We start from the raw sequence: 70,871 nt of genomic DNA, 5'->3' as shown, positions 1-70,871 counted from the left end.
AGGAAAATTTCAAATAAAGCAAATATTTTAATCTATTTTGCTTTTCAAAAGAACAGATTGCAGAGTGAAAGCAGAAGTGGAATGGAAACCAACTCTTTTAACATAAAAGTACAGGTACATGTTCCTTGACTTCATTTTCCTCAGAGGGTTAGAAAATAAATAGATGTATAATAAAATGAATTAAAGCAACATCAGTAGGGCTCCCAACATGTTTCTTAAAAGAAAAATGAAATATTGTTGTGTGTAGAGCTGCATTTATAGATTTGTGTGTGTGTGTGTGTGTGGGTTTGGGGTTTTTTGGGTTTTTTTTGTTTTGTTTTGTTTTTTTGTTGTTGTTTTTGGTATTTTTTTGGGTGGTTTTTTTTGTTTTTTTTTTTTTTTTTTTTTTTTTTTGGGTTTTTTTGGGTTTTTTTTTTTTTTTTTTGTTTTTTTTTTTTTTTTTGTTATGGTCATTTATTTTGAGAGTGAGGGGTGTTATTTGTATGGTTATGGTTTCTTACCAGGATTATGGTTCCCCATCAGATGGTACTGCTCCATCACAAAGGGCTCTGAATTATTTCCATAGGTTTGATATAACTGAATTTCACAGGAAGGGGCAGGGGAAGTGGGAATAGAAAACTTCAGCTGACTTTTTTTTCCCCTTTCAGCCCTCAGCTCCTGCTCACACATGTTTATAGCCACTTCCAAGGATGATAACTTCTTTGAAAGGGTTGCAATTTGAGCATTTTTATACACCCCAGGTGTATTGCATCTATATAACTCTTATTACCATATAACTCTTTCTAACTATAAAACTCCTTTAGGGAACATAATGCTGCTTGCTGTTAACTCAGGAGCTCAGAGCCAGTCAGGAGGATCTGGGGCACCTCGTGCAGGGCACTGCACATGTCCACATCCTTTACTCCAGGATGAAACAGGCCCAGGAGCCCTTTTTACTCCTCATAATGGCCAAATAGATTATAAAAACATTTCTCTGCAGGAGTGGCTCTGGAGATAAGAAACGTTCATCAGGATTCAATGGGGGTGAATTTCATTTCAGCCAGTGCCATCTCTGACTTTGCTATTGTGCACCTGGTGCCTTCTCACACTCAGCTTGGAGGGGAATAAAACAACAAAATTCCTGGCAATGGAAAAACCAATAGCAGAGGCAAGGGAGTGAAATCTCCCTGTGCAGATGAATATTTACAGCTGCCACGTGAACATCTATTTTCTCAGATTACACCAGAAGATGTGGTAACAACACTGGAGGAAATTGCTTTATGAATTTAATACTCATATATTTCCTGCAGTGATTTCATTCATCTAGGTTTGGTGGCATTTTATGTGGGTGGTGAGCTCTGCTTTATCACTATTCTTATTACAGCTATCATCATCATCGTTATTGTAATTAATCGCCAATTTCCTCCTAAAAAATCTTCTGTGAAAATAACTGAGGAAAGATACAATAACAATAGAAATATAGAGACTTTTAGGAATTGCTTAAGTAGCCAAACTGTCAAAGATCTTGTGCTAAGGACTTCCTACAGCTAAAATATGCCTCTGACATCCTTAATGGCTTTCTGCTGAGCACCAAAGGGATGAGATTACCCTCAAATTTGGAATTTGTGTCCTTCTTCAAAAGGGCACACAGCAAGAGAGCCTGTCTCAAGTGCCTTGAAAGCCTCTCAAAGCTGCCCTGGTAGGGGAGAGAGGACCTGGCTGTGATGGAACAGAAGCTGATTTCATGAGCACTGGACACAGATTTTGGATCTATGCCCTTACCAGACTGCTAAAGGTGCAGCAAAATGCAGACCCCTCCATCAGGGGTACAAAAGAGGAAGAGACAAAGGCAGAATTTAACCAAGGTACCCAGGTTGGTACCTTGGTCTGTCTGGGACATGAGAGAACCTCCTGCAGTGGGCACAAACCTCACAGGACCTAGGGAACTCCAACTTCTGTCTAATTTGGGCATTTGGGACATCTCAGGCAGCACCTGGTCTCTCCTTTAAAGTCCCTGTACTCTCCAGGGAGTTTTCTCTGATCAATATCTCCTCAATCCATGCCACAGGCAGACCCATCTCGCTCCCCGTTGGACAAAGTCAGTATCTGTAATCCCCCTGCTCAGCACAATCAAAAAACACAGCACAGAACCTTAACCAGGCTCAAGCCATCTCCCATATTGGTCCCTGTTGTTTTTTATCACTAGATAAACAAAATAAGTGATATCAGCTAGAAATAATCTCTTTTAAAACATTATGCTGAGAGATGTCTTTAAAGAAGTCTGGAATCCACAGGCAGTCTCAAAACTTGGTAAAATCAATGAGTTCTTCAAATGTTCTCCTCCTAATTAAAAAAAAAAAAAAAAAAAAGGAAATTAAGCCGCCTTTCCACCTAAAGACACCACGGAAGGTGTGTTTAGGTTGTGTTTAACCTGATCTATCCCATGACACAGCAGGAAACTGCAGGGGAGCACAGGGCAACAAACTCCTGGAGTAGGTGGCCTCACTGCCAAGAAAAGAAAAACTCTTGAAAGAATGAGACACAGACTCCCAAGGAAGTGATTTTGAGTTTAATACATCAAGAAGCAGCAGGGATGGGCCCTGATTATTGTCTGGCTGCCATCAGGTCAGGCTGGGCAACCCAAATTAGATATCAGAGAGGTCATGGACAGAGCCTGGGCCTCCCAAAAGGCTGCACTGAGCTCACCATGGCACTGCCAGGTGTCCTTGTGTTTCCAGACACAAGGAAAGCATTGGTCACCACTTCAGCACTTGGGAGAGTGTTGGAACCCTGGATGCTGAGAATTTTAAACTTTCTGTGCTGTAAGGCACAGACCCACAAGAGAACAATGCATTTGACCTGAGGCTGTGAAGAAGGTTTCCAAAATTGGTTGATAGCACTGGGATTATGGGTGTGTGGCTGGTTAGAAGTGTGCAATATAACAGGGTGGAAAACTTGGAGTTTGGGGTTTTAGAATACAGAAATAAATATGAAGCCAGATGGAGGTTTTGGAGTGGAGGCAGGTTGTTCTTCTTTACCTTCTTCTTCCTTCTTCTTCATGGGTTTGGGTGGTGTTTTTTAATTGAGCAGAAAAGTCTGCATTGCGGGCTTCCAGGGATCAGTTATTGGGTTAAAAGGGAAAATAATCTAGGTGTCCTTTCTTAATTAGATAGTTTAGTCTTAAAATACCTTGTAACAAGAAATAGTTAGTCATTTTGTGCCTTTCTAATGAAAGGCTGCAGAACTCATGGTTGTGAGACCATTTTACTGATAAGAAATAATAAACACCTGAGTCCAAACATGAAAAACTGTCTCAAGTGCCTTCAATCCAGACCCAGAAAAATGGATAGGAGAGTTGTCCCTGCCTAGGACAGATCCCCCTGTGCCTTTCTTTTTCCCGTAGTGCTTCAGGCAGCGACCTGTCCCATCTTGCTTGGCTCCCAGTTTCACCCGTGACCTTCCCCAGCTGTTTTCCCTCCCACCTCAGTCACTGTGTGCTCTGAGACAGGAGCACATTTCACATATACTTGTGAATTGCCATGACTTGACTCCAGGAGCATGCAGACACACTGCAGGATTTACAGCCCCATTTCTCCAGGCACCACACAGATGGGCTTGAAGAGACAGCCCCTTTCCTGAGCTGGGAATAGATGAAGAAAAAAAAAATTAGGAAATTGATTATAGTTACTCAGCAGCAGAGTAAGGGGGAAAAAAAGCCAGTCCCAAGCTTGGTGTTCTGCCCAGACCCTTTTACCACTCCTGTCTTTTAATGCATTTAACTTTCACTGGCATTTTGTTGAAACAAACTTTATGGTCCATAACACCAATGGCACTAAAATATGACAATTAATCACAGTCAGCCACCTAGCTTCCACTGAGTTCAAGCATTTAAGTCACAATTAGCAGACACAATTTCAGGATCTCAGTTTAGTCAAAACATGGAAAGGCTGAACCAAATTTGATCTACAACATTGGCAGAGATGCCAGCAGCCCATTATTGTACAGCTATATCCATCATAATTTATCTGGTCCCTATCAAGCCCTGCTGTGTTCACCAGGCCATGGAGGCAAGGACTATAAGTAATCCTTGAATCTGCAGAGATGATGGGTAAAGCCTAGTTTGCCCAGCAACTTTTACCGTCCTGTTTCTCACACACACAGCCAGTGAAGTTCCTGAGAATAAGCACTTTAGGACCAAAAAGACCAATTTTTGCAGTAACAGGCTGCAGCAGTGCCAGACCAGCTGTACATTCAGCTCCCAAAGATGCTGCCAAAGCTACAGCAAGCAGCTCCAGGGCAAGGAATGGCTCACCCTCAGCTTTCTTACAGAGGACACGTTGCTCTGGTATTTACACTCTTCTTCGCCAGCAGAGCAAACAGCCACTAAACACTAAAAAAAAAACAAAAAAAAAAAAAACAGGAGGAAAAAAGAGAAGAAACTCCTTTAACTCTTTCTTCTCTTACCTCAGTCCCTGCAAGGCCAAAGTAGCATTTCAGAGAGGGGCTGCTAGGGGACAGAAAGATGAGATGCCACTGGGTGGTGGAATAACTCCTGAGGGCTCAGAATCAAATCAGATCAGTCCAGAGCTCCTTCAAAATGAGCAGCTGAAAAACTGGCACAGGTGAAACAAACAGGGCTAAAACTGCCCATTCAGGTGAATATCCTCCTTGAGCTTCCAGCCTGAAGGATACTACTGGAATTATACAAGTTACACACTTGACATGGCAACTAAAAAAAAGAAATCTATGAAGTGACCAGTCTCATGAAGTACAACTCATGAAAAGAAGCATTTCCCCTCTCCCTCAAAAAAAAAAAAATTCACAAAGAAATAAACAAAAATCTTAATGGTTGAAAGGAGAGGATCAGAAAGGCAAATCAGAAAAAAAATATAATTAAAAAAAAAGACTGGTTCATTGTAGTCACTGATGAATAGCAGGGCAGACAAAGAGGAAAAATTAACCCCAAAACATCTGTGAGAATGTGCCCAATGAGACTGAGGTGTTGCTTACAAATGAGCTGCATTTAGAGGCTCATAACTGCACTGCACAGAGCGGATCCTGGGGGGAATATTTGTCCACTTCATCTCCCCATCCTCACGGGCTGAGCCTTGTCACTCCTCTGTCCACGAGGTGTGAGCAAGGCCATGGACAAGAGGCAAAGCCAGGACTGCTGGGTTGCTCTTCCCCCCAGCCCCCTGTGATCCAGCTTGACGGATTCTTTGCTTCTTTTCTGCCAAGGCTGAGATTAAATCGCAAGATGGTATTTCTTGTTCGGACTCAGATGTTTATTAGTTCTTATCTATGTTACTCTGTTAGTTCTTGTCACAGTTCTTATCTGTGTCACCAGGTGATTCTGTGGTGTCCGTATGTCTGAGACTCAACACACGCCAGACCCCTGCTGGTCATCAGCCCAACAGCTTGTTTTATTGTTCTTGAGCAGCTTTTACAGCAATTCAAAATCTCCCAGTGCTACACAGTCATTGGTCTGGTCTCTATGCCCCCCAGACTCTGAACCAGTCAAATGCCTGCATTTTAGGAGAGTTGTTGTTGGCTGAAGCCTCTGTCAGTCAGCCCAGAGGATGGTTTATGGAGCTGGGCTGGAGTTCTTCTTTACAACTGGATTAGTGCTAACCACAGATCAGCTTGTAGTGGAACATCTCAAAGAGGCAGCACAGCCTTGGTTACCCCATGGTGCTGCCCAGCCCAGCCAGCCACCTGCACCTCCTGAACAGAAAAGAGATCGTGGGTCCCAGCCCTCCACCCCTCCCTATGGCAGCACAGCTCTGTCACCATCGTATTCTCTGGAAAATCCCTTTGCTCAGGATTCCTCTCCTGGGAAGCTGAGAAGCCTCAGAGAAAAATGGAAACAATAATTACCTGATTTGTTTCTCCTCTGTTTTGCTGCTTTGGAGTGTGGTTTGGATTTTGTTTACCAGCAGGTACATGTTTGACTGGTTTCATGTGAATTGTTTTGACTCAATGACCAATCAAAGCCAGGCTGTGTCGGGACTCTGGAAGGAGTCACGAGTTTTCATTATTATCTTGTTAAGCCTTCTGTCTCTATCCTTTAGTATAGTTTTTGTAATATAATATAATTAATATAATATAATATAATATAATATAATATAATATAATATATAATATGATATAATATAATATAATATAATATAATATAATATAATATAATATAATATAATATAATATAAATCCTTCTAAGAACATGGAGTCAGAGACATCAATTTCCTTCCTTTGACAGGGGCCCCAGAAACTACCAGAGAGCTCCAGACGTTCTCCTCTGCTGTGGGCCTGCCCTGTGCCAGGCTGAGCAGGGAGGTGTCTGCAGCCCAGCCTGCTCCCTGTCCACCACCACCCTCCTCCTGTGGCTCTGCCATGCCCTGCTGGGCACCAGCCTTCTGGACTCCTCCCCAGCACTGACACGGATGTCTGCAAGCTCTCAGAGCAACGGGTGCCTTGCCCAAGCCTCCACAAGTCCCCAAAATGACATGATTTCCCCACTTGCCTGGGTTTAAAAGTCTTGTAAACTGGTGGCACAGAGCCTGTTTCTGGCTTGGCACATACCTGCTCATCTCCACGGTGAACCCTTTTAACCAACTGTGCTTAAGATGATTTACAGGTTTCCAAGAGCCACAGTCAAATCACATCACTGAGTTATTTTTGGATTATTATTCATGAAGCTGATTCAAAGGGCATCTGTACACAGTTGGGGAAGAGCTGGGACCCCCCACTGTAATAAATGAGTCATTTCTCAGTGGAGAAGGAAAAACTTACCATGTCAGCAGGAAGAATGCACATGGCAGAGCCTTGACAGAAAATAAAAAGGGGTTAAGGGAATGGAAATACAAGGAAATCTTAGGGGAAACAGAGACAGCAAAATATAGAAGTGGAGAGAGTGTCAGATGAAGTTGTGTAAGGAATTACTCTCATGAAGATTTTCAGAAGCTCCAGAGCCTCAGAATGAGAGAAAATAATTCAGTCTGCAAAACTCCTTTCCACCTCCCTTCCCACCCAGCTTTCTTCTTCTTCTCAAACTGGTGTCCAGGTGCAGAAGAGGTGGTGCAAGGATTCCCAGAGGGAATGAGCCCCTAAAGACATTGATCTATTAATAAATTTACCAAGTCAGGGCATTATTTTCCAGGAGGTGCTTGGCTCAGAGCAGAGTGGATGGCAGGTCAAGGCCAGTTCACCAGGCTTCTACCACTGTTCTCCAAGGAGAGCAAGCATCCAGGTAGGAGCATCTACAATACAAGGGAAAGCAGGCAGGAACATTTTCATACTCTTGCTGCACTGTCCATAACAAATTTTTGGTTCTTAAGGACAAAATTTTCTCTTACACTTGGCAATATCAGCCTTTCCTGAACTATCTGGAACTTTGATGTTTTGTTAGAAAAGTACAAAGTGTAACTTTGTGTGAGCTGAACCAGAGCTGGGCTACATCAGTGTCTCTGCAGGGGAATTCAGGGGAATTTCTGTTCTACAGGGGTTGCAAAATCAGAGCCAGCCCTAACAGCTCCAAGGATGAAGGTTGGTAAAGCTGTTTAATTTCTTCCCGGGACAGACCAAAGCTTTCTAACCCAGATGCCAAAGGTTCATCTGCCTCTCAGGCAGGGCTCAGCTGCAGGTGGTTCATTTTCATTAAAATAAAAAAGTGTTAAAACTACCACTGGCTTCAAGCCTGTTAAAAAATATTCTTGGGCTCAGCTGTGTCAACCTTTGCCCTTGCCTTCTTCCCCTCCACCTGTCCCCAACCCAGGTGACTCTGCCACCCCTCCTGATGTCCCCTTCCCATGAGATGAGTACACTTTTGGTATAAAAGTGTCAGTTCTTTTAATTCACTACGGCTTTCTCAAGAAAATCTGCTGATTTTTTTTTCCAGGTGCTTCTGTATTTGTTCTGAGGGATTTGCTTTCATCACCTTAAAATGTGTTTCATTAGGAGGCTCCTTGCTGTAGTGTGGCTAGAAAAGCCTGAATGATAGACTCACCTCTTACAGCATCATTTGTATTCATTTCTTTCACCAGTTTTGTGGCACAAGCCCCACATGGAAGATTTGCCTCCACATCTCCATGTGGAAAGTTGAATCCCACTTCTACATTTGTCAAAAACCAAATTTAGGTGCCTGAACCTGGAGCTGAACAAAAGTATTCTCTTCCCCTTTTGTGTCAACTGTTCACACCATCAGATGTCTCTCCCCCTTCTGCTCCATCTCACAGTCTCCTAAACACCCTCTAAGGAATAATTTGCTAGTTTGTAAAGTTTCTAAGAGATTTTAGGGTCTTGAGGATGAAAAAAAATCAATTATTTGTTAAGTCATTTATAACGAGGATATCAATAGCCTTATTCCTGATGAGCAGGATTTAAACTGTCCCATCTGTGGAAGCAGTGGTTTAATTACAGGTGTGCTTCTTTAATATTTTGCATGAGAGAGGAAAGAGAGCAGGAATGGTTTGATGCAGACATTAGATGCACCAGAGGTCACTGGTGACTCAAATAAGTCATCAAATTTTGTGGTCTCCTGGCATTGCAGGATACTCTGCTACCTGGGATAATTGGCATTTATTAGCTGATCTTTTGTGCTGCATCTGTGGAGAACAAAATTTTCAAATGCTAAGGAATTCACTTGTCCAGTCAGAAAAAAATACACACAAAACAAACAAGTGAACAGGATAGAAATATTTCCAAATGGAATGCCAGCAAGCTGCTACTGTCATCCTCTTTTTAGTCACCTGGTTCATTCAGTGACATCAAAGAGTCTCCCTGGGAAGAGTCCAGGCTGTGCAATCCTTGAAAAATCTCCACAAACCTGAATTCTTGGGATACTCAGAGCTGGATATTTGTCCAGCCACATGGGAACAAGGTGTTTTATCACAGAATCACAGAATGGTTTGGGTTGGAAGAGACCTTAGAGATCACCTGATTCCAACCCTCCAGCCATGGGCAGGGATACCTCCCACTGGACCAGGTGACTTCAAATCTCATCCAGTCTTTGGCTAAGACTTGAAGATCCAGCTGATCTTCATGGTCCTTTCCAATCCCAACCATTCTCTGGTTCTGTGAACCACCTGGAAACGGCAGGGACATGGTCCCAAGATTGCCCACTTGATTCCCATTGAAATCTTGCGACCCAGAAAAGAAAGACTTGCAAGCACTCTGGAAAGGAGATAGGATCAAATAAAATGTGCCTGAAAAAGACCCCCAAAACCCAGAAAATTGGGACATTTAGTGACTACAAGAAAATGGTCTGGCAGGAAATGAGGTGAAGTGCAAAGGACACAAATATGCCAAAACTGACCTCAGAGATGTTACAAAAGTAGGGGAAAAAGTCAAGGAGGAAGACACAACTTTGTGGGGAAGATATGAGTGACATTACATGGATACTGAAAAAGAAAAAAAAAATGGAAAATATAGTGACTACAAGAAAATGGACCAGGATTACATGAGATGCAGTGCAAAGGAGCAAAACATGCCAAAACTAATCTCAGAGATGTTGTAAAAGCAGGAGAAGACTCAAGAAGACAGAAGACAGAGGGGAGGGGAGGATATGAAGACAGAATGCTGCGGGGAGGATAGGAGTGACATGGCATGAATACTGAAAAAAAAAAAATCTTTGCCAATGTCAAACCACCAAAAGGCATGGGATACCAGGAACTGCAGGGACATGGTCCAAAGATTGCCCACTTGATTCCTATTGAAATCACAAGATTTCGTTTCCCTTCCCGAAAGGAAAGGAAATTTCTTGCCACCTAGTAACCCCCAGACCTGGGGCAGCTCTCTCACATCAACTGCAGAGGTGTGGTCAGGAACAAAACTTCTCCATTTCTTCCTTGTTCAGAACCTCCCTGGAAGATTTGGCCATGTTGCTTTACAGCTTCAAAGATGGGAACCTTCTGCAAGGGAGGAAGGGTCCTCAAAATTCCAGATCTTCCACCTTCTAAAGAATTGCCTCCTTGCTTATGCCTTTGCAAAGGTGTCTTGTTTTGAAAAGACAGGTGTCTGCTAAGGAAGGCAAGAGCCTCCCTTGGAATGGAGAATGTAAACCCCCTCCCTCTGAATTAATATAATTTTGAAATTAAGATGTTCTCAGGCAAATATGTGGGAATAGGAATAACAGTTCTTTACTAGGAAAATTAAAATACAAATTCAATAGAAAAATTTAAAACAAAAAAAAAAAAAACCCCTGCCAGAGTCAGAGCAGGAGCTGAGCCCTGCGGGTCAGGGTGGGGGCACAGTCCCATCCCATGGGGGCTCAGCCCTCCTGCAGTGCCAGCTGTGCTTCTGCTGGAGCAGGGATCCTGCACAAGGCTGCAGTTTTCCTCTGGAGCTCCAGGGCTGCTGGAGATGGGCCTGCTCTTCCTCTGGGAATGCAGTGGGCAAAGGCTGCTGTGCTGTTCCAGGCTCAGATTGTATCCAGGTAGGAATGCTTGGCTCCTCCCCTGGGTGGAGCATCTCCCAGTGGGATGATGGAATTTGATCAGCCCTGCACGGACACTCACTGGCCATGAACAGAAGATAATTAATAATTAATGGCCCATGGACAGAAGATAATAATTAATGGTCCATGAACAGAAGACATCTGCTGGAGGGAGGATTGGTTGTAGAAGGGATAAAGAAAACTGCCCAATGAACAGAAAGAACTGCCCCAGCTCTGACAGATGGCAATAGATCACACACCCCAGCTGCATTTTGTAACCTAAGACAAAAGGAAACCCTTCAAAAGGCCTTAGTGGCTGCTCTGTCTCCAGAGGATGCAGAGTTCCCCTCATTTCAGTTTCTGAGCTCTCAGGTTAGGTTTTCTGGCTTTTCCCCACAGCCTTGGGGTAGAAGCTCCCAGAGTGTCCCTCCAAATGGAGACACAGCCCCTGCCATGGGCTGGCAGCCTCACAGGGCACTTCTGGCTTCCAGCCCTGCAGCTGGGCACTGAAGGAGCAGAATTAAGTTACAAGGCATGCAACAAGAACTTGAGAATTGGCGGCAGGGCTTTTGGGTGAGTTAAACTTTAGGATGAGTTCCTCTAATCCAAACCATTCTCAGGCTTCTGCATGCCAGGGGACCCTCATAGTGATGGGGAATGAAACAAGCCCCATCTCATTACAGCTATCCTCTGGAAAAAAGAAACATAGTTTGAAGCTGTAAATCCCAGCACTCAGCCTCTAACAACATAAAAACAATCTATCCAGCAGAAGATGTTCTCCCCATCCTACAAGCATTATTCACACATTAAATCAGAACTGACAACGCAATCTTTTCAGCTGAGCTGTTCTCATCCTTCTTTTTTTATCATGATGAAATAATTCCCCTTTTTAACGACTTCCAAATGTTCCTAGGGATGCGTTATTGAAGTGACAATGCAGACTCCAAGATGATGTGTTTGGGGTTTTTTCAAAGCAGTGAATAGACAGGATGTTAATGAATTGGAGAAGTATTAAAAATTTGTTTTGCAAAAAGAAATGTTTTTAACTCTATCAACTGCTGCAACAGCTATTGATTGTATTTCCACCACAACAAGGCAGGCAGGCAGGGGCTGATTTATGACAGCAACCCACCCTAACTATCCAACCAGATTTAATATAGTTGCCATCCCATGACACGATGATGTATACTTTGGTGGCAATCTAGAAAATAATTTGCAAGGAGTAACAGCTCGTTCTTCAGGCATTAGCCATAAAGCTGTCACGGAGGGTCCCCAGCCCTGTCTGTGGGACAGTGATGGAGTGAGGATGATTGCAAAGCCTCGTGGGCTGGGGGGAGAACGGAGGATCTCAAATTTATGGATAGGAGCATTTTCAAGAGGCTGTGTTTGTTACTGGGTTTATTTAACCATAAAGCAAAGGTAACAACGTCTCTATAAGAATATGCAGTGTTTGCCAAAACCTCACTTTTCACTCTCTGACAAAAAATTCAAGTGGGCCCTTACTGTGTAAGCTCACAATGTGGTGTTTGGTCTGGAGAGGGGTGAAAACAGCTTTCCATCTGGGAAACCAGAGACAAGGTTAAGGAGAGAAGAGGAAGGTGGTGCTTCTCAAGGAAGAACACCCATGTCCTCGGGCTGCTGGGACACGAAACATTGTGCAGGAGATGCCCTGAGATACCTCCACAGCTTTGCAGGTCCAGCCACCACCCTCGCTCCTGGGCTGGCAGAGCTAGAAAGAAGCTCCAAATAGATTGGAAAAATTTCTTCACAGAAAGGGTGGTCAGGTGTTAGAACAGCTGCCCAGGGCAGTGGTGGAATCAGCATCCCTGGGAGTGTTCAAAAGCCATGTAGATGTGATGCTTAGGGACATGGTTTAGTGGGACCTGGCAGTGTTAACAGTTGGAGTTGATGATCTTAGAGGCCTTTTCCAACCTTAATGATTCTGTGATTCCCACTGGAGGAGAAACTTGTTTTCTCATTAAGTGCTTCACACAAGATAATTTCTACCATTTGTCATAAGCAGAACTAATAAATACCTTGGCAAGCAATTTATTTTCTGCACTTCAATGCAGGTTAAATGGTTGAGCAATAAATACAAACAACCCCCTTCTCCTCCACCATGCTGCCTGCCCTCTTCTGCCCCTGTTGCTCTCCAACACTCCCATTTTTGGGATTTGAGGTATTTTCCTTCACTTTTGCCATTGCTGTATCACCTCCATTTAGGGTGCTCTGGCTTCCCCACCAAATCTTAAAATCTGATCCACAGGATCACTGGTCCACTGGAACACTGATCCACTGATCCCAGAGGTGCTCCAAGCAAACTTCAAGGTGGAAAGCAAAGGGGACAGGAGGACTGCAGGTGCTTCAGGATGAATGACTAGCACCACAGCAGGTTTTCCTAGGGAAAAAAAAATCCATGTTTTAAGCCTCTAAGGATGCCTTATTTGCCAGCAGCAAATAATAAAATTAACAAACAACAATAACCCCTAAAGTTAACCACTGAAGACAGCCCCTGCTGGAAACAAGCTGAGCATATTTTCTTTAGTTGACTAATTCTTGTTTATTCTTTGAAGGCTGACGCTATAAAACTGACAATCCAATTACAATTTCCAGGCTGAAAGGATGGCTTCTAATTATATTGTTTTCCATCATTGCACGAAAGAGTGGATTAATGCTGTATGATTTCATTCCCTGTACAAAATCAGATCTTGGCATTCTCAAGTGTTTTATAAAAGACACATTAAATAAATTATTAACTGTGTTTTTGCAACAGAAATGGGCTGTACCATAAATAGGACAAATTGAAAAATTTCAGATCTGCTGCTGTTTCAATGCATCAGAAATGAGGATGACACGGTGCATACTGAGTAAAATGGCACCGATTTAAAATTGGAAGGAAAGCTCTGGTGACTTTTTGAGGTGTGGGAGTGGCAGCTTGACTTCCAACGTGACTTTGGGCAAGTCACTTGGACAGGGGAGGGAGATTGTAGCTCCAGGCAGAGCCAGCCAAGCTGTCCTGCAGGCACAGCTGCCTCCATGCAGGTGAGGGTGTCCAAGTTTCTGCTCTGACCAGGAGATCAAACATGCCTGAAATGTGACCATTTCAGAGATTCTGCTGTCTTGGCCTTGTTTCTTACATGTTCCCCAAGCACTGAATTCTACCACATGCCTAAACTTTGGAATGTGGATATGGATCTTGTCCCAAATTCCATGTTTCAGGACAGGACTAAGCCACAGTCTAGGCTGGCATCTGTGAGCTTGGGTTGGATTTACATCCAAGTCTTCTATACTCTGGGGAAGAAAAAAATTTAGTCCTTGTCTTGAACAAACATAACAGTTGCCTACAGAAAGATAAATAAAATACACTCAGTTAAATGACTGAAATGATTGGAGGCACAATCTCCTGCCTATTGCTTCTCCTCCTTGTAGCCAGGGCTCCAGTCAGTAATTAGACTTGCAGTCTGCAAGCAGAAAAAGGGAGGAGAGGGTGACCTTGAGCAAGGCACCGTCCCTCAGGGTACAAATCCTTCAGAGACACTTGTACATGCACACAGCTGGCTCCACACATGCAGCAGCTGTTCCCAGACACAGCTCCTGGCCCACAAGAGTCCTGGCAGCCTCTTCCATGCCAGGGCTGGCACTTGAGACCTCGAATCATGGAATCACAGCATGGTTTGGGATGGAAGGGACCTCAGAAGATCATCCAGTTCCACCTCCCCTGCCATGGGCAGGGACACTTCCCACAAGACTGGGTTAGTTCCACTAAACCAAAGTGGTCTGGTCTGTCTGGTGCCCAGCTGGCCCTGAGAGGAGCAGGACTGGTGCCAGCCCTGAGGGCACAGCCAACCCATTGCCCTGGAGGTTACAGAGCCTGGGGGACACAGTGGCACAGAGGACGCTTCTCTTCCAAGGAGCAAACAAGTGAATAAAAGGAAAAAAAGTCAAGTCAGAGTTGGTAAGCCCTTGAAGAAACAGTCTGAGCCATTTCTTGCCTGTTTCAAAATGAACACAGGTATTTCTCTAAGGCAGGTCCCATTTGACTGCCAAAACCACACAGTTCAGACAACATACAGCAAGAAAAACAAGAAGACGTTTCCACATCACGAGTGTAGTGAGAGCACCATGAGGAAAGCAGGCAGATCCTTTAACACCTCTCTCCAACTCATATAGAAGGATATGATCATAAATCAATTTAACACAGAGAAAGAATAAAGTAGCAGTGGTTTGCTTCCATCTTTTATTTCTCCAGCACACTTTGAGCCTGAGTTCAGAGCAGGAACCAAACCCATGTTTTGGAGTCAAAACCTGCCACCTAGAGAGCAAAACAGCAAATGGAAAGGAGCAGGCTGGGAGGCTGGTGGGGTTTTTTAAAGCAACAATCTCGTAATGTTACAGATGTGCTGGAAACTATAAATTTGCTGTGCTGTCTTTTACAGCAACAAAACAGGTTTTAAGAGACCCTCAGTTATGTATCTGCACAGCACAGACATCGTTACAGGATACTGCTCCTACTGCCAGCACCAACACTGCTCTGCGTGGTTACTCATTACAGCACAGAAACACAGGTTTACCGCCAGTCCTAGAAATTCATGTGGTTTTGTAAACAGAGAGGAATCTCTTGCCTTTTCTTTTGAGATCATGTAACTGCTGCAGAAATAAAGTCAGATTTAAGGAGTTTTTGGATGTTCTGAGTGGCAGAGAATTGCCTGGGTCTGAGTCCTGTGAGTGAGCTATGGACAGTCAGCAGGTCCAACAAATGTCAGGGGGAACCGGGAGCTACCAAACACCCCCCCTCAAAAAAAAAAAAAATTTAAAAAAACACCAAAAAAATCCAAACAACACACCATACATACACACACAAAACAAACAAACAAAACACAACCCTGGTGCAACTCTGAGCAATCTCCCTGAGGTTTTTAACTTGAGCAAAACTCTCGGATTCCACTTCTAGGAAAATATCCTGTTTGTTCCTCAAGTTCAAGTGGAACAAGCTGACAAATTCCTTGAGAAAATTGAAAGATTTTCAGCATTTCTGAGTCAGAAAATTGCCAAAATTGCTGACATTGATTTCAGGTCAATTCAACACTAAACCAAACTCACAGAGCTACAAGGAGAGGGGACATCCTGAAGTGACCTCTCCCTAACAATGGAACCTAACAGGTTTTAATTCCTGTATCATAGAATCACCTCCATCACATTCAGTCACAGGGCTATGTGGCTCATCATACAGCCCAGGCAGGAAAGGAGGGAGTGGCAGATAATTTCACGATTGTGCATTATTTATTTACCCTACATTGTGAAATACCTTACCCCCACCACTCACCTCAGTCAGCCTCTGTGAAGGGTCCTCAGAGCCTTGGGCTGCACAGAGCAAAGGCTGGAAGCAAATCAAACAGCAATTCCCAAATATGTTCTTGCCTGTAGGTTTAATTGCAGACTAACTGCACCACCCTGTGCTGGGGTATAATCTTGGATAGAGAAATACAGTTTTAACCCCTTGTTCAACAACTCAGGAAAAACAATTATTTAACAATATGGCCAGTAGCATAATCCTAATTTAATTGCTACTGGAGTGCTGCAAGTTGATGGCCAAGCAACTTGTTGGGGGTTTTTTTGGGTTAAAATTTCTAGGGAAAGCATGAAACCTGGACTCTTCCCTCTTCACCAGCTATTTCTAGTCATCCCAAGCTAGAGGCTGTCTCAGCATTCCCAGCCCTGTACAGATGCTCCAGGTGTGTACAACACCCAGAACCTGCTGCTGCCAGGTACCCACAGTAGCACAGCTCCTTCTGCCACCCTCCAAAATCACCTGCAGGCTCCTAGACCTTCCTAGGAAAAGCTGCCATCTAATCCTGACCAGCACCAGGCAGTGGGAAAGGGAAGGCAAAGGTAATGGTAAACTGAGCAAATAGTTATGTTGGAGCACAAGATTTAATTCCACACTTTCAGCAAAATTAATACTTTGGACAACACAAGTTGGGCATTGCTTTGAAACCACCAGCACAGAAGTCAGTCTGAAATTTTTATTGAAATGTATCTCTCATGGCTCAGATCCTGGCATTTTCTGGCCCAGTTTGCATTGACACCTGGCTGCTACCAGGGAATCCAATCACTAGAAAGTGTTAGGGATCGTCCAGAACCAAGCATTGTCCAGTAAGAAGAAAAATCCCAAGGGGCTCTACATCCTTCTCTCTTTGTTGAAGAAAATCAGCGTGGCAATAAACTTCCCTGACCAAAATGAACTTACACAATTCATCTCTCAAAAGTGAAACTGATTTATGGACTGACACCACTGTCAAGTGTAGATCAAGAAATACAAAAAGGACTATTTCACAAAACATGGAAACACCAACATTGGCAGCATTTCTCTTGCACATAAAAACTCTCTGGGTTATACCAGGTTATAGTTATTTAGGTTAACTACTAGGTTATAAAGTAGCAACTGCTTTAAGGCTCAACACTAATTTAAGTTTGCCTTTTAAAAATGAATAAATAAACAATTTTCCAGATCAGATTTCTCAAAATATTTATCCACAAGAACGTATGGTACTAAACAGATGTGAACTTTTTCCAAATAGATGCTGTCATTAATTAGCTGATATTTGTCAAGTGCACATTTTTAGGCAGCAAGAAAAAACTGTGCAAACCAAATCTTTCTATCAAAGGTCAGGGTCCTTCTCCATCCTGAGGTGACATCAGTGCCAAGTTAGCACAAACTGCTGCCCAGGCTGAAGCAGATCCAGCAGCTGCTGAAGCACTGCAAGGACACTGCTGCAAACCTCAGCCAGGGGTGAATTGCTAAACCCATCCTCACATCTCAAGACAGAAGGAAACAATTTCTCAGGGTGCAGCAATCACTGGAGTTTATAGCTGTCTTCTAAAATAGCTGGTTCCTCTAAAAGAGCTCCCAAGGAGCAGTCCTTAGCAGGAAACTCCCTCCACCTCAGCTATCCTGGAAGAGCATCGTTACAGGGATGAAACTCAGGCAGTTCATCACAGAGCACTGCCCATCCCAAAGGGCACAAGCACAGCACTGCCATGAGTTACTCTGATTATCAGGCTCATAAGACTTACTGCAGTTCCCTGACACTCATTGCTGAGGAACTGCACTCTTGCACAGACTGAGACAATTTAGCAGTGCTATGTCTCTAAAGGGCACCCATCAGTCATTTTGCTCCAGATTAAAACAAGCACCACCAGAAAACTGAGCAGATCTAGTAAAAAAACCCCTTCTCTGCTGTCACAGGCTTTATCAAACGATTTACTGCTCAGTGCTGCTTTCAGCTGTCCAGTGACAGGGTGTCAGGTTCCTTTCAGTAAATCATGCCAAGGTGAACAATGCAGCACCTGGTCTCTGTGTCCCAAGGCTGGATCACCTGGCTGGTGCCAGACCATACATCAAGTGCATGAATACACCTGCAGTGTGCAGAGATGTGACCTGTCCCTTATGCACTTCACCAGGGCTTAGCTCTAGGAGCTGCAAATGTCAGTACTGATACACCAGCTTGCTTCCAGAAGAGAAATTCCACAGGGATTTATTTGAGTAGGAAAACCAAGCACAATTTTAAATAAATAACGACACGGGTTTTCGTAACAGCACCTTTATGGGAGACAAGGTTAGCTTTAAACAAGTGCCAGGTTACATGAACTTTCAGTCCTCTATATAAAGCAATCTGGGGTTTAATCCATCCTGATGAAACTTGCAACATTTATAGGCACAATACTTGGGCTATATCCACAGTAAAAAAAAAGAGGGGTATCCATTACAGTGCTGGGAGTGGTTAACAAGAAAGTTACCTTATTATGTTATTTTCTAGAGAATAATAATTGTTCTCCACTATGTCCCATTGTTACTTGGATTTCAGAATACAAGCAGTGCAATGCTAGTTAAGATAAAGTGAAAGTTAGGGTAAAGTCAGCTAAAGACCAAATCATCTTCATAGTTACAGACAATTTTGAATATATATTTTGCATGTGAAATTATATTAATTTTTATCAGTAACAATTCCATTTTATACACAACAAACATAACTCCTTGCCAGTAGAGGACTGCACTGTGCATGGCTAATCAGCCTTGAAGAGGAAGTCTGGACCTCAGGCATATCCAGCTACGTGGATCAACACCAATCCCTCCAGATCCAGCAGCTTTGGTTTAATGGACGGAAACTTTGGCCTGTTGTTCAAAGGTACTGGCCAGCAACAAACGAGCAGGACTGGACTTCTTAAAAATAAAGCAAAGTGTGGTATGTGCATAAAGTCAGTGCCTTGATCCTTAAAAGCAGCTCTACAAGCAACTTCACCTTAAAAAGGGGCAGTGCTTAAGTTACAAAAGATTTTGTTTACGATGACCGAAGAAACGGCTCTGCTTCAGGAATTCAAAAGATGGATCAGATTTAGTAGTAGATTTATTAATTTGCTGTGATTTACAACAGGGTGAAAACGTCTGAAACAAGGAGACACCAAAACAGGTTTAGCCAGGAGGTTTATGGCTTCCCAGTCAAATTCATTGACCAATGTGAAGACATTGGGGCAACTGAAGATTAGCAGACAAAAGATAAGCGGAGGCCGGGTGCTGCACTGGTGTTTTGGAGAAAGTATTCCAGAGTGTCTTCTCTTACAGCAATTTCCTTTTCTCAAACTCCTGCAAAGAGCACACAGATGTTACCAGCAGGGAAAACAGAAAATGCTTCTATTATTCTTTTCTATTTCAAATTACTTGGTATGTATCTTAGGAAGTCTGATGTTAAGAATTAAAAATTAAAATATAAAAAACATAAAGTGTGCAAGTTAGGGGAAAATGAAACTGTGCATTCTCCCACCTCACATTAACAAGCCAGCTATGGAAAGCCAAACTGCAGTCACTGCCAGACTGTAATGCTGTCAAGGAATCATTTGCTCCCAGACACAGCCTAATGGGCTTGAAAAACACCAATTCTGCATCAGAAGTGCAGTAGAATCCTTACAGTGAAGGACTTAAGCCAAGGAAGCAACAAAATCAACATTTTCATTTCAGTAAAGAAAAAGCACAACAAAAGAAGGGAAGAATCCCACAGCAGCCTGTGGAGATGCTGTACTATACAGTCACCACAGGAAACAAAAAACACCTAACAAAGCTGAATTATGCATCTCCTCTAGCTGTGAGGCAATCTCCTTTTTTGGATATGAATTAAGTAAAATGCAAATAATCCCATTCCACACCTCAGTTTTTCAGCAGCATATATTCAGTCATAACTCTGAATTATATGCCAAGGCTCTCCTTCCTCAAACTCCCTATTTGGAAATAATGTTCTCATATTTTACATTAATTCAGGCTCTTTGCATCCAGAAAATAATTTCAACAAGTCGCTACGCTTGAAAGCAGAATGCAATTTCTTCTCTATTTTGCTACGTTTACTTTTCTATAAAACAATATTAAATAAAACTGTGTGCACATATCTTTTATGTAGCAATTTCAGCTTGTCCAGCAAATAGAGTTCTTATGTTTAAGCAAGTTCAGAGCAGCAGTGTCTGGGTAAGAGATGGACTCCCAGCTCGTATTCCCTCAGAAGTGGCTTCTTGCTCTAGATGAGCCAAAGCCTGAGGAACCTACCTTGTAGATGGTGCTGCCCAGCTGGGCAGGGGACATGCTGACCACAACCCCTGCACTCTGGAGGGCTGCAATCTTCTCCTTGGCTCCCCCCTTTCCCCCAGCAATGATGGCTCCAGCGTGGCCCATCCGCCGGCCCGGAGGAGCTGTCAGGCCGGCTATGAAGGACACCACTGGCTTGGCATTGGGGCCCTGGAAGAGATAAATGTGTTGTGTGGAGGAGGGTAAGAGGAAAAGAAGTTCCAAGTGGCAATTTGCTCATTTTGTTCATTTTTATTTTGTTAATTTTTTTATTTAAATTGTTCATTTTTAATTTCAATATCAACTCGCCAGGCAAAGTTATTAAATAGCTCACACAGCACAAAGAAGTGTGGAGTACTTCCTCTCCTGATAATCATCATAAACCAGAAGTAAACCAACTTTAAATCTTTCTACAGACCCATGTATACTACAGAAAAAAAAAAGAAATCACTACAAATATTGTTACAGGAATAAAATTCTGAAGTTGACAATGCTCTCCCCATCACAGAACCACAGAATATGCTTGGAAAGACCTTCGAGTCCAACCTCAATAACACTCTTAATTTCAACTCTTTTTCTTTAAAAACCCCACGACTGTTTGAGGTTTTTCTAAATAGAGATGAGAGGCTGAAATGAGCTTTCCTTGATGTGGCAAAAGAAGCTGGCTAACTATGAAAGTGTCTGGAAGCAAGGTGTTTTAAGACTCACGGCATTATTTTCTTTCAAAAATGCTGCTGCATCTTCTTCAGCATTTCCTCCAATCTCCCCAATCAATATGATCCCCTCAGTATGAGGATCCTTCAGGAAGACATCAAGGCAGTCAATAAAGTTAGTTCCATTGAAGGGATCACCTCCAATACCTACAAAAAATATTAAAACCATAAAAAAAAGGATAACTCAGGATATTGCACTTACAACTGAAGTCGAGAAGTAAATTTCAGCATGAGAGTATTCCCAAAGGCTCATAAGACAGGCAGCTCTGAAGGCTCTACCCAAGTCAGAGCATGTCAAATTCCTGCTCCAAATACCTCCCCCACAATTCACAGAAAGCTCTGACACCTGAGTGTTCACCTTTCAAAACATAAACCAAATGTTAAGAACACAGCAGGCCCAAGATGCCAGCTCCACAATTTTGGTGTATGAAAAGTGAATTTACTTAACACACCCAACTAAATGCCTAAGAATGTCCTAATCCATTATAACTAAACTTCTTGGGACAGTCTGTTTCCAAACTGACAGCATATTTGCTGGCAGTTCTCTGTTCAAAGGTGGCTTTAAGGCTTTTATTAACCTGATGTGGAAATGATAACAGAGAGGAGCTGTACTCTCCACAGCACATAGGAATCCCACTTGTCAACACAACTGCCATTCAGCAAATTCTACACTTGCAAAAAGGAATTCTTTTGGATTTACACTTGTGAAGGAAAAGCAGATTAGTCCAGGTACAAGAGGCAGATTCTGAGGGAACCTACCAACACAAAAAGACTGCCCCAACCCAACTTGTGTTGTCTGATGAACAGCTTCGTATGTCAGGGTTCCAGATCTTGACACAATACCTTGAGGAAAGAAAAGAAGATAAACTTACCACTAACACAGCACATAACCAGAGGCAGCTGTTCTTATAGTAATGAAAATCACCTCAGTAAACAACATGAGATTCCAGGTTTTCCAGCTGTCCTTGCCAAAACACTGTAAGACTCTTTCTGTACCACTTCTTGGTTTTCACCTTTTGACACTTAACTCTCAATGGACTAAAGCTGCCCAGAAAGTCAGTAATGTTTTTGTCATGCTAAAGCCTCACCAGGGAAGAAAACTGAAAAGCAAATAAAAGAAAATACTTCTTATCTTGTATGTGAGTAGCTAATGCACGGGACTTAAAACAGAGTTGCAGCTCAACAGTTAACAAAAGAATTCTGTATTGATCACATCTCCAGTATGGCCAGGCACACAAGAGATCTTCCATAACAGGAAAATGCTGCACAAATGCAAGTTATCACTATTAAGGTATTTGTTGCTGCTCAACAGAACACACCTGGCATTTACATTACAGTATCACAAGAGACCCAGTTTTAAATTCAGGATGGAAGGTAGCACAGAGAGCAGGGGCAAAATATTTGCATGGCTTTTTGTTCATTTTTTTCAAGTCAAGACTTCTGTTAGTACTACAAAAGGAAAGGTTTTCAGGAAAAACAGACACCATCTTCCATCTACTTCAAGCCATATAACAAGGAATATAACACATACATTGCATAAACAGAGGAGAAAATACACCACTAGACTAAGAACCTTAGTTTTATCAACTATTTATACTGTTGGCCAGCTCAGATGTGTTCCAGCACAGGGTTTTTTCCTTGCTATGTTTGAAAAGGCCTCCCTGTTTACCACTAAAATCAGATTGCCTCAGAGAAGCTACAGATGAAAGTCCAAAGACTGTGGCTATTTTTATACCTTGCATCACAGTATATTCAGATGATTATTGGATGCCTCACAGTAATAGAAAGCTGGAGAGCACATCACCAAAGGTCACACGTTAGATGAAATTGGGAGGGTGGCATATCTACATTTTTATTCTTTGATTCTTGGATCACCATTGAAAACATTTCCAGCAATGGCAGAGCTACTGGATTCAAGATGTTAAATATTCTTTTGCACTTGATGTGTCTTGCATTCAGATTCTAATAACTTGTGGCTGCAACACATTTCTTGTATATATTTAGAAAATCAGAACAGAACTTTGATTCAGAAGGGAGCTCAGAGTAACACTGGTTGATGCTCCCTTTTACAGTCATAGAGCAATGTCTCAGTGGTTTTTACAAAGGGCATAATTGCAGCCATTTGATTTTTCAATTCCAGGTTTATGGGTACTTGTGAAAGCTGGTGGTGGAACATGAGTGCTAACACATCTTCCAGCATTCCTTAGGTGCAGTCTAGTCTCAAGCCAGAGTGGTCACATAGCAGAGGGAGCTCCTCATGATAAAAAAATGCACTGAGTCCCTGTAATTCAACAGCACTGAACAGGCTTTCCCACAATAAACACATTTTCCATCAAAAAAAGGAAATGCTGAAAAAGGTACTATTGTGCTCAAGTGAAACTGGTTCCCTTGCTGACAGGCAACAGCAGCATGTGCTGTTTACAGAAATATTTCTGAAGCTCTACCTAAGTACAAATTGACATTTCAGAAGAAATCTCTCTACAGATCTTGAACTGCATTATTTGAAAATAAAAAAATCAAGTTGTTATTTCTATAGTTTACAACAAGGAGCTGACAGAAGTCAGGACAAGAGACTTGCATGTAACAGGGTGTGTAACTCATCACACACAGGGGCTGTGACCAATACTGATGATGAACAAGTCACTGCCTTCCTGCCCTTTACCACACTGCCTGAAAATTGGGTATATTTGTCACTTCCACTTGTGATGGCTTCATAGCTGTCTAAATTGTGTTATAAACTTCTCTGTAGTCTCTTCTCTTTGCTGAAGTACTGAGATCACCAGAAGAGTAGGATCCCAGTCTCAAGCAGCCAAGCTGGTGGAAGGAATAGTGTTGGAGAGCTTAGTGCTCTCAAATCTCAAGAAAAATGAAAGATACCGAGAAAAGTGGACGAGATCAAGTCAATCACATTACCTACAGGAATTCCCAACTGCTTTGCCTCTACCATCAGCACCCAGTGTCTACTGTGGAAGAATTCCAGATGTGGGCCTTCAGGATTGATAATGCTAAAATTCATGTACAAATTGAGGACAGAAAAGCTGTCCCACAGTGTTATCAACTCTCTCCAGGGCAGGATGTGCCTTGCCTCAGGGGAAGAACACTAGAGCACCAAACTTGTGTTTTAGATGATGCATAAATATTCAACAACTCACCAATTCTTCCTTTCTTGTGAATGTGACCAGGCATGATACCAATTTTACATTCTCCAGGCTAAGGAAAGAGTGGGAGAAGTCAGATGGAACATTCAAAGCACCACTAGGAAGAGTTCAGCCTTGGACCAAAGCCAGAGGTGACTTACATTGATGACCCCGGGGCAGTTGGGGCCCACCAGGCGGGTCTTGTTCTGCCGCAGCAGCCGGTGTTTGACGCGCACCATGTCCTGCTGGGGGATGCCCTCAGTGATGCACACCACCAGGGGCATCTCGGCATCGATGGCCTCGTTGATGGCAGCAGCAGCAAATGGGGGAGGGACGTAGATGACAGTGGCTGAAGCACCCGTTTGTTCTTTGGCCTGCAAGGGACACAAGGAGAAACACATTGTGTGTTTAGTGGGGCTGAAGAGAATGTTTGACAACAGGTCATTTAAAATACATCCATTCTCAGGCATGAATTAAGGATTTGTATTAATCTACTATCATCTAAGCAAGTGTTAAATTCCCTGAAGATGGAGCACAACCAGGAACTGAGAACTGACCGCTGTCTGGGAAGGATCTGCCCTGTGATCACCACCATAAATGCTCTTACATAACAGTTTGCTAAAAATTCATCATGCACAGCAGAATCAATCAGAAACTTAGCTGCATTCATAAAGCAAGTGTACCAGGCTCTGTGAACTTCACAGTGGAAGCCAAACTGGTGCCTGACCACCCTGAATGCTCTCTCTTTTACAAGGCTTCTGTTTCACTCTCTGCCCAGTGACATCCATGGCTCAAATATTTGTTTCTCCAGTGTGAGTCATGAAATAAGGAACCCTTCAGCTTTAAGCTCTGTGCCCTCCAGTCACTGCTGCAAATTACCTCCTTCACAGAATTAAACACAGGCAGACCTAGATGAGTTTTTCCCCCTTTCCCTGGAGAAATTCCTCCAACTAGATTGGTGCCATAGTCCAATGCCTGCTGGCTGTGAAAGGTGCCCTATGAGAGAGAAAATAAGTAAATTTAGAAGGCATGTAACAGCAAATAAACTTAACCAAAAACTTTGATGTTATCTATAATTCTGAAGGCAATTTATGTCACTGAAATTTGCAATAAGAAGGGAAGTTTTCACTACACATACATATATACATATATAATAAGATATTTTGGCGAGTGCATCCACATGTTTTAAATGCATTTGGAATATGCTAATATGCTCTTTTTTTTCAATCATAGCACTGTAATTTCATGCTCAAGAGTATTCTTTTGTGTGCTGCTAACACACCTGCAGACACAGTAGCCACAGTTTCTTTCCCACATTAAGTCTGGCAGATGACAAACATTACAGTGAAATAGAAGAAATTGGCATGCTCATCCATGACTAGCTGATAGTCTAACAAAAGCAGCCTTCTCTGCCTGCAAATGTGTAAAAGAGTGAATCTGAGAAAATTACTAAATATCCTGAAATAAAAACAGAAATTTAGTTCATAGGCATTGATATTGAAATGCATTTGTGGAAGAAGCACTTTGAAAATGGGAAGGTTTTTGCAGTTTTTTTGCAAACAGCCTTTTACAAAGAAACCCTTTCAGCTGTATATAATATGAAAAAAATGAAAAGCACTATAATAGAGATGACTCAAAACCAACTTTCAAGTTTGTGCACAAGTATTTGGGCCAAAGAATGTAAACTACAGTGCTGAAGGGACCTTCCTGATGGTGAAGGAACTCCAGCTTCCTATCAACACAGACAAGGCAGGATATAAACCATTTCATATAAAACTACATTTTCTGAGCAATTAACCTTCTGACTGAAAGGCTGATAGAAAACATGACTTATAGACGTACCTGTTTGCCTGTAAAACCCTGACAGATAACCTTTGTGTTCTTGTTAACATACAGGTTTTTCCTGGATGCTGTGTAGGAGCAGTGTCGGACTCCATTCTGTTGGACTGGAGAGAAAAGAGAAGAGAGCACAAACCATTAATCCTCTCCTTTGGTAGACTCTGAGTCAAAACATGTCCTACTAAGTAAGTGCATATCAGTCAATGCTTGTATCAAAAAATCATGAGCAGCTCATGTTTTCAAGAAGCCTCATTCAGTGCTTGTCAGGCTAAGACATTAAACACCCGTAGCTCACCTATTACGCCAATTACTCAATTTACTAGAAATTAGGAGAGGTTTCTCATGCTGAGTACTCGGTATCAGGATTCCTCCTGACAAAAACAACTTCTTAAGCACCTCTTTCATTTGCAAACAAACACGTTTTTATCTTCTCAGATACTCTGCAAAGTGACAAAGCAGAGCTAAAATCCTGATAAAATCTTGAGACTGTTACAACGCTGGTACTATGTGACACCTCCTATGAACAGAGCACAGTCCAGAGCAGACAATGAGAGACACTGAGGAGCTCAAGGGTCCCTCAGCCCAGGAAAAACCTGATGCTATGTAAGACAGCAAGAGATCTTTTTCCAAGATTCCTAGCTATGGCATCACTGCTGGACACACATTTGGGCTCAAGAGGAAACACAGCTCTCCAGATACTCCACTAGAGTGATTTTCAATTTAGTTCTCACAACTCTGTGCTGAGAGAAGAAAACAACACAACTAGAAAAAGAGCACGGTGTGTGCTGGCAACAAAAAAGCCAAAGGGAATGACTGCATCTGTGCTGAAGGGAAAGGAATGATGACAGCAAATGCACAGAATGTTACCACAGAAGAAAGCCTGAGATGAGAAGAGAGGGCTTCTGGTGTAAATAGGATGCACACCTACATTTATTGCCATATGCTTTTTCAAACACCACAGTTTTGAGGGGATCAGAACCAATTTATTCCCTGCAAGTGTCTGACAAAATAACCTTAATTTATACATAGAGTGACCCTGGGAAGGCACAATCCTAATACAAGATCTCCAATATATACACCAAAATGTTACTGTTTACCCCCTCAGCTCTTTTAAAACTTTAGCAATTAAGACTTAAGAAAGTAAATAGTGCAGTTGAAATCAAAATAACAGACCCTGAATCATGGTCCCCAAACTGTTCCATATACATACTCAGGCACATCTGAACAAGAGAATATTTTTTTCCTTTTTCTCTTTTTAGGAAGGGAGTAAAAGCTTTTAAGGAGAAAGAAGCAAAAAAGTATCTTTATGATAATACACAGAATTTGTTAAGATGCATTATTAAATTATTATAATAACAGAATTTCTATGGGTTGTAAATCTGCAGAAACATACACACACATTTCCATCACAGAACTTCACGCTTCTCTCTTGCCAACTAAAGTTTAGTGCTACACTGCTTTTATGCTTCAGTTGCATTCAAAGGAGTGAACAGAAAAACCAAACCATGCCAGAAGCAGCCTACACACATCAGTGCTACTGCTAAACCTAAAGTCTTTACTCCATTCTTAGAAAGTGCTGGCAAACCCAGGGTTTAACTCCAGCCACCTTCTGTTCTCTAAGGAGCTGTAGCAAATCCTCAGCTTCACACAGACACAAAGTAAAACTCCATACAGAAAGGAACAGCCTAAGATGCAGCAAACTTGTGAGAGAAGTGGCAAAAGTGCACTTCAGCTTAGTGACCTTCAGGGTTTTAACCTAAACCATAACAAATACTGCTGCAGAACTTGTTATGCCAGGAAACACAAAGCAGTAACAGACAAAATCCACCTGAAATCCTTAGGAAAAGCCATAAAAACAAACAAACAAACAATTGTATACTGGGCTGCATCCAAAGCAGCGTGGGCAGGGTGAGGGAGGGGATTCTGCCCCTCTGCCCCACTCAAGTGAGACCCCACCTGAAGAGCTGTGTCCAGCTCTGGGGCCCAGCACAGGAAGGATGTGGAGCTGCTGGGGTGAATCCAGAGAAGGGCAGGAAGTTGATGAGAGGGATGGAGCTATGAGGAAATGCTGAGAGAATTGGGATTGCTCAGCCTAGAAAAGAGAAGCCTTTGGGGTGACTCAATTCCCTTCAGTACCTGAAGGAAACTTACAGGAAAGATGGACCAAGACTAATGACAGGGGCATGTAATGACAGGACAAGGGGGAATGGCTTCACAGTGGAAGAGAGCACATTTAAATTGGGTATTAGGGAAAAAAAGCCTGTACTGTGAGGGCGGTGAGACCCTGGCACTGGTTGTCCACAGCCACGGCTGCCCCATCCCTGGAGTGTTTCAGGCTGGGCTGGATAGGGCTTGGAGCAACCTGGTCTAGTGGAAGATGTCCCTGCCCATGGCAGGGGTGGAACAAGATGATCTTTAAGGTCACCTTCCAAGCCAAAGCATTTTGTGATTTTATGATTTTATGAAAATATGTCTAAGGCTGAGATTTAATGAACAAAGGCTACCAGGCTGGCTGTGGGAGGGGAGAGAGAAGCCACTGCTACAGAAGACAGCACAGGATGATCTTTGTCCTAGGCTGAGGACTTGGTCTTCCTAGGCAGGGCTGCAAGGCCCTGCCTGCAAAGGCACATCTGGTGAAGAGCAGCCTGCCTCCAGAAAAGGGAGAGGCAAAACAAAACCAGGAACAGCTGGAATGCTGGTCAGGAGAGCAGGCAATGATCTACCTGAGTCCAGCCACTCAGGCAATCCCTCACTGTCAGATGTGCCTGGGTGACACCCAACCCTGAGGACAGCAGAGGATGATTCCCCTTGAGAAAGAGCTGCTCCAGTCCTTACCACCAGTGAGGCCTTGGGGAGAACACTCCAGGCTTCCAGGAGAATGGCAATGACTGTTTGAAAATGGGCCTGCAAGGGGAAAGAACAAACAGGCAACATAAACTGATTCAGATCTAAGTTTTACAGAGCCTGTGCCCAATCACTGGCAAATCCAACTGCAAAGTAAGAGAGGAATACTTGCTAGCCACCTGTCACTGAGCAATTTCAGTACTTTGAAAAACATAAAAATCACAAAATGGGTCAAGTTGGAAGGGATTACAGTGGGTCACTGGTCCAACCTCCCTGCTCAAGCAGGGTCATCCTACAGCACATTGCACAGGATTGTGTCCAGATGGTTCCTCAATATCTCCAGTGAGGGAGACTCCAGTGCCTCCTTGCTGATGACAAACTCACAAATAGTCACAATTTCTCTACACCTTACAGCAATTGTACACTCCCAGTTCAACTGTTCATTCATTCAGATCTAGTTTCGGATTTTTACAACTTTGCACAAAAATGTTTTTGAAAGCTTAAGTTTGCCAATCCTCCATTTTCAGAAGACAGTAATAATATATTTTTCAAGGACAAAAAGCTTTTGAGCATTTTCTAAACTATCAAAAAAAATTTAGGCACTGATATCAAAACAGCATTAAATTAAAATTTAAGCTTTGTGTGGATTTACCCTTAAAATCCATGTGCTTGTTGCAGTATGGCCTCGCTTCAGAGAAAATATAGCTGGTTCAAAAATCCTGGCTGTAGATTTGAGCCCTTTGCTGTCTCCAGAGGCAGGCAGCTTAGCATGGGCAAATGTCTGGAGAGCAACATATTTTTGAAGTGGTTTATGGAAAAAAAAAAAAAATAAAAATCACCTTGCAGTCTCTGGGCTGGATGAGTCTGAGTTTCTGTGTTTTTTCAAATGGTTTGATACAGTTCTGTACTCGTGCTCCTGGCCCCAGCTGCAGCAGCAAGGTTTGCCCCAGTTATCAGCAGAGGGGAGCAGCAGCAGGGCCATGGGTCAGGATGAGGTTCTGCTCCACGTGGCACAAACAGCAAGCCCTGGGTGCAAGCAGCTGGCAATTTCAATAGTTAAAGACAGATCCAAGATGAGAAGGAAACAGGTGGAAAGTGGAAATGGCATGCCCAAGTTCACAGCAGGTATGAGTCAGAAATAGCAGCCAAGTCTCAACTTCCACCCAGGACCTGCTTCACAACTTCCAAATCCATCCAGACAATTGATTTTACTACAAAAAAAAAAAAAAAATCTGGGTGCTTAGGTGTAAATGCATGCTGCTTCATGAAGACTGGAGGACAAATAAAATTAAAAAAAATAATGTTCTTCAGCTGTGAACCAGCAAGGCCAAACCCACTGGTGATGCTATTTTAATGCTCACATCTAAATTACAGGCCAAAGGTGAAGGCTCCAGATGAAGTCCTAGAGCACAAGGACAAGTCTTATCAAATCCAACTTTTCCCAAAAGCACAGGGAAAATGTTACATTTTGTCAAGTCAGAGTTCTAAGATAACATTACCATGTCCAACAAAGGCCTGTAATAGACTTTTAACAAAGTGTATTAAAAATAAGAGTCTGGACAATCTTTCCAGACACAATATTCATTTCTGCCCCACCCCTGTTCAGTTTGTGGTTTAAAAATAAAGTTATACAAATAACAAGATTATTTATTTTGGCTTTTCAGTACTTTAATTCTACTTAGCTAAAAAGTGAGATGTACTGTGGCAAGAGCCTACTTTGGTCCATTGTAAAGGAAAACAGTTATGAAAAGTGCTCAAGTACCCAACCTCTGCTGTCTCAGGAGAGATTTGAAAAGCAATATCTAAATTTAGCAGTGGGGCATAAGCCTGTATATGGAACACCAGCTGTTTTACAGTCAAGAAACCTTATTAGAAACTAAGGGACAGAGTTACTCCAACACCACACACTGCTGCTGGTTCCTCTGGCATTTCCAGGCAACGAGGCCCCAGCCAAGAGCAGACCAGCTCTTGTACTCACTGCAGTACAAATAATTGGAAAATCTACCTCATTTACCTCTTAGGAAAAAATCTCACAAAACCAAGGCTCAAGCAAGACTTAAAGCTCACTTGTGCATTCCAATTAACAAGCCTTTCTAGAAAAATACCCTATTATATTTATCATGGAGTCCAAACAGGAATTTACACATTAAAAAGAAAACTGATCCATTTACAAGGTATGTTAAAGAACACAGGGTATTTAAATACCATTTACACTGAGCTTTCAGGCCCTCCTTGAGCAGCAACACCTCTCAGGCTCAAATGTCATTTAAAACAATGCAACCCAAGCTACATTTCATGGAATCACAGAATGGCTTGGGTTGGAAGGGACCTTTAGAGGTCATCTAGTCCAAACCCTTCTGTATTTGGGTTGTTCAAACAGTGACAGCACAGATCCTAAAGGCTGAATCTCTTCTTCATCCAAACTATACAAAGCTCAGAACTTACTATTTTCAGGGCTTCTTGTAGGATTTCCTATGGACACAAATCCAATCAAAATGTCTCTTCTTACCCATATTTACCCCAAATCAAAAAAAAAAAAAAGAAAATTTGGAAGCTGAGGTAGCATCTGAGGCTGCTCATAAAAGAAGCCCAGTATAAGAGGAAGATGAAACAGCAAATTCCTCTCCACAATGACCTGAGCTGACACCGACATTGCCAGAAGACTGAAATTCTTCCTCTATTGCTCCTTGAAATACCCATAGAACTTGGGAGATGAAGGAAGATATTCCCTTTCTTTTCTATTACCTATTTAAGGAAAGAAGAATAAGTGAAATTCTTCCTCTATTGCTCCTTGAAATAGCCACAGAACTTGGGAGATGATGGAAGGTACTCCTTTTCTTTTCTATAACCTATGTAAGGAAAGAAGAAAGCCTCAGAAATCATAGGAGCTCCAATGTAAGTGGGGAAAATGGAGGCCAGTGTAGGGGAAGCTCAGGGAAGGACTGAGGTAGGAGGAGAGCTACTTAAAATGCTGTGTCTTTTTTACACACACACATCCCAACCCCCCCTCTTTATCTCCCATCAGTTACGGGCCTTCAGCTTGCTCCTCAGAGTTCCTTCCAATGTTTTCTACAAGTTTAAATTACATTTTTATGACCATCTCCTTTCTCCTTCCTCTGCCAACAAATGCAAGGCCTGAGGAAGACACATCAGGAACAGTTGTGGGGAGCTCCTGACAGTGCAGAGGAGCATAAACCCATCCCCAGAACTCACTCAGAAGTTATCATTACATTAGCAGAAGATGCTCCTTGATGACAAAGAAGCCTTCATGCTATTGAGGGATTGTTCAAAATATCCTTTAAGAGGATTATGCACTCCAGGATTCCTGTTTATCAGTCCTCAGGTTCTCTCCTCTCACCCTTCCCTTGCCAAATTCCTGTTAATGACGGAAACCCAGATCTGTGACCATGAAATAGGAGTTGAGGAATTAAGTAAATTAATCAGGCCGCAAAGGGCAGATGCAATGCCTACACTACACCCATCACATTAAAACAAATCGACAACCAGTGGGAGATGACATTCAGAAAAATTTCAGTTCTTTCAACACATCTCTTTCCTAATCCAAGTCTCTCCTCAGTACAAATCCACTGCTTCCTACAAGCCAACAAGCTGCTTTTCCCCAGGGATCCTCCACCAAGAATGTGAGCAGGTAAAGGTTTGTGAGCTTTCCTCCCTCCACACTGTTGACATAAAAACAATTAAGGAATTCTTCAGTTTGGGTTGCTATTTCTGCAGCAATCCTTTGCCAGGGTTACTCCCATAATTACTGTAATCTTTTAATCTAAGAGCTCTCCAAAGTCTTCTAACACGTCCAGGACATGGAACCCCAAATCCTGACTCTCCAGTCAGTTCAGATGCCTACAAAAACTCTTCAAGGGTATGGACAAGCACAGATCTCTCCTAAAGCTGTCCATACACCAGCTGTGCTCTGAGCTGACCTTTGAACAGCACTCACCATTTACTGACAGATTTCATACTCCATTTCCACAGCTTTCTCATCTCAACCTTAGGGATACACACCCCGCATGTTCCTTCAGCAATGCACCAACAAAAACAAGCTTTGCATCTCTTTTGCAACAGAACACACTGGGCACTCATGATTTCAAATCATTCAGAGAAGCAGATGTTAATTGTTAGTGAAAATGTACATACAAAGCCCAAATTTAAGGTTTCAGCAGTCTTTAAAGGGTAAAGAGTATCAAACCAAAGATTTCTAATGAAGGACTATTTCATCCTGCAGGAGTTTCTGTAAAAGACTTCATGAACAGCTGCATAAAGACACTTCTTGAGCCACTTAGATTTCTTCCTCCCTTCTACCCCCCAAAATAATTTTATAACTATTCCCTGAATCTCTTACTGCTGTTTGTAAAGGGAACAATGTGGGGTTTTAACACATAAAACCACACTCAAGAGTAGCTTTGCTGGGACTATAAATTAAACTAAATTGGAAGGTGCTACATTCCCATCTGTTCCCCTCCATCAGAACCAATTCTTATTGGGCCCAGGGGAGCCAATTCAAAAAGCTGAAGTGGCAGAAATTAACAGCACAAATAGTTTTCTGATCTTGCTCGTGGAGAACAAGAGGCAGGAATGGATACCCACCTGGACAGTAGGTGTGCCACAGGAACTACTCAGAGCAGCCTGGGGTTGTGAGATCACATTACCTGACCTGCAAGTCACCACACCACCGAGACAAAAACACTTTATGTGCAGTCAAATGAGGTAGGTTTGAGTTTGTTCATTCATTTTCAGCTAAAAGAACCACATTAATGCACCTCTGTTTACATTCCTAGTAACTGCTCTTGTGCCTGGGCATACCCACACTGATCTTGTAGAATGGCTTGGGCTGGAAAGGACTTTAAAAGACCATCTCATTCCAACCCCTTGCCATAGGCAGGGACACCTTCCACTAGAGCAGGCTGCTCCAAGCCCCATCAACCTGGCCTTGGACGTGTCCAGGGATGGGGCAGCCACAGCTTCTCTGGGAAACCTGTTCCAGTTTCCTCACTGTAAAAAATTTCTTCCTAATATCCAATCTGAACTTACTCTCTTTCACTTTGAAGCCACTATCCTTTTTCTATCACTACAAGTCTCCTTTTCAAGAGGATGCAGCCAAAGAAAAAGCACACTGGAAGGAAGAAGAAAAAAAAGAAAAAAAAAAAAGGAGAAAAGCACTTTATTTTCCATTGTGATGTTCAAAACAACACATATTAAAAGTTTCGAGCTGAAGTACTAGTCTCAGACTGCTCGCATTCTCCAAAAAGGGAAGTCTACAACCTTATCCTTGGCAACAGAAAGAACTTCAGCAAGCTGTGCTGAAACCACAGGGTAATTCAAGGCCCTCCAGAGGCCTCCAGCCCCAGCTCTACGGGCTCCCTCCGGCCCTTGCCCTTTGGAGTCTTTCCGGGGCCACAACGCCGAGAAAACCTCCCCGTGCCCCACACGTGCGGCCGCCCACCCTCCCCGGGAAACTTCCCATTACATTTACAAACAGCTCCCTCGCAGCCAGGCGTGCCCCTGCCCCGATCCTGCCCGCTCCCAACGCCCAGCGATGCCCGGAGCAGCGCCGGCAGCAGCGCGGGTTCCCCCGGGGACAGCCCGAGTCCCGCCCCGGTGCCCGCGGGCCGAGCGCGCCCGGCCGCGCTCCGCCGTGACCTTGCCCGGCCCCTGCCCTGCCCTGCCCGGCCCGGCCGGGCCCCGGCGCTGCCCGCGGCTCCCGCGGCGGGGCCGGGAGGGCTCGTCCCGGTACTCACGGCGGAGGAAGCGGCCGAGCAGGCGGGCGGCGGCGGGGCTGCAGCGAGACATCGTCCCGTCCGCAATGACGGCGGCGGCGGCCCCGAGCTCGGCCCGCCCCGGCGGCGGAAGCGGCTCCGCGCGGCCTTCTGGGTGTTGTAGGCATGGGAGCCATGAGGGTGGGAAAGGGCTCCGGGATCAGCGAGCCCGAGCTGCCACCCTGCAGCTACGAACACGTCGGTCTGTCCTCAAACACCGCCAGGGACGGTCACTGCGAGGGGCTGTGGACTTCCTCAAAGGCAGGGAGGCCCTGCAGAGAGACCTCAGCAACTGTGAGGGTGAGGTTCAACAGGGAAAGTGCCGGATTCTGCACCTGGGATGGAGCAACCCTGGATGTACGGACAGACTGGGGAATGAGGGGCTGCAGAGCAGTGCCAGGGAAAGGGACCTGGGGCTCCTGGGCTGTGGAAAGTTGAGCCTGAGCCAGCAGTGCCCTGGCAGCCAGGAGGGACATCCCTGTCCTGGGGACAGCAGGGACAGCACGGCCAGCCGGGCAAGGGAGGGATTGTCCCGCTCTGCTCGGGGCTGGGGCGGCCTCACCTCCAGTGCTGGGGCAGCTCTGGGTGCCACAATGTAAGAAAAACATTAAACTATCAGAGAGTTCCCAAAGGAGGCCACAGGGATGGTGAAGGGCCTTGAGGGGAAGCGTGTGAGGAGAGGCTGAGGACACTTGGTCTGTTCAGGCCGGAGGGGACAGAGAGGAGGCCTCAGTGCAGATACAAATTCCTCATGAGGGGAAGAGGAGGGACAGACACTGATCTCTGCTCTCTGGTGACAGTGACAGGACCCAAGGAATGGCCTGAAGTTGTGTCAGGGGAGGTTTAGGTTGGATATCAGGAAAAGGGAAAAGGTTCTTCCCCCCGAGGGTGGCTGGGCACTGAACAGGCTCCCCAGGGCAGTGCTCACAGCAGCAGCCTGGCAGAGCTCCAGGAGTGTTTGGACAATGCTCTGGGGCACAGGCTGTGACTCCTGGGGATGGTGCTGTGCAGGGCCAGGAGCTGGACTGGGTGATCCTTGGGGGTCCCTTCCAACTCAGCTTGCTCTGTGATTCCATGACTCCATCACCTCACAGAATCACAGGAGGGGTCAGGGTGGGAGGAACCACAGTGCATCACCCGATCCAACCCATGCCATCAGCTGCCTCCAGAAACATTCCTGTAAATATAATGGGTACAAATAATTGTGTATTTTTGGGCATAGATGTGGTGGGGAGGGCTGTGGGAGTGGTTGAGAAGAAAGAAAGTATTGCTTTGGAGCAAAAATAAACAAGCAAAGTCATGCTCTGATTTCTTCCTGATTTATTAATTAATTGTGTCCCTAAAACTGAGTCTGGAAGGAGGCTGTAATAAATGAAGCATCTAAATTTTAAGCTTCTCATGAGGTATCCCCTTAGGAGCACACACACACACTGATTTTATAAGGAACTCCCTCACTATGAAAAGATTTATACCTGGATCCATTTCCAAATCAATTTTTCCTTGAGGCTTTCACTAAGACTTGTGGAGATTACACAATTTGAGTTAGCTGCCAGTGCATTGTCATTCTGTATACAGAAACATTTCACTTTTTCAGTGTTTTTAATAGGATCATGTAAGATGAGGGTAGGGGTTGTTGGTTTGATGGCTTGGTTTTTTTTAAACCTCAGTAGCAGAAACATCTCTTCAGTCCTTTTCATTCAAACCTTACTGTGTATGGAGTCTTTTGAGTCTGTAATTAACATCAATGCAAGGCATCATCACTCTAACTGTTGAAGTTTCAGGGTATAGAAACGAGCTGTACAATATGTTAATTGGCCAGACATACATGGAATTGAGGAAAAATAAACTTATTTTCAATTTTTTTTTTTAATGCAGTGGTTTGGTTCCTGTCAGAAAACACTCTGTCCAACCAACATTAATTTTGCTGATTTATTCAACTGCCTAAAAAGAAACCATTCAGCCCAGGGAGAAACAATGCAGCAATTACCAACACTCAGGTAGCAGTGACAGGGGCTGCCTCACAAAGCTCAGATCAGAGCCAGTTCTAGTGGCCAAAGGACTCCTAGGATGTTTGCCCCTTCCTTATGCCACAAACATTGTGATGAACTTCCCACCAGGCAGAAATCCTTCAGGATAATCTTGTTGCCCAGAATAGCTGTGAATTCCCCATCCCTGGAAGTGTTTGAGACCAGACTTGCTGGGGCTCTGAGCAGCCTGGCCTAGTGGGAGGTGTCCCCACCCATGGCAGGGGGTTGGACCTGGCTGGTTTTTAATGTCCCTTCCAAGCCAAGCCATTCTGTAATTCTGTGGCAGGAGTCACACACTCAATCCGTACAATAAACTCAGACATATTAAAAAACTTCAGGTTGTGTTCAGCCTGGCATCTGTACAAACTGCACAGTGGGCACAGCCACAAAATGGACTCTGTGGGCAGGTATTTAACAGCATCAAATATACCCCTGATTTCCCATTCAGAACCCAAAGCAGGTTTGTCTCCTGGTGTTGGCCAGAGCTAAAAGACATCCCATTGACAAATGCAGGTTCCAACAGGGAGGGTTTGGCAGGAAGGCCATCCTTGGAGGGAAAGCCTGTATTTAGGGAATTGCTAAACCAGGGACAAGTTCTTGAGCTGGTTTAGCCCTTACTCACCTCAGTGGTTACTCTGGACCTGCATTTCTGGCATCAGCTGATGTCTGATTGCTGCTGATGTCTGATCTGAGGTATGTCTTATCTTACCCTCAATAAAACAATCCAGCAGCTTGAAAACCTCATGATCTTGTTAGCTGTAGTGGCATCATCACCTCCTATCACTGGAACTTAAGGATGTGCAAACAAATTGGTCATCCCCCACCATCTCCCTGGAATCAAGGCAGGAACCCAAGTGTGAAGCTAAACCCTGGCTCACATCTATCCAGCTTCCAGCAGCTAAGGGGAGCTGACCCTTCTAAAACTAGGTAAGTTTGTGGATTTCTATACTTTAATTTATAGGCTGTAAATAAAAATAATCCCAGCATCTCAGCCCTGGGAAAGTGTCTGGGAGAAGCTGGACCACTGCTTTCCTTTCCTTCAAAAAGAGCACAGAGAAATTCAGAGCTGAGGATTCCCTCTGGAGGGATTAGCCACACTTGTGCTTTAACCTGCTTTATTTTTAACTTGGAGCCTGTGGTTTTCAGTAACAGAGCTATGGCTGAGAGCATCTGCTAAGGAATTAGTTAGTAATGAACTTTGCTGGGACTTCTGTAACTCCAGACAGCAGAGATAAGGAGCAGTGGAGAGTTATGGCAGCGAGGGTGTAGGTGGAGCAAGAAAAGAAACATCCAGCTTGCTCTTTTTCTGTGCAGTCCCCATTATGCTTTCAGCAAACAAATTCTATATTTTGCTTCTGAAAAATCCTGCAAATGTTTGTGCTACTATTAGTATAGTTACTGTGGAGGGCTCAGTATTATTAATGCCATATGAAAATAAAGAAGCACACAAACACTACCCCTCATCCCTAAGCTGTGTCTTGGTGTTTCTGAAGAGGCTGACATTTCTATGGTACTTCACAAACAGGAGATCACATTTCAGCTTGGCACCAACTGTGGTCACAACATCAACATCAGAAGCACTTCAGTGGGCAGTCCTAAGGATGGACACCTGCAGCCTGCCGGCCCCAAAATGATCCTTTCAGGTCCATTATGGCTTGGATTTCTCCTGGAAGGAAGATGCTGCCAAAGACTTTTGATTTTCATCTAAATAGTGGTCTATGCTCTGTGATTTGAACCAAGTCTGGCTCTGTCACATATCAGGGACTTATCAGAGCTTAGTCATTTTATTCAGTAAATTTTGCCAGAAATGCTTCAGCAGCTCCAGGTCTTAGAGAACAGCTTGACATTTGATGGGGTTTTGCAGCAGTTCACTGGGCTGCAGCCATACACCTCCCACTGCCTTTGTCCGTCCTGGAGACAGGGCAGCCAGGCACAGCGATCTGGTTTATTGAAAACACGGGTGTCAGACCTGGGGCTGCTCCACAGAGCTGGGAAAGGTCACATCCTGCAGACCTGCACTTCCAGATCATCAGGTTGCACTGCTGGTAACGAGGAGTGAAGCAGACCTGAAGATGGGAGGGGTTCATAAAGGGAAAACAGCAGATTTGGACAAATTCTGTTCTCAGATACCCTGCATGGGCTTTTCCTAGTGTTGGAGCAGGATACAGGATCCTGCAAAGCCTCTGCCACACAGAGAGAAGCAGGAGCAAAATGGTATGCAAGTTCCTTGAAATGCTTATGCCAGAAAAGCCTCTGGCCGTGACTTGCCTCCATGTTGTCAGGAATTGAGTTTGGCTGTTAATTTTTCGTAGAATCATGGAATGGTTTGGGTGGGAAGGGACCTTAAAGACCATTTCGTTCCAATCGTAGTTCTTTGCCCTGAAAAAGACTCCATTGAATACCAATGAATCCCTGTGTGATAAATAAACTCGTCTTCTTCCCTGGAGGCCACATTGATTTTTAAGGTTTCTGGATTGTGGGGTGCATCTCAGCAGGAATTAAGCTGAAAGCTGATAAAACCCTGACATCTAAGAGCCAGAATTGCATCAGTGGAAATAGGAACATTTCTTTTGACCTCAGCATCCCTGAAATGCTGTGGTTCATGTGTCTCTGCATAATTAGTCATGGAGCAATGACATGGAGCAGTGATCTTTATTACCCCTGTGGGGTTTAAGAAAGACATAACTCTGAACATCAGCATCAGAAAATAAGAGAGTGATAAGGACTAAGAGCACCCAAAAGCCACAGCCAAGAGTAAGGTCTCAACCTGGCTAAATGTAGCACAGCCTTCAACAGATCAGATCAGATCTGGTCTGGTGTCCCCAGATGTCACGAACACATGGAACAATGTGTTCACCTTCACCAGGGAGAGCAATAAATCCAGCTCCTTCCCTTTTGCCCTGTTCCCCCGTCATTGTCATCAGCTATTTTGCAGGCAGATTGGTTGGGCCACTGCAGGACAACTGGGCTGGGCAGGGCAGGGCTCTGGGGTCCTGCAGCAGGAACTGGTGGCTTTTCTTATCCCCAGGTGACAAACTTCTCCCTCCAGCAGTCTCCTGGGCCTATTCCCTTAGTTCCAGTGATGTTCACCCACCTCTCCTGGACACACACACACAAAAAAGCACAAAGAGAAGCTCAGCTGCAACTCTTATTTAATTCTGCATCATCAAGCCATAGAATGCCTTGCGTTGAAAGGAACATTTAAAGGTCCTCTAGGCCAATTTCCTGTCATGAGCAGGGATATCTTGCACTAGACCAAGTTTCTCAGAGCCTTGCCCAATCTGAATATATGTCAATGCCTTAAGAAATGCTGAGCTGACAAATTATACATTTTTACTCCCTTTTATTGGATGCCATCAGCTCATTTTCAGTGGTCAGACAGGTCATGTGCAGTCTAGAAATCCCAGAGCTGGCCACAGCAGCTTCACAAACACATCTGTTGGGTTTTTTTCTGCACTAAAATTGCTTTTCTTTTCAGGCACTGTGGGATTGATGAAGAGTAGAAGTTCCCTAGAGTCCACCATTTCTCTGGAGGCTTAATAGCCTCCAGAATAAAATATGAATATAGGTTTATTCCATGTCACGATTTGTCTTGCACCTAAAGAAAAAAATAATTTTGCTCAAATTTGTTGTTACACTGAAGCCAGCTTTGTCCCTGTAAAAGTAACTGAAAACATTAAAATAACCCAGATTCTTTCTAAAAGGAAAAGTTTTATTTGAGGTTTTTAATTTTGCAGAAATTGCAGAAATTTTGCTGACAGAGCAATGTCAGTGTGCAAAGTTCTGCAGGACCAAGTTAATGTTCTACTGAAATCCTTTGCTTCAGAACTAGTTCTTGAATGTCTACAAAATGCGTACAAATGTCTAAACTAAATCCACAGGGGCTAATCCTCATTTCACATCCTTGCAGTTAAAGTTGGAGCAGCAGTGGTGAAGGCACTGCAGTGCCAGCACTTGAGACCTGGTGACCTTTGTGAGATCCCTCTGATTATTTATCCTTTGAAGCACAAAATCAGTTTTCACTAAGTATACCTATTTTTCATTTTTAATATTATTTAGTATATATTTTTCATTGGCCAGAGAAGCTGTGGCTGCCCCATCCCTGGAAATGTTCAAGGATGAGGCTCTGACCAGCCTGGTCTAGTGGAAGGTGTTGCTGCCCATGGCAGGGGTTTGAACCAGGTCATCTTTCAGGTCCTTTCCAACCCAAACCATTCCACGATTCCCGGATTTTTCCGTGCATTGTAACAGCCACAAACACCACTAGATGTCACAACTGCTTCACTGTTTGACTGCTCCCTCCTGAACTGCCTGGGCTGAGAACAACTTTTGCAGGTTTAACTGAGGAGCAAAATACAAACTAAGCAAAACCAAGGTTTTGTCCTCAGGAAGTGCAGGGTGCTTTAGGACACACTTTTCTTAAAAAAAAAAAAAAAATCACGTGTTTCTCAAATCGTCTGATTTTGGGCACAAAAAGTCTCTGCAGTTCATTCAATATGAAGGAAATTCGTGTGCAGGACCACCCTGACCCTTTGAAACTACAGCAAAAAGCTGTGGAGAAGTTGATGTGGAACACAAAACACTGTGATGGAGGCAGGAAAGCAAAGTGACCACAGGATATTATTTTTGCCTTAATTCTGATAATTTCAGGTCTAGCAGTAACTTTCCTGCACTTTCCCTGGGTATGGCATATGGCATTTGTGTTGTCACTGTGGCTGTTGATGCTTGATGGTCCTGGAACACACAAGCAGCCACCCACCTCCTCCTACTGAAATAGTGAAGAAATAGCAATAACATCAACTGAACTTAATGAGGCCAAACTCGAGGTGTTTTCTGTTGCAGGAGCTAATTTTAGATGCCAAACTGCCACAGAGGCTGGCTGTATCTGCCCTATTTTAGCAGCTCGTGGCAGAGAGGCAAATGATTGGAAGGTGAAGGAGCAAGCACAGTTGCTTCAGCCCATGTGAAGGTCAGAGAGGAATATTCTTCCTCTGTTCCCAAGGCAATCTGATTTCTGTCTCTGCTGGTGTCATCCATAGGAACCTGTTCATCCTCAGGTCTTGGCACTGAGGTTGCCACAAAAGAAAAATACACTGTTTTCAGGGGGAGGTTCAAACTAATTATCTCCCACAGGCTTTTAGAGAATTTTTCTCCCTCCCCTAAACACGCTGTAGTCAGTGCACCAGCCTGTGCCACCATTATGTGCATGAAAATAATAGCAAAGCTGAAGATAATGAATTCATTTATTCACTCTCTCATGACCAGTAATTGCTCCTGTGGATTCTTTTTTCACTCCAGTGACAACAATTATTGCAAACAAAACCAAAACTGAATTCCTGTGAAATTGCTGTTAGAGCATTCCCTGAAGGTGAAAAAAAAACCCCCAAAAAAAAAAAAAAAAAAAACCAAAAAAAAAAACCCCAAAACCCACCAAACTTAAAACCAATAAAAAAGTAAAAAGAAAAAGACAGCAAAAGTGATTGTCAGAACAACAGCACCTTACAAGAAGCAGTGAACATCTTGGTGGGGGTGTTCTCACTGTGCTGAATTGTGAAAAAACTTCTTTGTGAGGGGAAGAGGAGGGACAGACACTGATCTCTGCTCTCTGGTGACACAGACAGGCCCCAAGGAATGGCCTGAAGCTGTGTCAGGGGAGGTTTAGGTTGGATATCAGGAAAAGGGAAAAGGTTCTTCCCCCCGAGGGTGGCTGGGCACTGAACAGGCTCCCCAGGGCAGTGCTCACAGCAGCAGCCTGGCAGAGCTCCAGGAGTGTTTGGACAATGCTCTGGGGCACAGGCTGTGACTCCTGGGGATGGTGCTGTGCAGGGCCAGGAGCTGGACTGGATGATCCTTGGGGGTCCCTTTCAACTCAGCTTGTTCTGTGATTCTGTGAAGAACCTGGTTTAACTTCATCCCTAAAATGGACATTAAATGGGAAAGTCCAGGAACTTCAGCTAAATCAGTTCATATCCCAACTGTCCTTCTCTAAAAGCTGAGTGCATTTAATGGGAAAGCAGATTTAAAATGCCACGGAAAATAAATGGCACTTTTACCTTGAGAGAGCTTTGAGTCAGACCTGCAGTGGGTTCCAGAGGAACCCACTGGAGGTGCTCCCATCTCTCTGGGAGATGTCCCATCACAGGGCATTGGAAGCACAGGCAGGAGCCTGCTTTTCCTGAGCAAGGGGCATTTTTCAACTCAGTGGGGTTTCTGCTTGGCTGCACCACAATGGGTACCACAGAGGAGTGTTAGCTGTCTGCTCTCACACTCCACTGAAACACCCAGGCACATTTACCCTCAAACTGAAATATTTTCAGTGTTTAAATTCACTGGGATTATTGACAGGTTTAGAATGAGACAAGCCCAGGTCCTGTAGGAGACCACAGTGAAGCACCACGCATACACCTGCATGTGAGAAAATATGATTTTTATTAGATTTACCTGTGAGAAATATTTGAAAGGTGAGGTTTTAAATGGCTCATTCTGGCTGTGCTTCCTTCACGTTGGGGTGGACTGCAGAGGAGGTGAACCACAGAGCAGGGCTGGACCATGGGTTAGGACCCACATCTCTCCACTGTAACAGGAGCCCAGAGTGGCACAAAGGTGTCTGAACTGCCTCAGGCCTGGGCAGAGGGTTCCCAGCCTGCCTACACTCACCTAATCTGCATGACTTGCCCATCACAAGATTAATTATTACAGTGGCTTCAGTCAAATTCCTCTTCCTCACTTTAAAGCAATGCTTTGTCCATCTGACTTCAGATGCAGCCTAAAACCAACTGAGGGCAATGAGTCTGTTCAAGCTGACAGGCTTTGCTAAATGAGCTTCTCTGCTGGACTCAGTGGTGCTTTCTTTTGAGATGACACCAAATCACAGATCACCCCAGCCTGATGCCAGCTCCCTTTGTGACTGGAGAGAAACTTGGCCCACAATTTGCCTGGGAGAAAAGAGGAAAGAAAAGGAAGAAGAGAAATATTTTCAACCACACCCCCATCCTCAATATGTGGCCCAGCTTTTTCTAAATCAATCTAACAAATCCTAGATGAAAACATTAATCATAACTATAGATAGATATAGATGATATAGATATATATATAGATGATATGTGTAGATATAGATGATATAGACATAGATTAGATTTTGATATAGATATAGATAGATACAGATATATAGATATAGATTATATAGATTAGATATAGATTATAGGTATAGATATAAATGATAGATATAGATATAGATATATAGATTAGATATAGATATAGATAAATGTAGCCCCTCCTCTGCCCCATGTCAGCCTGGGAAGCACCCTGTGAGACCCAGGGAAGCTTCCTCCCTTTGGTGAACTTCCCAAGCTGTGCCCATTGGACCAACCCATCCTCAGGGCTTGGGGCTGTATCAGAGATGCCCCTGATCATCCTCAAGACACCAAAGGTTCCATGTGTGTTTTGCTTTGACTGTTTGGGCTACATTGCATATGTTTGTCCAGAGAGGCCTTGCCTGTTTCCAGAAAAACAGGATGATTTCAAACCATCTGTTTTTCAGCAGGGGTGACAGCTACTACTGCCAGGTGAAAACTGAGATGCTCATCTCTTTTGTCTTCTTGGAACTGTATTGAAAAACAAACAGCCCCATGGCTGGTCAGGTTTGGTCACAACCCAGAAATTCTCTTTAGCAACCTGGCTGCTGGCACCTGAGTGTGTTAAATCAGACTTTTGTGGGTGATGAAGGCAATGACAGGGCTGATGCTGGATGTAGGGAGTGACTGGCAAACAGCCCAATCTCCAGCACAGCCACTGTCACCATCCCTGTGATGAGGAGATAAACAACACAAATTTGAATGTTTTGGCTTCATCTCACTCTCCAAAAATCACCTGTCGTGTTTCTGCAGTGACCTGGCTGGTTCCCAGAAAGCATCCCCCGCTCCCACACTGGTTCCATGGAATTTTTCAGCACATGAATCTCCATATCCTCCCCCTGATCACACCTCTGCACAGAACAAGCCCAGTGAATGGGTCCCATCGGGGATCTTTCTGTGAAACACCTTGATTTTTAAAACTGCATTTCACTCAATCTTTCAAAACATCTTTCCTCTCCATCTGGGACTCCATCTGCAGCTGACAGTGATTTCTGGCTCATCAGCTCCACCCACTTCACTGGAGCTGTTCCTGCTGGGTGTGGAGGTGAGGAACCTTCACCGTGGGTTGTCACCCCTGATCAGTGGAAGCCTTTTACAAGATCACATTTTTCCTAGCAAGTAAGCAACAGCTTGGGCCAACATGAGGTACTCTGTGTACTTGGGCAGATCTGAAAAAATTTCTCTGCATCCTCCATTGAATATTCTGAATTCAGGAAAATCTTGTAGCCATCCTTTCTGCTTCTACACATCCCTCCTAGAATCACATTTTCTGCTCTAAGCAATGCAACACTTTGCTAAAGTGTTATTATAGTTCTCTGGTGTTGAGAGACTTGTAGGCAGGAGGGGATGTGGGTTGCCTTTGTCTGGGGTGGGCACCCCCAGGAAATGAGGGGCTCTGCCTAAAATAGATGGGGTGAATCCATTTTGCTCTTTCCATAAGGCTCCAGGTTTGTCCAAGCTCATGTAGCTTTTGAGTGGGAAGTTATGTGAGATAAATTGTATTACTGATGTGGGAAAACTAGGAATAAGTTGTTCCTGGTCCTACCCTATCCATCTGTTTGATCAGCAAAATGAGCACAGAGATGGATCAATAGACAAATAAACGAATTATGGCAGACAGTATTTGTCTGTGCTTGGCCAACCATCTGGCTAAATAGCAATATTGATCCTGTAAATAATGACATCCCTGAAATACCTCACTTACTCCTCAAGCAATAAATACAGGCCTTAGGGCGTGAATTTCTCCACTGAATTTTTCTTGGGGAAGGCAGCCATCCAACACAGAGTAAAAGCAACATGTGGATTCTCTCTCACACATTGGTTTTATCTTACCTATTTCTCTTAAATTAGTCAAATGAAGGCGAGAAAGCATCAGGCTTTTTTTCTGTCTCATTTAGTGAATATTCAGTTTGGAGCTCTGAGCATTATTCATCAATAGAAGTTTGAGTTTTCTAAGCATTCATTGACCAAACAAAGCTTATTTTCCCCTTTATGACCAAAATGTTCCCAAAGTGGATGACTGAAATAAGCTTCAAGAGCTTGCATTTGGCACTTGGTGACTGCACCACTTTTAGGCAGCCGAGTGGAAGAGCTGCATTAAAACACAGAACAGCTGTAGAAATGATCCCCTACGTGAGCTGCCCCCATCAAGGCTTGCAGATAAAAAAGGCCCAAGTCAGTCCTGATCCAGAGGGATCCAGGAATCCAGAGTGAGGGTCTCTGTGGGGCTGTGTGGGAGGGGTGGGATCAGACCAGCTCGAGGGGAGAGCAGGGGCTGTCCTGTGCTGGGCACAGCCAGCTCTGGGTGCTTCCATGGTTCATGGGGCATCCCTTTGTGACAGTGTCCTTCGTGTCCCTTTGTGACAGAGGTGTGTTCCAGGCTCTTTGTGACACAGGGGCCGTGCTGTGCCCAGAGGCCACTGTGACCTCTGGGGGGTTTTTGGGGCACAGAGGCCTGGGCTGCCACTGCCCCAGAGCACCTTACTCAGGAGGCAGCAGCTGCCTGAGAACTCCTGCAGGAAAGCATGACAGAGACACCCAACAGGGAGAAGGTGAATCCCAAATCCCTGCCCACCCAGGGGCTGCTGAGCCTGAAGAGACAAAGGATGGGGCAGGACAGAGAGGCTGGTGATGGCACAAGGCTGGGCTGGAGCTGTGCCAAGACGGCCCCCTCCACCCCATGCCTCCTCTGTCCCACAGATGGACTTCAAGCAGCCCCAGGAGGACCGCAGGCAGCCACAGAACGAGAAGCACTGCCCAAATCCTCCTCCTGAGGCAGCAGAGGCAGCAGCCCTGGGCGAGCAGGTGTCCTCAGCAGGGGCACAGAGCCATGTCCCACCCCTGCAGAGCCCCTGCTCTCTCCCAGGCCCCTCATCTGCCCAGGGGACAGCCCAGACCCTCAGCGAGCCTGGCTCAGTGCTGGAAGCACCAGAGCCCGAGGAGGGGTCGTGGGCCTGCGAGGAGGAACAGAGGGAAGTCTGCCATCCCCTCCAGCCATGCGGAGGGGAAAACCACACGGAACAAGAGCTTTCCCAAGGGGAAGCCAACAGAATCCCCAAGCCTTCCCAAGGGGAAAACAACAGCAAAAAAATATCCCCGCATGAAAAATGGCGACAGATCACAATCCGGACAGTCTGGGTCAACCCTGACTACCCGGAGCTCTTGTGGGACCCCCTCCAGGAGGAGGCAAAGGCAGAAACTCCTTCTGCCACAGACGAGCAGATGCCAGCAGCAGGGACACAGAGCCCTGGCCCGGACAGCCCCTGCTGCTCCCCCTGTTCCTCACGGACCCAGCTGGCAGCCCGGACCCTCGGTGCCCTGCGGGGTGTCCACAGGCAGCCCTCCAGGCGGGCTCTGCAGGCTCTGTGCACCCTGCTCTGGTGCTCCTGCATGGAGCTGCAGCTGGATGATTAGTGCCCACTGCCACACTCAAATCAGTTCATTTGGGATAGTTCAGTTGTCAATAAATTTTTTTTATATCTGCAAAGGGCTCTGGAGAATCGTCGTTGTCCCTTGTTACTGCACAGACTCAAAGCAACCAACACCTTTTCTGCAGGAGGACACGCCAATAGAAGGTGCTGATTTGCCAGCAGTGCTCAGTGAGCCACCTCAGGACCCTGATGGGTTCCAGCAGCACCAGAGATTTGAAAATCAGTGTTTTCATTGTTGTTGTGGCCAAGACAACCACCAATCACCGCCTCACCCATGAGAGCCTCTCTGGGAAAAAGGAGCAAAGCACAGAGGGCATCTCTCCACATTAGCTTCCCGTGGCCCTCTGCCAAGTTGTCATCCAGGTGTCTTGGGAATCTCCTGGACCTGTCTTTTCCCAGTTAACATCTTGCCAGTGGAATTGCCCCACAAGGACAAGGGTGGTTGTGTTGGTGTGCTGAGAGTCCTTAAAGAATAATTCCAATATGCCATGTCCTGGCTGGAATAATGAATATCCTCTGACTGGTGTCCAGAATTCTGGGCACTTGAAGTGAAGAAATGTCACTTTGAGATAAAGGATCTTGGATGAAATATACCCTGCTGACCTGGCATATGGGAGATGTAATCAACTTTACTTTCAGTTCACTGTCTCTAGAACATCCATGATTTTTAAGGCTCAGGTATTAGATTTACTCCAGGGGGGAAAAATCCCAGCTAAGTAACCAGATGGGTTTTCCTCTTCAAAACTTGACACAGGCCAAGCTCAGCTGTGGAGAGGGAACATGGAACTGTGCCTGCCTGCCTGGGAGCATAAAAACATGTCCTTCTGTTTTTAAAAAACAATCCTACTTTTTTATCCTTTATACATGACCCAAAACTGATTTAGTTGAAAAACAGAAGAGGCAAGAAGTTGCGCAGGCAGGATGGATTAAATGACACTGAACCTCTGAGTAATGTTTTGATGTGATTGTGACTGTCACAGGTGGCAAAACCTCCAGCTGTACAATCCAATGAGCAGAGATTATTTTTCTAATGATTCTACAGCTGAGGTTGTTCAACCTGCTAAAAGTTTTTTGCTGACTTGCTTTAAAAGTGATAAAAGCTCTTGGCCAGCCTTGCTGGTGCTGAGGCAATGGTGTTGGTGAGGCACAGCATCCCAGGAACTGGAAATTAAGCCCACTGGGTATCTGTGGGCATCAGAGATATGAATTACAGCAAAGCAACTCCTTGAGCAGCTTCCAAGGATCAGATGAGGGAGCAACAATGGCCTTGGGCTGCTGGGCAGCCTCTGGAAGGAGGCTGGAAAAGGCTGTTGATAGCCAGGGCTATCACAGCAGCAAATCCAGAGGAAAAACACAGAGCCTGAGCAGGAACCCCCAGTGCAGCCCCTAAAGCCCAGCCAGGGTCAGCACAGGCTGCTTGAGCTCTCAGATAAGGATGAAAGAAACATTTCATAAATGATAAACCACAGCCCACAGCTGACCTGCAGAAAAACCTACAAATACCTTGTCCAAAAAGTGGTGGTCTGTGGCAAAGAGGCTGAGTTTGCCCAAGGTGCTCATATGCAGTGGATCATACCCTGAAAACCCTCTCAGTACAAAGTGTGATTATCTGCTTGCTCTTCAATTAGACAAGATTTTGGTACATTACTTATGAGCTGTTGGATTTGACTCTTCACTGATCTGTCCAACCCTCACTAAGTTACATATAAAAGTAAAGGAAAGAATTATAATCTCCTCTTTAAAAAATAATACTTATTTAAGGGTTCAAATGAAGGCAGGACTTTTTTTTTTCACAGCAATAAATTAAGATAGTAAGAAATGCATCCCAGTGTACCATCTAGATTTACAGCAGGGTTTTTCAATTTCATTTGTCATTGCCAAATACATTACACTGGGATTAAACTGTACAGGTTATTAAATACTGATTACAAGAAGACAGCGTGCTGTGGCAGGCAAATAAAACTTGCAAGTTACTGAAATGAAGGCTTTGAAAATGTTTTAAGGGAATTAATGTTTAATTAGAGATTTTGATCTATAAGGCATTCTAGTAATAGCTTCAGTAGGAGATTACACAAACCTGTGAGACATTTATAAGTAGAAAGGATACTTGATGTAGTATTTTCTTTAATTAATCCTGCACTGGAAGACCACCACGAGGGAATTTAGAGTTTGGTGCACAATAAAAAAGATCATTCCAGTCAGCAGGCACTTCAGCTTCTGTGGGGTTTTTTGCATTATCAAATTCATGTGCACGTACTTTTAACAATACAGCATGAGATGAACTTTGAATTTAGTGTGAATAAGAATATTTCTAACTCTACATCCCCAAGGGAACTTGGATATTGACGTGTTGGGAGGTTTACAGATCTGAGGTATCTGGCTTAATAGTCACTTTTTTCCTCCTGCTGAATTTCATCTTTCTGTTACTGACTTCCAGAAACAACATAAATCATCAAAAGCATTTTGCTTTCCAACATGATTGATGGTTTTATCTTTCACTCAGACATTCTTGTACAAAGTCTTCTGTTTCCACTAAAAAAATAGTTTATGTAATTTCCTGTAGTCAAACCCAGTGACTGATCCTTTACTGTTTTGCTTGCTGCATTTAATGTTGATGGTCTGACATGAATTCCACAAGGCGAGAAGTGTCATTAAGGAAGTGTAAGAGGTGTTTGTGTTGGTAGGTGACATAAATATGGCAGGAGATCTTTCTCCTTTTCAATGCCTTTATTAAAGAGATTCAGCTCAGGTGGGGAGAAATCGACGGGTCGCGCCCACGCCGCCGCTGTCCCCAAGAGTGGCAAGGAGGAGGAGGGTGATGCAGCTCTGTCCGCTGGTCTGCAGGCAGAGCTGGAGACTACGTCCTCACGGGAGATTAGCAGATTCCTCCTTTTCAGTCCAACACTTCGGGTCCCCTCCTTATGGAATATCTCTTGAGGTCAGGGTGTGAAGCAAAAAGGATCCAAGCAGGCACTGGACTTCGCGCCCGTCCTTAGACATCACCTAGGGTCCCCTAATTCTGTGTTGGCTCGTTGTTTTTAGGGGTTTTCTAGGAAAACGGGAAAATTTTGGCGCGGTGCATTTCTCATTTGCGTACGTGGTCCCAGGCCACTCCTATTCTCCTGGGCTGCGTGTCCAGGTGTAGCTCCGGGGCAAGCATTGGGAGGACAATGGCTAAATCATCAACCATTAACGGGCAATTGAAGAACTCTTTACAATTAAGCTAATTTAACAGCAACTGGTCCCACCGGTTTTTTTTCTCTGTAACCTTAAATAAAAATAGGTATCTTTTTATTCATAACAGTAGGTGTAAAAATACAAACACAAAGTCTCATGACTTTTGAAAGTCTCATGAAAAAAAAATTCCTGGTCCCAGCTACCAAGGTTATGGAGTTACAGGGATGATAAAAATCCCATCAAAGTTACTGGAAGGGGAAATGAATCAACTTCACAAATTTTCAGTAGAAAAACCCATCAGTTTTAGGTCTTTAAGTTCATCTTTAATCTGAAATGCATCACCTTTCTGCCGATGTACTGAGTGAAATAAGGCTGCAAAGACATTTTTGAGGACTCAAAGGGCTGGATAAATTTGAAAAATTACTTTGAAAATGAGGACATCTTTCCTTTTCCTCCTCCTTTCCAGGTGCAGCTGGACCACGGACAGTGTCATTACACCATTTTTTGTTAAATCCACGCAGTTAAAAAATGGATCAGGCTTTATGTTTGAAAGATATTAATACATATTACAGCTTACTAATATTCCTCACAGCTAATTTTTATCACTGGTTATGCTATGCTGATTTTCTCCTCATCACTTTAGCTGTAATTGTTTGGTTTAATACCCAGAGCACACATCCTCTATGCTGCCTGCTTAATTATTTTCACCTCTTTTTGTGTCACATTTCTCAGATCAGTAATTATGTCAGATCATAAACCCCATCCTACACTGACTATAATAACTTGATAAATAGTAATACTTTCTATACAACATGGAATAAGGGGAGTTGGTTTAACAAAACATGTAATTTCTTTCTAGTTAGTTTAATTAATCTTAATTATTTAACCTATTAACCACAGGTTAATTAAGTTAAAACTGATGCACTCTCTTACTATATTTATATTGCTTTATTTTTTTTTTCCTGAATGGGACTAGTGTTTCATTACCTCTGTTGCTCATTAATTTTAGTGCTGCTGTTGCTCTTTCTTGAAAGGTTTGTTTCCTCCAGGGCCAAGTTAACCCATAATTCAGAGCTAATGGTAAATCTCTGTACATTACCCACCACTCACAACCCAAAAGGCAATGGGGGTGGGCTGGATCACATCAGGTAACAGAACCCACTGCAGGAATGCACCCTAAATAGCCACCACCAGCCTGCCTTGGGTGTAAAAGGACACCTCCTTCCACCTGCTTTTGATAGCAATTTTTTTCCCAATGCCATCTTCTAAAAATATATCCCTGCTTTTCTTCCCAGGGTGCAAGGGAGCAGGGGGAGAGAGAAGTGGCAGCCCTTTCTAAAGGCTTCTGAAGGCTCTTTAGAAGAGCACCTTGAAAAACCAAAGCCCAGAGCAAATGCCACAGTGAAACCAGCCAAGGTGGTAAAATCAAATTCTGCCAACTCAGGTTCAGGAGCTCTCAGGAGCAGCTGCACTGCTTCTACCCAAGGAAGTGACAGGGAGCTGCAGTGCCTGCCCTCTACTGCAGATCCACCACAGCACGCTCATCTATGAACTGTTACCTCTCCAAAAACATATATAATTATGGTGGTAGCCTGGAAAAGCAAGGACCAGGGACTAGAAACACCTCTGCTGCCTGTACTTCACTTTCTTCAAACAGGCTTGTGGCAAGGCAGCTGAGCATCAGAGTAAGCGAGCTGTGGCAGTGACAGGGCAGAGCCAGGGCACAAAGCCACCCCAGGAGGGGATGGAATCCCTGCACCACACCTGGATGTGCTGGCAGATGAAGATGAGGGTGGTCATGACAGATGAGGGAGCCTGGCAACCTCCAAGGGAAAGCACACAACCATTCCCAAGAGCCCCTTAAGTCAAACTCCATCTACTGACTCTGCAAATGTCAGCTGGGGGAGCTTGCACAAGGATCCAGACACTGAATTTGCTCCAGGGGTTTTAATTCCACACAGATATTTTATTTCCACCTGTGTGGTACAGTGCACACCGTGGCCACAACCCACAGCCCAAGACCCGCTCAAAGTCCCACCCCATCAGGGGAATCTGCTGCAAAAGCCCCCCCAGGATCTACCCCAGCACCCAGAGCAGCTCAAGAGTCAGACCAGCCCATCTTCAGGCTATGGAGCCCCTGCTAAGCACAAAGCTGAATGAGATCACAGCTGGTCCAGGGCCAGAAAATAATGGTGCAGTAATGGGTTTATTGGCTTTTTGAGAAGGAGCTGTTTGATTTCAGGCAGAGGAGAGTCAACAGCAGCATTCACTCCTGCTAATCTCATTTCCAGCAGCACACTGAGTGAGAAGGCACTTGGGCACAAAGCTGTGCTCGATTGCTCTCTGTTTATCCAGGATTACATTAGGAGCCCAAGAGCATCTGAAAACAGCCTCTAGCCAGAGCTAGGGCTTTGCAAATGGCTTCTGCAGCACTTGGCTTGTGGGGAAAGAAATCCCAGTGTTTCCAGCAAGCTGCTGGCAGTTTGCTCAGTACAAGGTTGCACAGGTTTTAGATGTAAAAATTGAAGACAGTGTCTGTTGAGGAAACTACTGCAGATAGCAAGTGTTGACAGATACTTTGGTTCATTTTAAATAATTCATTTACCTTAAACAAAAAGAAATCAAATGCAGAAAGGGTGGATTTGGCAAGGGTGAGGGATTCTTGCAAGGGGGAGGTTAGCAGAAGTTGGTCTGACCGTAATCTGCCCCATTATCCACAAAATAAGTTACTCTGAGAACAAAATTACCACCAATCTGGTACAAGAGCTCTTTATTTCAGTGTCTAAAACACAAAGAGAGGGCTTGCATTTCGACATCAGAACCATGCAAAGCACCTACACACCAAAAATGAGATACTGAACGAGTCTCTCTCTCCTGCTACATGTTGAAAATTTAGGCAGGAAGACTCCATTTTCCTGTGCGTTCTGCCCTATCCTTCCACAAATCAACCAGCTGTGAGGGGTGATAATTAACCTTCATTCCACACCAGATCATTTGCCACTGAACACTATTCCATGCTGCCCTAAGCTGCTAAAATATGCTCCTGTAAGCTTCATCAAGCACCCAGTTCTGCTCTCAGTCTAAAAGGACAAAGTCCCAAACATCTCCAGCTACAGGACAGACTTTAATCAGAGGTACTGAATTAAATGAGAGCAGAGTTTGGCTCAAAGGATGAATGTCTCCTCCATACAGAAGCCCAGAAAAGGCCCTTATTAGTTTCCCAGAGAGGGGGATGTAGAGACCACCCTAGGCTCAGAGAATTGCCATGTGTACAGAGGACAACCAGACATCCTGAACTATTAAAAAACAGTGGTATAGAAAAATAAAAGGCATAAAATACTGAACCAAAAAGGTTCCAAATAAGGCATCAGCAGGTCCCAACTGGATGTGCTCCTGTTACATACATCACCCTCCCAGCCAGGACAGTTAGGAACGATGCATTAGGATTGTATTTCTGACCTCCATCATTAAGTGCTACGAGCAACCAGAAGGGTTCAAGCTCTCTTTGAAAAAAAGAAAAAAAAAAAAAAAAACAAACCTCCAAACACAAAAACAGGGAGTAATGTTTTTGGTAAGTATTTCTTAGAAAAGAAAACAAAAATGTTAAAGCAACTCATTGAAACGACTCATTAAAAAAAGACGACATTCCTGTAAAGTAAAAATATATATATATAAATAGAATCTATTTTTTGTTTGTTTGTTTTTCTTTAAAAAAGACATTCAGTATCACATCAGCGGATCCTGATGGGCTTTCCCGCGGGTCTCCTGCGACAGCCGCTGCTCCTTAAGGCAAAATGTGGGCTTGGCACCGGCGGGAAGCTGAGTCCCCGTGGCAGGGCCTGTCAGCAGGGCTGCTTCTCCCGCACGCTGACGGAGCCGTCCTCCATCCCAAAATACACCACCTCGGCCATGTCGATGAACAGCCCCGTCTCCACCACGCCTGCGGAACGAGAGGTCGCTGGTTACCGCCAGAGCCACCCCTGCTCGTGTCCTCTGCCCTGCCCTCTGTGGTCTGGCTCGTTCAAAAGCAGCAGCGTCTCCATCGGAGGTTTGGAGACGTGTCCAGCCTGGATTGGCCACACTGGGAGCTTCTGGGAAGTGTTTTCCATGCAGCCACTTGAGCAAAAACTCTCCAGAGACTGAGGAACAACTCCCAAAGCTCCCCTGACATTCACGCTGCCCCAACCACCGCTGTTGCACCAACACAAACATGAGAAAAGCATTTCCTGCTATCCGATGACCCGTGGGAGCAAGAGGAAGCTGCACACACCCACAGGAGTGGGGATCACTCCCTTTGCCTTTAAACTGACCTGAAAGACTTCCCTGTAAGAGATCACCTGGCTAACATTTGTTCAAATGTTAAGACTTGGCAGTTCTGGTGCTACCTCTGCAATTTGTAGCCCATTTGTTAACGTACTTTTGACTGCATTTAACCATGGGGTGCTCCTAACTTCACAGTGATCACTGAGACACAGCCAGAGGCCAGGAAGGTGGATAGAAACGGAGGACAAAGGCTACCACAAGCACAAGGTGGACAAAACCCTTCTACCAGCACTGCATTTAGGCTTTAACAGCCACACATTTAGGCTCATCTACTTCTAGGTAGGGAAGATGCTCTTCTTCCCTGAGCAGGTCCATTTCTGAGCAGAAAATAGGTCCCATTATTTACTATTCCTTTCTCAAACAACAAGAAATGCAGGGAAGAAGCTCCTGCTGTGCCGAGCAACCAGGCACTGTCTGCCTCTTGCACAGATACAGCTCTAATGACAGAGATTTGTACAGCCATGGGCAGCAACTGGGTTAGGATAGGCAGCACTGCACCAGGGGCAGCCCAGACCAGCAGAGATCCCTTCCAACCCCAACAATTCTGTGATTCTGTGATAAACACGACTGAGGGAAGCAAAACCACTGACCAGAGCCTCTGCCTGGCCTGGTGTTTCACTTGTGGAGCCAGGACAATACATGGCTGCTTTGTGGGGATGTTGGCAACTCAGTTTGTGCAACAAGATCCCAACCTACTCCTGCACGTTCTGGCAGCACATGAGCAGTCAGTGAAGGCAGCTGTGTGAAGGCAGGACTCCAGGGACAGGCTTTGCCAAGATAACCAGAAAGACATCCAGATGCTGCTTCCCTGAAGTTAAAAGTGTGCCAGTGCCCCTGGGCAGACCCAGATGGTCCAGAGGCAGCTCTTGCCTGGGCAGCAGGTCTCATGCAAGGCAGGAGTCCTTGCAAAGAGGCTGTTTTGTTTGCAAACAGAGCACTCAGCCACTGCTGCTCGAGCCCAGCAAGAGCTTGAGTACACTTCATCCTCACAGCAAGGCCAGCAGGGAGGGCTTCCCAATGGGAATGGGAAGCAGAGCTGTGAGCATCTCTTGGAAAATACCATAGCACAGTGCAAACCCTCCCTCCAGAGTGCACTGGTGTTTCCACTGAAGTCCCTCTCTAAATGGGCACAAGGAGAGTAAGGAAGAGGACAGGACTGTTGTGCCTAATGGGAAGCAGTGTCAACATCAACCAGCATCACTCCAGGTTTTCACCACTGTATGGAAAAAGCCACATGGGCACAATTGTACCAATTGAGCTGACTGCTCTCGAGTAGAAACAAATGTACGGACCTGCAGGAGGGCAGCAAACACACACACACACACACATTTCCTCACTGCCACAGTCCATGTTACTTATCACACACCAAGCCTCAGACAGCTTTTGTGGTTTTTAAAAAATCAGCAGACATCACCTGGTATCATTTTGATAGCAGAGTTCACTTCACGCCACTCGTGAACCTTGTCAAACTTCCAGTCCAGGATGAAGTTCCCATTGTCTGTCACCACAGGGCCCTGGAAGCAAACCCAGTTATCATGGCCTGATCCCAGCTAGGGACTGTCACAGCCCTCACTGGGACCAGCTGTCCCCACTGCAGTGGTTTAGAGTCATCATTCACATAAACTGGGGCTGTCCCCACAATAAACCTGTCAGTGAAACCATCACCCCCAACATGAGACCCTCTCTGGCAGCTCAGACTGCCCTGCAGCCCCCCAACACCCCCAGAGCAGCAGGTCAGACCCAGGCTGGCAATTCCTCTGCTCCCTGCTCCAGGATGTTTCTTTAGGAGTCACAGCCAGAGAGGCTTTCACTGAGCAGCCTGAACACATAAATACACAATCCAGTAAGCAAAGTGTAACAAGGAGGAATTACACAAGATGTCACTTGTGGGAGTGAAAGCCCAGATTTCACCAGATGAAGGGCCAGACCTCTGGTCCTCCCTTTGCCCATGTTCAGGTGGGTCCCCAGGGAAGCAGGGCTCACAGGGACACTCACTGCTTTGTTAACAGCCATCCGTAGCTCCACGACACCGCCAAATTTTTTGGTCAGGGCTTTGGTGACAGGGACATAAGCCATGGGGATGACCTCGATAGGAATTCCCTTCTTCCACTGCTCCCCAAGGCTGTCAGATTTTTTCCTGAGGGCACAGTTTGAGGTGGGATTAGTGCTGGACATTACACTGCTGACACCATTAACAGCACCCCAAGCCCTTTGCAAACCCCTCAGGCACAATGCTCAGGAGGACACAGGGTCAGCCCATGTGTGCCCTGGTGCAGCAAGAGCCAGTCTAAAGCAGGATGCTCTATCCACTCAAAAGCCTGTTTTGGCATGTTTTGGACAAGCAGAACAGGAGTTGTTTTCTCCACAGCCCCATGGCTGGAAAATTTATCCCATGCTGACAATCACTGAGCTCAGAGAGCAGAACTGCCACTTCCCCACAAGCTCTGCTGACTCCCAAGCAGGCCTGCTGAGTTGAAAATTAAGAAAAAAAGATAAATTGAATTGCTGAAATACTGGGAGCCAGGCTCATTTCCACCCATTCCTGCTCTCCTGTAACCATTGGAATGACAATAATGGTTACATTATTGTCAACACAGCACCATCTGAAACCTCCCATGGAGGAGAAAGGTATTATGAACTGTAATATCTTCACCTGTAATCAGCAATAACAATGAAGCACTTTGCAAATCCTGCAACTATCTTCTCCTGTGTCAAGCAGCCACTGCAAGGGGGAAAAAATAAAAACAAAACCAGAAAACATCAGACTGCTCCTCACTGTGCCCAATGGCCTTGCAATCCAGTCCCCTCTAATATGCTCTTGCTGGTTTTGGTGCTGCCATTGCCCCACACCTTACCCTCCTTATCCTCACCCCTCACTGTGAGCCCCTTGTCCCTGGCAGCCTTGGCCAGGGGCCATCTCCCACTGTGGGTGCACACACAGCCCTGCACAGGATCCCCTCCAGCCCAGCCCAGACACCCACAGCCACACAGGGATGCTCAGAGCTCCCACCAGCACTGGGACAGACAGACAGACAGACAGCAAGGCTCACCCGCCACCTTTGATAAGGTTGAGGTCACAGTCCACCTCATCCGCTCCGTCGATGGCAACATCAAGCTGTGGGAAGAGGAGAAAATGGCTGTGGGAACCCCTCCTGTGCAGCATCCAGGCCCTCTCCTGGTGCAGCTCCAGGGCTGGAGTGTCCCAAGCACCAGCCACAAGTGTCACCAGAGCTGGGAGCACCCTGCTGCCAGCCTGACCAGAGACAAGTGTCTGATGGGCCAGCCAAGGATGCCCTGAGACCACCCAAGCCCCTCCAACTACCACAGCCATGTGAGAGGAAGAGAAACCCAAACCAAGTGCTGGCCTGCAAGGCACATCTCTTTAACCTCTGGTGTTGTTTAAGGACCAGCAGGCAAAATTTTCCCAGGAAAAATCTTTTCCCTGTCTCAAACTTCATCTTGGAAGAGATGCCAAGCACTTGGAGGCAACACAACCCAGAAGCCCTCTTGGCATCTAAAGGGACAAGAACTAAGAAAGAACTTTGGGGAAAAACAAATTAAACCTGTTCAAATCACAGAATCACTAAGGTCAGAAAACACCTTTAAGATTATTTAGTCCAGTCATTCAACAAACCCTGCAGGTCCGCACTAAACTATGTCCCTAAGAATCAAATCTACATGTTTTTTGAACAATTCCAGGGATGCTGATCCCACCACTGCCCTGGGCAGCCTGTTCTAGTGATTGACCAACTTTCCAGTGAAGAAATTTTTCCTAATATCCAATCTGAACCTCCTGTGGCTCAACTTGAGGCTGTTTCCCGTTGTCCCAACCCAAGTTCTGCAGTGTGGCTGCCCAAACTCAGCCTCAGGGGAGGACTAAGGAGCCTGGATGCTTTCTGAAGGACCAGGTGAGAGGAAGGCCAGTTGAGGTCTCACCTCTGTGGTCCCACTTACCTCTGGATTTCGGTCCAAGTCACTCAGTGTTAAGCCATTCTGCAGGATCAGCTGACGAGCCTGTGCACCAAGAAGAGAACAAACAACATTTACCAGTGGCAGGAAAGGAAAACAGTCTCTTGGTGTCCTTCCCTGGCTGCAGCAAGGATGGAGCCTCCCTGGGAGAGCTCCACTGCTCGTAGAGAGACTGCAGCAGGAACACACAGCAAGGAGAAAATGATGTTCCCACACCAGAGCAGTTTAATCAAAAGAAAATCCTGCTGCTGATTTGAACTAAAATGCTCAGGTGGTACAACAGAACTCCTGGGTTTGGGTGTCTCCATACTAAATAGCAGGAGGCCTCAACAGCTTGGTGGGAATCACTTGTACCTAAGCACTAAAGCAGATATGGAATTTTTAAATCCTATGTTGTTTCAGCTTGGACATCATTCTCCCTTACACCTATCTAGCCCTTCTTATCTCCTCTGGCTGAAAAATGGGACAAAGAAAATTAAATATTTACACTACAGCAATGTGGAACTAACAGAGAAAATATTTCTCATATTGGAAATAAGCTAAAAAGTAAATAAGAAACAAAGAACTCAAGGGGAAAGTGTGAGAAGCTGCTGAAACAGCTGCTTGGTGGCTCTGATCTGTCTCCTGCAGTGGCTGTTTCCCTCTAGTGGCAACACAACACAGGGCAGCCAGAGCTGCCCTTGGCTCAGTCCCTCAGCTTGGACAGGCAATCACAGAATTGTTTAGCCAGGTTTGCTAACACCAAGTCCAGCCTTTAACCCAGCACTGCCCAGGCCACTGCTAAACCACGTCCCCAAGTGTCACACGTACACAGCTTTTACACCTCTCCAGGGGTGGTGTCTCCACCACCGCCCTGGGCAGCCTGTTCAGTGCTTGACCACCTTGTCAGTGAAGAAACTTTCCCTAATATCCAATGAAAACCTCTCCTGGAACAGCTTGGGGCCATTTCCTCTTGTCCTGTTATTTCTCACTTCGGAGAAAAGACCAACCCCGATGTGGCTGCCCCCTCCTGTCAGGGGGTTGTGGACAGTAGAAAATTCCTTTCCTGCAGCTCCTCAGCTGCTCCTCATCACACCTGTGCTCCAGACCCCTCCCTTCTCTGGAGGTGCTCCAGCCCCTCAGTGTCCTTCTTCTCATGAGGCACAAAACTGAACACAGGATTCCAGGTGTGAAGCTCAGACCCTTGGCCTTGGTGTGTCCATCCATCCATCCATCCATCCATCCATCCATCCTGTCCAGATCTCTCTGTAGAGCCTTCGTGCCCTGTCACCCTGATTTTTTAAGATTTTCTAAGCCTTCTGATGTTTACATTCTTGTAACTAACTTTCTCACACACTTTATGTAAATAACTTATTGCTTTGCATTTTTATGGAGGAGAAATTTGACGGACTGTTGGTTTGTCCAGTGTCATTGGAGAGGTGGCACTTTCACCCTCCAATCCACTGCCACTTTTGGAAATTTATAAATGCTGGAGTCAGAAAACAAAAAATCCTTTTTACCTTGGAAAGAGCAGCGAGTCTGTGTCGTGTTGTTTCGTGTCCTTTAGTGACACTGTCCTCCAGCACATCAACACTCCCACCCAACTTGGTGTCATCTGCAGAATCTCTAACTGGTTGAAGTTTCTATGTTACAAATCATCATTCAAGTGAGATTCCCTCCTTGCACAGACTCTGCTCAGTCCAAACTTGCTACCATGCTGCAGCTGGACCAAGAAACCCCAGTGCAACAGCCTGGATCAGCTGATTCCCCTGAATTCCACCCACTAACACTAATGAAGTGCATCAGTCACAGGTACTGGCATCCCAGAAACATCAGAATTAGCAGGTGACACTCCTGGCAATGAGATAAGATTTGGATGGTTTATCATGGCATTTCATGGCATGCAGTTTTAACACCCACAGGCTGTGGGGCCCTAAGGACACACAAAATGATAGGAATAAAAATCAGTGGGTTGGCATTCATCACATGGTGTCCACAAAAGGAGATTTCAGGGATCTGGGAAACTCAAAAGCATTGAAAAACACTGTGCTGCACATGCAGGCCAGACCCTGAACAGGCTGAGTCAGCAGTGTGGCAACAAGGTGGCTTGGCTCTCTCCAGGCTCTGCTTGCAAGGCAATGGGAGCAGTGGGAATCAAAAGCAGAGCTCCCACAACTGAGGGAAAAGTGGTGGTAACTGCACAGCACTCGACAGGAGCAGTCCCACTCCGTGCTCTCGGCACCACGTCCCGGTGAGAAGAGAGAATGCAAAGGCCAGGGACAGATACTTACCCTGCTCTAGTTTACTGATGGTGATGCATTAATGACCTGACAACAGGGAAGGGAGGAGTAAAAAAGCCCACTGAAACCAACTCTTCCTTGCCAGTGACCTCAGGCAGCCATCTACACCTGTACACAGTGAAAATAAAATGCTGTTTTGCTGACCTGGGAATGCTCCACTCGGAACTTTGAGGTCTAAGGGACTGCAAGAGATACAAGGCAGCCCCGTGTAGGAATTTTGGCTCCTGCAGGTGTACAATCTCTCTTTTCCCTTTAACAGCAACTTTTTGTTTTTCTGGTAAGAAACTTCGTGGTGTTAAATGAACTATGACAACATTTCAAGGCAGAACAGGCTCCAGCCCATGCTCACTACAACAGCTTCATCAGTATTTTCTTTAAGAACTAATGACTCAACTCAGAGCACTTCTCTTAAATTCAAAGGGGACATGGCATTTCAGGGTGGGAATCATTAGAGACAGCTCAAAGAGAGACTCTCACCACAGTCAATATAATCAACAGAAGTACCAATATGGGTTAATTTTTTTTTTCCACTTTCTGGCCTTTGCAGCACCTTGCACTATACCCCAGTTGTCTGCAACAGCTGGGAAGAGAGAGCCCTGTCAGCCCCACACCTATACAACTGCAGGGTAAGAGGACGTTAGGTTTTCCTAAGATTTTAGGATAATTCAGCTTGGTCTCTATCCAACCTGCAGGTCAAAGCAGGGTCAGCTCCCAGGTTGCTCAGGGCTGTATCCACCCAGTCCCTGAATACCTCACAGGACAGGCTCTGCCCCGCCTGCCACACTGCCTGACTGCCCTCAGGGTGACAAGAGTGTGACAAAAGTGCAGTCCCCAGGCCCACACCAGGACCATGACAAGGACACATGCCCAATTCCTTGATTGGGGTATTGCCACCCAGCCTTGAAGACCCCTCAGGTGGTCCCCACTCTGTCACCTCTGCCTGCTCAAAAGAAGGCTCCCACCTCAGGGAACAGAGGCAAAGAGACCAAAGCCAGTTGCCAGAGGCATGGGAGATGCTCAAAAGCTTCACCAGCAGATCTGTATTCCACCACCAAGCCAGGTTCTCCCTCTCCCTGCAGCCCTCTCAACATCTGGCTTAGTATGAACCAATTCCTGCAAAGGCTGCACAGCCAACGAGAGGTTAAGCCAATTTCTCTTCTGCAATCTCTTATCAAATCCAGCTGATGCATTTGAAGTTCCTGCTGAAAACACAAGAGCTTACTATTATTCTTTACAGCTGTCAGGGCTGATACAGACTCAAAGGAGACAAAGTGTCTCCAGTGAGCTTTGCACTATGAGTCTGGTTCACCACTAAGCAGCATTTTCCTGCAAGTGGGATCCAGAGGAAGCCACACACCAACCCTGACACAACCAGCCTTACCACACTGGCTCCAAATACACCTCCCAGCCCCAGCTCAGGTCAGGGTAACAGAGCACCATCACTTTCTTTGGGAGGTCTTTCTGTAGGCTGCACCACGACTCCTTTCACTGGTGCTTTTGGTTCATTCACACCACTGTAACCAGAGAGAGGCAAGGTGGGCTCCCACAGCCCAGGGGGAGATCTCCTGCAGGAGTGTTTGGACTGGCAGGAAGCAAAGGGGGAAAGCACTCACCTGAAAGGATGTAGGGATGCAGACAATTGTCAGGTTCTCCTCCTTAACTCGCTCAGCTGCAGGCAAAAAGCAGAAGCCTTGGTTTGTTCATTGCACAAGGCAAAAACACAGCAACTTTCTCTTTAAGAAACCTCAGTTCAGCACAGCCCCTCTGATTCACTGCAATTACTTGCTTGGCTTGCAAATAACTCAGTCACGCTCAAAACGCAAACAGGTGCCCCCTCCATAGGCTGAGGCTCAGTTTCAACAGTCAGAAATGTTTAAACACCCACTCTGGCCCAGCCCAAGCCACCATGAGCCATTAACCTTTATGTCTCCAGCAGCACAGGAGCCCCATCAGCAAATCCTCACCTGGGAAATCAGCCCCATCCCCTCTCTCACTCCATCAGACAGGCTTTTGCTGCTCTCCATGTAAACACAGAGCTCCAGCAGCTGTCTGAAAGGTTTGCTGGCTTGTTGCCCTGGGGACATCACATTAATTTATTATAGAACATTTAAATATATAGCAAGGAAAGAACTAATAAAGTACAGTATTCCATTAAATTGAAGGAAATATTTCCTCCCCCAGGCTAACCTCAAATGACTAAAATCTATTACTAAGATATCATTATGGACAAAATGTTATTTTAGTAATTACAATACCCAGGCACAAGCCAGCAGCCCAAGAGCCAGCAAGAGCTCATGCACCAGAGCAAGCACATGAGCTACATGCTCCAAGGTAATGCTGCTGCTGGAAGGATTGAACATGCAGTACATGAGGCTGGATGTTGTTACAAGCCACATCCCAGTTCTAAAGCAATCAGGGGACGTGAAAAGCCAGAATTTGCAGCCTGGAACAGCCACTCCTCTTCAAATACAATAGCCATTTATTTAGAGCTTGATTCTGTGCTCAAGGAGGGAGTGGTTGCAGTAGTGAGCCAAGCCCAGAAGGCTGAACAGCAGCTCCCAGACAATGAAGTGCATCACACACAGAGTGGGGAAATGGGTGACAAGGGACAGCCCAGCCCTGCTGTGTCCCTGCACAGCAAAGGGCTGGGCTGTGCTCAGAACTCAGCCTGCTCTGGGCTGCAGGACAGCTCTGCCCAAGGGAGCTGGAGGTCACCAGGGGACTCCCCAGACAGGCAGAGCCACCCAGGTGGGGCACACTGAACTGTGCTGCCCAGGGAAGTGGTGCAATCTTCACATCTGAAGTGTGGCTGTAGCACGTGGGAGTACGGTTTGGTGGTGAACACAGTGGTGCTGTGTGGGATTTGAGGATCTTGGAGGTGTTTTCCAACCTTAATGATTCTGTGTTTCCCCCTCTGTACCCAAGCAAGACCCCCAAGAACAATAGGGCTGATCCCGCACTCCCAACCCACCATGGCCCCCACAGCTGCTCTGCTCTGCATCCAAGGACATCCACAGTTTAGCACTTCCACAAGCAGGGCTGAGACTGCTCTGCAAAGGACCTTTAAACCTCTGCACCCTCTGTAATGAGCCGTGACTGTAATTACCCTCACACTCACTCTGCAAAACTGCATTTGCCTCACTTGAATATTTTGCTGAAATTTTCTGAATCACTCCCTGAGCAAATCCCTGCACCTGGAGCAAGCAGGTAAACCTGGCTGCGGGGTACATTAAAAAAATGCAGCAGGATTTCACATTCCTCATTTTCATTACACCTCAGCAGGGCCCTCAGTGTGAATCCTGTGGATGTGGGGAGCAAAATGAGCCACAGGCAAACGGGCTCAAGGAAGCAGAGCAGCTGCATGGCCCCGAGCCACACAGCAAGTCAGCACTGGGCAGAGATGGCAAAGCTGGAACCAGACCAAGGAGTCCAGCTCCAGTTTGTGGTGGGTGCCAGTGGAGAGCTTTTCCTGGCTGTCAGGAACAGGTGGCAAATCATTACCTCCTCAGGACTCTCAGGCAATAAATTTGGAGCCCACTGCACGGTTTTAACCTTCAGCTTCAAGCAGGACACAGCAGGACATGGTGAACAGACCAAGGCATCAGCTCTAAGTCAGCACCCAGGTGATTTAGGGTGTTTTTCAAGTAGCTGGGGCAGGTGGAAAAGAAGACTTTTTGTGGTGGGAGGGACAGGAAGGGGAGCATCCTACCTAATCGTTGCACCGCGTGTACAATCGTAGATCCGCTTCCGATCCCAAGAACTTGATTGTTCTGCAAATCAAAGAGAGACAGAGGAATGCTGTTACTGGAGGCTCCAGACTCCACTTTCCCAGTAAAACTGGAATTGTAAACACATGCAAGAGGAGCCTTGTCCAGGGATGCACGTGGACACAGCATCTCAGCACTCTGCAGGCAAGGGAGGGAACACGCTGTGCCAGCAAGGGCACGGCCGTGGTCTGCAGCCAAGGGATTTTAATCAACTCTCCCTCTCATTAAAGGACATGTGCTTGCTAATTACCAGCACAGTCCGATCTCAGGGAGTTCAATGCACGCTCACTGGTGGTTGCTGGCATTCCATGAAAGCTCTCCTGCAGGAAAGCTGTGAATTTCAGACAATACCACAGAGGAAGAAGGGGAAACAACCTCAAGATAAAATCTCCCAAGGAAGCCACACAGTAAAAGGCTGCATTTGCTGCCAACCATATCATTAATAAACAGCACAGATGCACCAGCAGCCAAAGCAGAGAGCACAGCAGCTGTTCCTGTGAATAATAAAGAATGTTTTCCAAAACAGAGTGTAAAGCTGCCTATAGAAGAGTCCAGCAAAACTTGGAAGGTGGGTGAAGCTGGCAGCATGTGCTGAAGAGGATGAAATTTTAACCACAGCTCCATCCTGGCCTTTCTCTGTGTATTGCCTGATTTAAGAAGGATCACTGCCCTGTCATCTGTAACACAGATACACTCCTAAAAGGTGCTGCAGGCTGAGGGTGGATGGGTGCATTTGTGTTACTTCTGCAAGACATGTTCTCTGCCACGTCAGCCTCTGTTTATTATCAACCCAGTTTCCCATCCCCTGTAAGTGACCTGCAGCCTTCTGCACTTCCCATTTTCAGTGTACTTAGTTTTCTTTGGATGGGATCCAAAGCTTAAATTGACTTAAAGAGGCCCAGTATCACCACAGAGACTTCAGATGAGGAACATATGAACACAACCAGAGATGCAGGCACAGAGCTGTTGTGCATTATCTCTTGGACATTAGACAGATCTGGAGTTCTTTCCTCGTGTGCAGCAAATCCAGAGTTCAGCAGCTGTGGAAAAAGCCACACCTGCAGCACTTCAACCAGCTAAAATCTTGCTGTCACTCAAGTTTACCTGGAAAGGTGAAGTTCAAGACAAGTCACACTCCCCTAGGATTAGTCATTTCTCTTGCTTCTGCAAGTTAAAAGCTTAAAGAAAACAGAAGTTCTCCAAAATCAGAGGCTCAGCTTCCATCCCGGCCCTCACTAACCACTGTGATTCTGCAAAAGCTGGGCACAGAACAGGTCCCTGCTGCACACCTGCAATGTGGCCAGCACACACCCAACAGCTCCTGAGGCTCTCGTGTCACCCACCCAGCAGGCAGAGCCGAGCAAGGCCAGCCAAGGAAGGGGCAAGCAAAGCTGTGCAGAGGCTGGCAGGACATGGGCAGTACCAGTGTTCCCAAAAGACTTGTTCTGACCCGGGGAGAGGCAGTTTCTTCTCTTTGCCCTCATTTCTGTAGGGTGGGATAGCTTCTTGGAGCAGCTGGGTACCCTAAAGGGATGGGGAAATCTTCAGCATGGGCAACTCCACTGTAATGAAGCAGGAAGAGCTCACAAGGGTCCCAGCCCATCCGTTTATCAGTGATTAGAGGTGAAGCAGCACTTTTAATCAGTCTAAACTGGTGCTGTCACAGCCCCTGCCTTACCGTGACTCCCACCTCTCCCTCCTCAGCTCAAACCCCAGCCAGACCAGGGGCAAAACCAACCACAAAACATTTTAAAAACAGGGGCAGGGCAAACACTGGTGAGAAGCAGAGCACTGAGGAGCAGCACCTCATGCAAAAAAAAAAATTACATTTCAAGTTGTTTACCATAAGCCCACCAAACAAAACCCAGGCACTGAGCCACAGCACAGCTGAGGACCCTTTTGGGTGAAGTGGCAGCGACCACAGCATTTTCTCAGCCACCCCAAGGGCCTGAAGTCACTGCCCAGCACCACAGAAGCCAACACACATGGAGCAGTACCAGCAGCACACAGGCACTGGCCAGTCCCACCGAAGTTTCCAAGGTCAGAGAACAAAGAGCTCCATCTAAAAGCAGTAGATCAATACAGAGCAAAGCCCAAAGTTTGCTCAGTCTCTGTGGGGCAGTAGGCCATAGGGCAGTACCTGTAATTTCATTTCTAACAGAGGCGCTCGCAGGGCCCGCCCTCAGAGGTGTTGTGTAAACGCAAAGCCAGCTCTCCCCAAGCAGCTTACAGCTCTAAAGCCCCAGCCCTGTGCCAGCCCCACTCCCCCAGGCTGTCACAGCCCCATGGCCTCTGGGGCTGGTCATCTCAGTGTCCACTCCAGACCTGGGGAACGCTGCTCCTGCACTGCTCAGGGACAAGTGGGTAAACACACTGATCTAGCTTTAATTTAAAAAAAAATAAAAGAAAAAACAGAAAAGTTATCCTCTCCTAATCCCCCCTCCCACACCCAGGTTTATATCTGCCACACAAGGAGCTGCTGTCCTGGCGAGGCAGGGATGGGCGTGAAGGTGGATGCCAGGTGAGGAGCCTCATCCAGCAGCAGTCCCAAGTCCCCAGTGCCACAGACTGATGGCACAGTTAATCAAGAGAGATTTGTCCAGCACAACCAAACCCTGGTGTCTCCCACATCTCCCTGCTGTGCAAGGGAAGCCTCAGCTTTGCTTTCAGAGATAACACTGCTCCTCCTGAGAGCTCTAACAAGCAAACACAAAGGTATCCATTACAAAGAGCAGCTGCCCCCTGCCAGTGCAAACTGACAGCTGAGACCATCCAGCTCCTGGGCAATGACCCTGAGCTCCTTCTCCACCATTCCTTGAAGCCAGCTTGCACAAGCGTTGGAGTGATACCCCAGACACTGCCTAATTTACTTAACCGGCATCACAAGCTGGACATTGACCTTTAATTAGCTGGGACACAGCCAGAAACATTATCCTAAATTTGCCTGGCCATAAAACAGCACAAAGGCCAGCAATTTCACTGTTAAAGTCCAAAAGTACTGGTTTTACCCCAAATCAAAGGAGCCCCCCATTTAGGATACCTCACAGCAACAGTGGTGTCTTGGCTCCACACCTTGTGAGACAAGTCCTTCCTCCCATGACCCCTAATGCACAATTTTGGGCTTGCCTTGGGTAAGAAAGGGGATTTTTACGCAACTGCCAGAGCCCCCAGGCTCCCCCATCTCACAGACTGTTCACTTTTGATGGTGCTGGCCTGGCAGGGGCTGGGTCTCAGGCAGCATGTGGCTGTGCTCTCAGGCAGGTACAGACTGCTCAGAGGAACAGCTGCACAACAAGCACAACTTTCAGGGGACATAAGGGAAGCCATCACAACTGAACCTCAAAACACTACCCCAGTGAGACAGGAGCGGGAAGGAAAAGGGATTTTTTTTTCCTCCCCTAACTGCTAATATCTACATTCTTAGCAGGAACTCCTCACCCCGATTTCACCACTGCTATTGCGAAAGGGCTGGCACAGAACGCTGCAATAAAGCCCTGCGTGACTGCAACCGCTGATCGCTGGGCTTCCAAACCAGGCTGTGCCAAACCCCAGGCAGCTCCAGCCCTATCTGACATTCATGGGGCTGAATCAAGCCCCTGGCCGCATTTCCCTCCCTGCAGAGGACAAGACAGAATCCCTTGCTCAGGGACTGTTGCTCCTTGCCTGGGTGCTCAGAAATGGGGTGTAGCAGCAGCTCATCCTGGATTTGGAGAAAGAAGCAGTACTTGGCATTAGCCTGAACTCCCACCATAGCCCAGCTCGCAGGAGGGTGCACAGTGAAAGTCTGCAGGAGCAGACATGACCCAAAATTCGGCATATACAGTGCTGAGCTGGATCAGGTATGAAGCTGCTGCTAAGGAGGCACACACTGGGGAAAGAAAAGCAGTTTTCTCCCTTTGCCTCAGCTAAAGGGAGTGAAGTCCAAAGTGAAGGAGAAAGAGGCTCAGCAGGACCTATCTGTGCACCCCAGGGTCCCTCTTTGCACCCAGGACTGTTCATGCTCCCAGTGCGGGGGGTATTCTCAGTGCCCCCCACTGCATCCATGAACCCTGGGGCTGCTCTCTGCACTGCAGGAGTCCGTGCCACCTGGAACCCATCCATGCCCTGGGAAGTTCGGTACACCCCATGGCCATTCCATACACTGGGGAGTCCCGGCACTCTACAGTCTATCCCTGCACCTGGAGCTGCCACAGCCCTGCGTCTGGCCGTGCACTGGAAGGCTCCGTGCACCCCTATGTTTTGTGTCCCAGCACCCCCGAGTTGCTCTGTGCACCCCCGGGTCCATCCAAGAAACAGACATTCTGTGTACCCCACGGCCCCTCTCTACATTGCAGGGTCCCAACACCCTAAAACCTGTCCCTGCACCCGGAGCCGCTCCATGAACAGCAGGGTCCATCCGTGCTCTGGGAGAGTCCGTGGCTGCTCTGTGCTTTGGGGTGTCCCTGCACCCCAGAGTCGCTCCATGCGTCCCAAAGTCCGTCCGTGCACCGCGGGACTCTGCACTCCCTGTGGCCGCTTCGTGCTTTGGGGAGTCCCGGCACCCCAGAGCCTCTCTGTGTGCTGGAGATCCGTGCATCCCGCAGCCTCCGTGCAGTGGGAAGCTTCGTGCACTTCACTGCCGCTCCGTGTACTGGGGGGCTCTGGCACCGCACAGCCTGTCCCTGCAATCCAGAGTCGCTCCATGCACTGCAAAAACCCTTGCACCCCGCGGCCACTCTGTGCTTTGTGGAGTCCTGCCGTCCCGGAGCTGCTCCGTGCACCGGGGAACTCCGTGCAACTCACGGCCCCTTCGTTCATTCCGAGTCCCAGCGCCCCAGAGCCTGTCCCTGCGCCCGGAGCCGCTCCACGCAGCCCGGGACCCGTCCGTGCCTCTGGAGAGTCCGTGCACCTTGTGGCAGCTCCGTGCGTTAGGGGGTCTCTGCACCCCGGAGTCGCTCCGTGCACCCCGAGCTCCGTCCGTGCACTGGGAGCCTCCACGCACCCCGTGGCCCCTCGTGCACTGGGGGGTCCCGGCACCCCGGAGCCAGTCCCTGCACTCCGGGATCTCTCAGTGTACTGGGGGCTCCGTGCACTCCAGAGCCTCTCCATGCACTGGGAAGCTCCGAGCACCCCGTGGCCGCTCAGTGTACTGGAGGTCCCGGCACACCAGATCCTGTCCCGGCAGCCCGGAGCCACTCTGTGTACTGGAGGTCCCGGCAGCCCAGAGCTTGTCCCGTCACCCTGGATCACTCCATGCCCACTGCATGCATTGGGGGACCCCAACACCCTGCAGACACTCTGTGCTTTGGGGGGTCCCTGCAGCCCCTCCGTGCACTCCGGGTCCGTCCGCGCTCCCGGAGGCTCCGCGCACCCTGCGGCCGCTCCGCGCCCCGGGGCTCCGAGCCCCCCGAGCCCCGCAGCACCCCGGGCTGCCTCACCTGGACGTGCTTGTCCACGGCGGCGAAGGCGGCCCGTTTCTTGGCCTCCTCTGCCATGGTGCCGCCGAGCCGCCCGCGGGAGAAGCCGCGCCGCGCCGCCGCCCGCCCCGTTCGGACTCTCCCTGGCGGCCGGGCAGCCAGGGGCGTGCTCCGGAGCAGGGCGAGCCGGCCGGGGAGCCGCATGCCGGCGCGGCCCGCCCCCGGGGGGCTCTTCCTCACGGGCTGCAGGCCTGGGCTGTGCCGGCTCCTCTCCTCCTCCGCCTCCGCCTCCTCCTCCTCTTTCTCCTCCGCCGGGAGGCTGGGACTTGTAGTGCTGCGAGCGGCGAACTACAGCTCCCAGAATGCCCGACAGTCCCCGGAGCCACTTGTTGCATCGATGTGAAAGTACCGAGCACATGCTAAGTACCGAAAGACCGCGTTTGCCGAGGCTGGCAAGGTTCAGGCATTTCCACAAAGAGCAGAGGGATGCGGGGTGTCCCACCGGGAAGTGCTGGGGGAGGAGGGAGGTTGGTGGAGGGAGTCCCTGCAAGGATGTACTGAGCTCAGGGAGTAACTGGAATTCTGGCTGGGCTTCCACAGGTTTTGTGGAAGACCCTTTCTTGGACTTTGAAACTTTAGCACGATCTCCCTCGAAAGTAGCAACATGGACATGAAAAGTGCCAGGGGTCCTCTGGGCACACGGTACCAACCAGCACTTGGTCCTCACCCTGCAGGAGAGTCCGGACAAAACCCTACAGAGATCTGTGCTGAAGCACACAGAGCCGTTTTCTATTAGTCACAGCTTTTCCCTCTACCCTGGGTTGACCTTTGATGAAGTTGTTTCTGAAACAACTTAGAGAGGCGAAGCAACCTTGAAGTCCCTCCACAGCGGCATTTTCACTCCTGTGAGCCGCATTAGGACCATTCACAAGCACCTCAGTTTCTTTCCAGCTGCAATCCCACAAAGATGGATGAGAATTGCAGGTATTTACCCCTTTACCACTCACTCCAAGGTCAGGCCACAATTCACAGAGAATAATCTTTTTATTT

At 46.0% G+C, this 70,871-nt stretch overlaps 2 protein-coding genes across 5 annotated transcripts; both read right to left on the bottom strand.

The window, feature by feature from the left end:
- Positions 1–17,993: 17,993 nt before the first annotated feature.
- SUCLG1 (succinate-CoA ligase GDP/ADP-forming subunit alpha) lies at positions 17,994–34,446 on the bottom strand. 3 transcript variants are annotated; one of them, XM_041402691.1, is made up of 10 exons: positions 34,302–34,396; positions 28,540–28,608; positions 25,708–25,811; positions 24,745–24,861; positions 24,027–24,239; positions 23,881–23,938; positions 21,488–21,571; positions 20,724–20,875; positions 19,998–20,186; positions 17,994–19,049 (listed from the first exon to the last, which is right to left on the bottom strand). In XM_041402691.1, exons 1-10 carry the CDS (start codon positions 34,351–34,353, stop codon positions 19,023–19,025), a joined length of 1,065 nt encoding a protein of 354 aa, XP_041258625.1. In that variant the 5' UTR covers positions 34,354–34,396; the 3' UTR covers positions 17,994–19,022. The 3 variants fall into 3 exon arrangements, with proteins under 3 accessions (XP_041258625.1, XP_041258626.1, XP_041258627.1); XM_041402692.1 differs by lacking the exon at positions 34,302–34,396 and adding an exon at positions 29,201–29,228; XM_041402693.1 differs by lacking the exon at positions 28,540–28,608 and having other exon boundaries at positions 34,302–34,446.
- Positions 34,447–52,840: 18,394 nt separating this feature from the next.
- Positions 52,841–70,102, bottom strand: RPIA (ribose 5-phosphate isomerase A). 2 transcript variants are annotated; one of them, XM_041402838.1, is made up of 9 exons: positions 69,843–70,102; positions 64,368–64,428; positions 62,272–62,327; positions 58,365–58,424; positions 57,461–57,525; positions 57,064–57,132; positions 56,406–56,547; positions 55,825–55,924; positions 52,841–54,027 (listed from the first exon to the last, which is right to left on the bottom strand). In XM_041402838.1, the coding sequence occupies exons 1-9, from the start codon at positions 70,023–70,025 to the stop codon at positions 53,930–53,932; spliced, it is 834 nt and encodes a 277-aa protein (XP_041258772.1). In that variant the 5' UTR covers positions 70,026–70,102; the 3' UTR covers positions 52,841–53,929. The 2 variants fall into 2 exon arrangements, with proteins under 2 accessions (XP_041258772.1, XP_041258773.1); XM_041402839.1 differs by lacking the exon at positions 57,064–57,132.
- Positions 70,103–70,871: the final 769 nt, after the last annotated feature.

This window comes from Onychostruthus taczanowskii, unplaced genomic scaffold (assembly GCF_017590055.1).
Source record: "Onychostruthus taczanowskii isolate IOZ18803 unplaced genomic scaffold, ASM1759005v1 scaffold2, whole genome shotgun sequence".
NCBI lineage: Eukaryota > Metazoa > Chordata > Aves > Passeriformes > Passeridae > Onychostruthus > Onychostruthus taczanowskii.
Note: the sequence above shows the minus strand (reverse complement) of the source record. Positions and strands in the feature narration are given on the sequence as shown.

Bases quoted from the DNA above. Each gene is read 5' to 3' on its own strand.
- RPIA (XM_041402838.1), bottom strand. From the start codon at position 70,025: ATGCGGCTCCCCGGCCGGCTCGCCCTGCTCCGGAGCACGCCCCTGGCT. The intron at 57,526-58,364 runs GTAAGTGGGACC...CTCTTCCCACAG, and splicing joins ACTTGGACCGAAATCCAGAG to CTTGATGTTGCCATCGACGG. The intron at 55,925-56,405 runs GTGAGTGTCCCT...GTTTGCTTCCAG, and splicing joins GGATGGCTGTTAACAAAGCA to GGCCCTGTGGTGACAGACAA.
- SUCLG1 (XM_041402691.1), bottom strand. From the start codon at position 34,353: ATGTCTCGCTGCAGCCCCGCCGCCGCCCGCCTGCTCGGCCGCTTCCTC. The intron at 24,240-24,744 runs GTAATTTGCAGC...TGTCCCTTGCAG, and splicing joins TGTTTAATTCTGTGAAGGAG to GCCAAAGAACAAACGGGTGC. The intron at 20,876-21,487 runs GTAGGTTCCCTC...TATTTTTTGTAG, and splicing joins GGGGCAGTCTTTTTGTGTTG to GTATTGGAGGTGATCCCTTC.